At 39.1% G+C, this 72,089-nt stretch overlaps 2 protein-coding genes across 3 annotated transcripts; both read right to left on the bottom strand.

Annotated features, from left to right (window-relative positions):
* Positions 1 to 14,664: 14,664 nt before the first annotated feature.
* rbm46 (RNA binding motif protein 46) lies at positions 14,665 to 35,667 on the bottom strand. Of its 2 annotated transcripts, none has more exons than XM_034013259.3 (5): positions 35,562 to 35,667; positions 33,312 to 33,487; positions 26,317 to 26,784; positions 23,683 to 24,450; positions 14,665 to 15,275 (listed from the first exon to the last, which is right to left on the bottom strand). In XM_034013259.3, exons 2-5 carry the CDS (start codon positions 33,460 to 33,462, stop codon positions 15,082 to 15,084), a joined length of 1,581 nt encoding a protein of 526 aa, XP_033869150.3. In that variant the 5' UTR covers positions 33,463 to 33,487; positions 35,562 to 35,667; the 3' UTR covers positions 14,665 to 15,081. The 2 variants fall into 2 exon arrangements, with proteins under 2 accessions (XP_033869150.3, XP_058858209.1); XM_059002226.1 differs by lacking the exon at positions 35,562 to 35,667 and adding an exon at positions 34,898 to 35,049.
* A 25,811-nt stretch (positions 35,668 to 61,478) lies between these two features.
* LOC117409620 (lecithin retinol acyltransferase-like) lies at positions 61,479 to 67,193 on the bottom strand. Its single transcript, XM_034912054.2, has 2 exons — positions 66,618 to 67,193; positions 61,479 to 61,732 (listed from the first exon to the last, which is right to left on the bottom strand). The coding sequence occupies exons 1-2, from the start codon at positions 67,161 to 67,163 to the stop codon at positions 61,580 to 61,582; spliced, it is 699 nt and encodes a 232-aa protein (XP_034767945.1). The 5' UTR covers positions 67,164 to 67,193; the 3' UTR covers positions 61,479 to 61,579.
* Between the last annotated feature and the right edge of the window lie 4,896 nt (positions 67,194 to 72,089).

Genomic DNA, 72,089 nt, shown 5'->3' with positions numbered 1-72,089 from the left:
TAACCCCATCCCCGCCAGCTACACTTTACGAGACCGGCTTTTTGCCGGTCGCAAACAATAAACAATAATGTCAGACAGCTTTCGTCAGTCCGCACACACTTATACAATAATAATAATAATAATAACAACAACGACAGCAACAACACAAATTAATACATACATAAATAAATAATATCCACAATGGGAGGGCACCCCGTCACAGACGGTTACTTTTAAAAGGTGCAAACAAACATTGGCCGAAGGCCGTCTTACATATGGTGGCAGGTTGCTGTTTGCAAAGGTGGAGTGGCCTACCCAAAAAACAGAGTTGCCGGGGTATGAACCAGAGTTTTCGGTGCTGGAACCGAACCTGCCAGTGAGTTGGTGCTGGAACCGCCTCCAAAACCAGAAGAGGACTCTCTTCAGGGTCCAGAGCCAGAAGGGGAGGAAGCGCTGTTCCCTTGCTGTGGGGTAAAGGAGGAGTTGGGGGAATTTCAGGGCAAGAAGGTGAGGAAACCACCACCACCACAGCCCCAACCACCACCCCAGTGCCACATTCTGTCCCTTGTGTCTGGACCTATTGTCGCTGGGTTTGACTCCCAGGTGATTGCGCCAGCAGGCACAATTCCTCAGCCTAACTTTCGCTGCACTGTCATCGGGACTGGCACTTCTGCCTGCAGTTGCAGCCTCCCGGTCCCCCACCTGCGCTCCAGCCGCCCCATCGGTTGGGTCCCCTGTTGCCGGTTCTCAATCCCTTGGTTGATGTGCCACAATGTGGGACAACCCACCCCTTAATCCACCCCCACGGAAGGAAAAGTAAAGAAGGTGGATGTGTTTTAAAGGGGGGGGGGGGGGCTTGAGGTTTCAAAGAAAGGTGGGGGAAGTGGACTTGGAATGGCCAGTTGTGCTACGCACAAAGGGGAAGATGTGTGGCAGAGATGACGGAGGATGTCTGGCAGAGTAGAAAATATCTAGTCCAAGAGGGAGCTGCAGGACTACATTCCCCAGAAGGCCACAGGGTTACCAGGAGTCAGAGGGGAGTCACCTGGCTCCTTTCTAATTTGAAGCACCTGAGGCTGTTGAGGCCGTGGATAAAGGCAAGAGAAACCCTGCAGTCAGGGCTTGTGAGAAAAAGCCATATGCAGCCAGACTGAAGGAGGACAAGCCAGGTGAAGACATGTTACAATACCTAAAAGTCATTTTAGGAACCAAAGGGCCAGACTGTCAAAGATGCAAAAAAATTAAAATAGTCAAGGATGGATCTTAAAAACAGACTTTGAAAGTGCTGAATGTTTAAGATGTATGTTGAAGAAAAATGTGGCTACATATACATACCATAGAAGTTTTGTGTTCTTTTTAAGGTACTTGAGGTTTTAGAAAATATTTTTGTTTTTGCAGTTTAGAAGTCTGTGCATCTAAGCCATTCTACAGAGCTCTCCAAAGTGTTACAGAAAAGGTTAAAGGAAAGTGTCAAGAAGTGCCCGTATCTCTTATGTAAGATAAAACAAGATTTTAGTCTCGTATAGAAGGTCAGTGCAATCAGTTAATATTAATGTGCCACTTCTGAAGGGTTCAATTTAGAGGAAATTGAAGTATTTGAATCCCCTGTACCTTGAACTTCAGAGAGACATTTATGATCACTACATCTGGCTTTCTCTTTTACTCTGTATTAAATAATAGGGGTATATACTGTACTGTAGCTTCAAATTACTTTTATTCCTTTCCTTGTGCTGTTTGCAATCATTCAGTGTTTTTTTCAGCTGGTAAACCAGTTAAAAAAAATGTAGGGTCCCCAGTGGCTCACCTTTTATAAGCAAAGTATTCTAGAGAGCATGATTGCAGATCTTGGCTGGGAATCCATAGGGAGTGTTGCATTGTCCCTTGTTCTGCAATTTGGACTTTGACATTGTATTCCGTTTTTTCTAATTTCTGAGAGATGTTTGGAAAGTCTGAGGAGTATTAAACTTGAAGAACGTTATATTACTCTTCTGTGGCTTTTATTAAATCCACAGGAAATAGTCTGTGGATTGTTCTTCAACTTACCCTAGATAATAGAAACTGCATGTCTGACTTTGACATTGTCAATTTAAAAAATGTAATACTTGTATTTAAAGGCTCCTGGACTTGACACCAGCCTCAGGCTATAAATACTGTAAATAAAATAAGAGAATTGATAATGGCATCAACCTAAAAGGCTACTGGCATCTGAATCTACCTTGGTTGTGTAAGCCCTGTCCTTCAATCCAACACATTTGTTTTCCTACTGTCTACAGCATATGTTCTCAAGCAAATAAGTATGCAGTGGAAGTTGAAGACCACTACTTTCTAAATAAAAGGCTCTTTGGTAATTTGAATCTCCCTTGTGGTGCTGCTACATAAATTCATAAAAGCATTATGTGATAGCACAGGATAATGATTACTTATCCATCTTATTTACAGCCATAAAAGTTATTCACCCAAAAACAACCACTTTACTTTGTATCACTGGGGCGATGCTGTCTGTAACACAGATGGAACAAATATTGTAAGGGAGGGAAATTAAATCTATAAATTAACTGTAAAATCAGAAGGATGATGAACAGGAATGTGCATTTTTTACTTATTGTAACACTACCCACAGGTTATGTTGGTTATTGAGAAGATCCATAAGGAAACAGACGACCTGTTAAATAATTGCATAATGGAGTCCAATGTTCAGTTTGTGAATGGAGATAGAAGCAATATACATTGTAATTTGAGGCAAAATTAATAAACTTAATAAATGGATTATAAATAAAGACATCATATAACACAGAGGTGCTTAGGTAATGGGAAACAAGAAATTCATCAGGATAACCCAAATATAAAAAATTCCCCTAAGGTTTTGGAATGAAATTTAATGTTCCTCTTTATGGTGTTATAGTAGAACACTAACATCCTAGAGAATGTCTGGAGACGTGAGGCCACTGTTAGTCATGTATTTTAACTATAACCTGATAATTCCAGTGCATTTAGGATTTACTAACTGATTTTAAAGAATAATATGGCAGAAACATATACAGTCGTTCAAGTAGCTTTACTGTATTATAATGTTAGTTCTCTTTTGGTGTTTTAATAACCATTCTAGTGTTGTTTTTATGAACTGTTTTGTAATCTGAAAATAACAGTTTACCAGGAGAGACCGTGTGATGAAAAATAGATATACTACAGCAAACAGCCCACTGCAGAAATGATTATACAGTATGCATATGATAAAGAATTAATTAGTGAAAAATATCTGTACTCTTGTTACTTGCATTTTGCGGAACAGAATTTTGATACAGCTGGAAAAATATCACCACACAATGACATATAACACAATATATAGATTTTGTGTGCTTTAAATATATGTCTTATCTATTTGAAATATGCCAGACATGAGAATAATGCTTGGAACTAGAGAAAAACATTTCAATGTGTTATTGAGCGTTTTAGTAAAAAAAACCTTTTTTTTAACTACTTTGACCTGAATTGTTCTATTGTCCAGTTATTTTAGCCCACAGCATGAAATATACATTTGATGGTACTTTTAAAATGATTTATTTAATTGGTGTTTCTAATGAAAAAACAAAAAAAGCTTATATATTTGTGCCACGATACTTTTTGTTGTCAGAAGTAAAAATGTATCTGTTTCATAACAGTCAATTAAATTACTCAGTGTTCATACTATACCCTTTAAATATACATGAAGACTAACCAAGACTAATTTAAATAGGACTCTTTTTTGTTTTCAAAGCACAGACAGCAGTGCATTTAATCAAGATAGATGCCCTGTGAATACTTCTAAAGAATTCAGAGGCTGAGCAGAATGGTTTGGAAGATCTATCACTTTCCATTTGTATTCAGAATATTAATGCGCAATATTAGGTATAAATTTTGTTCTTGAACTTTAACATTGAAGGTCATTCCGTATTTTGAAGTTTAAATCAAATAAAAGCCATTAGATAATCTAATAATTTTGAAGAAAGCATTTAGGTTCTCCAGAAGAAGAATAACCAAGTAATCCCACTGCTAGACATGTTGGAACAAATAGTCTTTCAAGGTCTCCTCAACGTTGTTACATGAAAACCAGGTCCAGCAATTGTGGTGTCTGCAATCATTTTAAAAAATCATTTGAAAAATTAAAAAAAAAAAGTTCTGAACATTGAAAAAAAGACCTGAAATATGTGAGTTATTCTAAGGCATGTACTGTATTCCCTTATATATTGTAGTAAAACGGAGTGATATTAAAGCACAGGTAAATGAAAGTCATACATGGTAAACAAACTTAACCATGTAGCGCACAGTAAATACATGTATAGACATGGGAACAGTGTATTTAACAATACATTTCGGTAACGCTTTATATTGTGTGGCATACATTAATATTAAATAGATATGCAATTGCATATCAAATTAATGTTAAATTAATATTGAATAAATATGCAATAGCTGGTTTCTTGCTAAATGTTAACCAAATGTCGATTGAAGATGTAATTGCATATCACGTCCATTTATATTACGTTTTGTTACCCTTGAAAATATGTAATAATTTCCCATTGTTTACATGTCCTTATTGAAAATACAGTTAATCTGACTTAAATGAAAAGGAAAGTAACAAGGAATAATTGAACGTAACTTTAATATCAATTGCATATCTATTTTAATATTCATTTATGCCACGCAATACAAAGCTTTACCTACAGGGTTGAGATTGGAGGCTGGAGAGACACTGTTATTACTGTAGGTCTGAAGAGCTTGATATATATTGCTATTTAGTTGTTGTTATAGTTTTGTACAATGAAAAATGTTTCTCCTTTCAAAATGTAGGAGACAAAGACTGGAGTAAAGACTTACATGAAAATATAATTGTATATGTTTTGGTTACAGTACATGTTCATAAAGGGAGTAGGCCTTATTTTACAGTTTTACCTGTAGGTTTGTTTGTCTGTTTTGTGCAACGAGTGGCTTGTGGGCCCAATTCAATAAGTTAATAGAAAAAACAGCAAATGTAGATCAATAATAATTTGGATTTAAAAAGTATATTTGCAGGTCTTACTTAAGTAACTCATGTCTTATCATTATCACACACACTGACTACAGGACTTCATAGAAAAATAAAGTTGCTTCTGAATCATTTTTGTGTGTTTTATAATTAAACATAAGCTTTTGGAAAAAATGCTGTACCATGACATTAATCACAGATTCCCCTGTATGTTAATCTATACTAAAAATACTACTCTGAAACGAATGTAATGTTTGGATGGAAATTAGTCTTTGATTGCTGGGATTTTGTTTTTGACCGGACTGCACACAGCTACCTCCAGACCCTCATCTCTCCCTACATCCCCACCCGACCTCTCCGCTTCGCCAGCACTAGAAGACTGACTGTATGTCCTCTACACTCCCCTGCCTCCAGAGCACGCTCCTTCTCCACCCTCCACTTTAACTTGCTCCCTAGTTTACTGTATTTAATCCTGCACTTCACCCAATCTGTAGTATTTTGTATTTCACTTGCAATCGTATCTAACCCTGATGTAACTATCAACACTGTTATCTGCTCTTGAATTGCCCCGATATCAGATCGTACTGTGTTTTGTATTTGCTTTTATTGGGACTGAAGTCATTGTATTTTGTATCTTGCGCTTAATTGTACTGTAATTCTTGATATGTCTGGGTAAGGGCGTCTGCTAAGAAATAAATAATAATATAACCTTTCTCAATTAGGAAACAAAGCATGCTTGCCTTGCCCTCTTCACCCCTGTTTATCCTACAGGATTTTGAGTTTGCTGTTTGCCCTTTGACACAAGCCAGCTCTGGCACCTGATGCATTGATTTTCTCCTCTACTGTCTAATTTGTCAAGATTTCAATTTGTTTCTCTAGCAGGTACATTCAAGGACTCACCAGTATTTTATGTTAGTGTAATAAGTATTTAAAATGTTTCTCTAGTATGTAGCTACTGAGCTTTTCAAATAATAATTTTTTGCAGTTCGGCTAATCATACCTTTTTTTTTTTTTTTTTTTTACACAACACTCTTTTGAATACTATTATTTGTTTTATTATAGACCTACACTTATAAAGGTTAACCATTGCAAAAGCATAGCAAAGAGCAGTAAAGGGAGATAGGAAGGCATAAAGCACAGAGAGATATGGCAAAGCATAATAAAAAACCATGGCAAAGATTATTTTGGACCTCTACCTCCCAACCCAAATGAGTATGGCCCTTAACGCTGAAATTACTGATGCACTGGAGTGTTGTGTTTTGTTGTTTATGTTTCTGTGTCTGTAGAGGATGAGTGAAAGGGAGCTGCAGTCATGGAGCCAGCACACACCCCTGAGCACGACCTGCACAGCACAGCATGGACACGCACACGCGCCACCAGCCCAGGTCGGGAGAACAAAGTTTTGTGCACCAAGTGTGTATTGTAAATATTTGTGTTTGGGATATATATATATATATATATATATATATATATATACACACACAGTCACCTCCAAAATTATTGGCACCCTTGATAAAGTTGAGCAAAAAAATTAAGTTGAGCAATAAATAATACCAGTACTGAGCTAGATTGTAATTTTCCAACATGGAATATATTTGACTTTATTAATGATTCAATGGAATCAACCAAAATTACACATTTCTCAAATTATAAATTTATTTCCAAAAAAAATGAAGTGTCACAATTATTGGCACCCTTGTTTTCAGTACTTTGTGCACCCTCCCCTTGCAAGGATAATGGCACCGAGTATTTTTCTATAATGTTTAATGAGATTGAAGAACACATCGGGAGGGATCTTAGACCATTCCTCCATACAGAATCTTTCCAGATCCTTGACATCCTTTGGTCTGCGCTTATGGACTGCCCTCTTCAATTGAAACCACAGATTTTCAATGAGCTTCAAGTCCGGAGACTGAGATGGCCATTGCAAAATGTTGATTTTGTGGTCAATTAACCATTTCTTTGTGGATTTTGGTGTGTGCTTGGGGTCATTGTCTTGCTGGAAGATCCACTTGCGGCCAAGTTTCAGCCTCCTGGCAGAGGCAACCAGGTTTTTGGCTAAAATGTCCTGGGACTCGGTTCATGATGCTGTTGACCTTAACAAGGGCCCCAGGACCAGTGGAAGCAAAACAGCCCCATAACATCAAATATCCACCACCATATTTTACAGTAGGTATGAGGTTCTTTTCTGCACACGCATCCTTCTTTCGACGCCAAACCCACTGCTGGTGTGCGTGGCCAAAGAGCTCTATTTTCGTCTCATCTGACCATAGCACCCAGTTCCAATCGAAGCGTCGTTCAGCAAACTCCAGGCGCTTACGTTTGTTGGTTGCTCTCAATATAGGCTTTTTTCTGGCAACCCTTCCAAATAGCCTATTTGCATGGAGGTGGCGTCTAATTGTAGATTTGGAGACTTGGTGACCCCAAGATGCAACCAAGTTCTGTAATTCTCCAACTGTGGCCCTTGGATTTTCCTTTGCCTCCCGAACCACCTGCCTCACTCTGTGTGGGGGCAAGATACACTTGCGTCCTCTACCAGGCAAGTTTACCACTGTTCCAGTGGTTTTGAACTTCTTACTTATTGCCCTAATAGTGGTAAGTGGTATATTTAGTTTTTTAACTATTGTTTTGTACCCATTGTCTGATTTATGAAGGTCAACAACCATTTGTCTCTTTTCATTTGTGAGTTCTTTGCCTTTTCCCATGGTGATGGATAACAAATAGATTTCATATGCGTGTTACCTCATTTTTATACCCCAGTGAAAAAGGAAGCCATGGAAGGCCACAATACAGTTCCTTAACCCTTTGCGGTCCATTGTCGGACCTGGTCCGACATTGCAATTATTCCTATCCAGTCCATTGTCGGACCATGTCCGACATCATCAAAAAAACGCAAAAAACAGGTTTCTAGTCGTTTTTTCTCCGGAAAAAGCCGAGAAAACCATTCAATGGCTGAGTGGGAGCGACAGGAGCCGAGACAAGCCGATAAAAAAAAAAAAAAAAAAAAAAAAGGCATATCTCATGATTAGTCATACCTGCCCCTGGCATCCCTACCCGCAGTCATAAGGAAACAAGCTGGCTGATACTGCATCAGCGCACAGAGACGATCACAGAGCTTTTTTGAGATGTTATAGTAATAAAATAATGACTTGGATTGCATTATTGAGGAGTTTGGTGATAAAACGAGCGATCAGAAGATGATTGATCGGTATGTACGACTATTATTATTATTATTTTTTATTTCTTAGCATATGTGAAAGCGATAGCGAACGAAAGGGTGGGGTGGGGCTGGAGATGCCTAGTGAGTGCTTTGATATGCAGGGCCTTTTAAACCCGTTTGACTGTGAAAAAAAAACAATTTTTAAACAACGCATCTAAAATTAACTGCGCGTGTGAAAATAAATTGGAGCTGACGCGCACTTAATAAATGGACTGCAAAGGGTTAAGACTGAGATGAACTTAAAGTAGAATCTTAATGCAGGTTTAATTTTGTTTATAAGAATCTTTAGGGGTGCCAATAATTCCGACACCTTTTTGAAAAAATATTTTATTACTTGTTAATAAAAAACTTTCTCTGAGCAATTCTATTAGAATAAAAGAACATGGTTTTCCCATATATTTGAGAATAAAATATAGCTCATTACCTGTGTTGTTTATTTTATACAGCCTTTTTTGCTCATCTTTATCAAGGGTGCCAATAATTTTGGAGGTGACATTATATATTAGAGGTCAGCACGGGTACCCAAAAACCCGGGTACCCTTCGGATTTTAACTGACGCTACTTGGGCCTCTTTTTACTACCTGGATTGTGATTTATTAATTTGAGAATTTAAAGAAAATGTGGAAAATATGACAATACAGTTGTAAGCACTGGTCTCTGGCCGGCGTAATAAAGACTTTAAAACAAGCTTTTGCATTGAGCCTTTTCTTAACTGACAGCATATCAATGTTTTACAGAAAACAATAACACACAGCGAGCAGCAAGTACACCTCAATAATAACTGTGGCAACTATTCTTCTCAGGAACTAAATCGAAACATAACATCCTGTTGGTTTATGTCAGTGATAACTCTGTGATACATTAATAATAACTGTGTGGCTTCTAATACAGAATGCTTTATCTAGTTATCGCACAGATATAGTTTCTTACCAAAAAGATAAAATAAGTAGCCTTTATTTAAAAATAAACAAAACATTTTTAAAAAGTTAAAATAAATAATGTAGGAGCACATTAAGCAAGTTTGCTTCCTCTGCTGAATGACATATTTCCTTGGCAGAGTTTGCAAATTGCATTTTCTCATGCTTGGTAAAGAAATGTCACCCAATGCTTTGCTTGGATGCCATTGTTATTTATTCACAAGACAGAATTTAGTGATGATCAGGAACGGCACTTCATTGTTAACCCAAACAGTCTTTTTTATGACTGCTGTCAAAACCCAGCTGGTTCAATTTACTGTAACTACTGCGACAGTCCATAAGGTAATAGCGGTGCTGTACTAATGCATTCGTTTTAAAACTGAACATAACAGCCATGTTAACAACAACAACAACAGTGGATTATGGCCAACATATTCTCAAAGAATCCTGCAGCATGATGTGCATTTAACATTAATAACTATTTAAACTGAAATTATTATTTCAATGTTTCCAGTACTGAAATGTTACACAAGTCTACATATCTGAAAGGACTAAATGTATGTGTACTATATAGTATTTATCATGCACGTAAACATTAATATATGATTATATATATATATATATATATTTTTAATCATTACCTAAAATATATATATATATATATGTGCATGTGACCGAGCTGTTGTTGAGTGGCATGTGGGTGGTGACATCACGGACCAGGAAGTAACAGAAACCAAACAATGAATGGCGGATGTGAAACTGAGCACTATGGCGCTCAGCTATTTTATTAAATAAACAAAGCACCAAACACTAAACAAAAGGGCACGTTGGCCAAACAAACAATAACGGAAACAAGTATATATATTATATATATATATATATCTCAATTGTTTCTTTCTTTTGCTCGCTCTCTACAAAATCCATCTCGCCTCTGACACTCTCCTTTAGCGCGGACAGCTGGAGGCTTTTATATTCTGGCCGAGGGGTTAACTAGCTGTTAATTATCTTATTACACCTCGGCCACAGTCTGCATGAGTTTAGTAAGGATGCGTGACTCTCAGTTAATTAAATAATCAGTAGCTGATCAGTCACGCATCCTCACAAGGTTTTTAAAATACAAAACAATAACAAATAAGCGGTGCTTCACCGTAATATAAACATAAATCATAATATAAAATAAATAATAAACAAAAGGGGCAGGACACTCCGCCACAGTGCATTAAAAGTGCTTTCTGGGTAGAGAGAAATGTGTGTTGCTATTTAGGGAAGTGCTGATTTGAAGCACGCGCTCTCTCTGCGAAAGTGGTAGAACACTGGTTTCAAGCTCATATAAGTGCTACGGATAAACAAAACAAACACCTAGCTCTTTTCCTGAGCACTAAACTAAAACACAAAACAGGAACCCAACTATCTTGCAGGACAGCTAAACCGTTTACCTGGCAATTAAACAGAATATTCAAACAAAACAAAACCAAACAGGTTTACTCTACCTTTTCTTTTCCTACGCTTCTGCACACTAACAAGCAGGCTCTCCACACAGCAGCCTTGTGCAGACTGACTGCTTCCTTTTTAAACCCTGCACCTGGTTCTAATTTACAATCATGCCCAGGTGTGGGTGATAATTACTAATAAAACAATTAACAAAAATAATTAAACAATAAAACAATTAAATTAAACCAATGTGCATTTGCACATGTTTTTCATGCAGGGAGGATATTAACCACCTCCCTGCTGTGTTACAATATGTATATATGTTTGTGTGGCAATGTGCCCCGCCCCTGTGTGCTTATTATGTGTTGTATGTTGCGTGCGTGTGTTAAATGTTGGTGTATAGATTGGTACACGGGATATAAACGGGTCTGTGTTTCACGTGTGATTTAAAAAGGTAGATTTGTATTTAGGCACGAGGAGGGCACAAATCACTTCACGTGCTGGTTAAATGTAATATGTGAGCACGGGGTTGCACAGAATTAATTCACGTGCTGGGATTCAAGTGAATAATTAATTAGTAATTGAATCCCAGCACAACAGTATATATAGATGCACATTTCTGTCAGTCGGGGTTGGGTGTTCGAGAGTGGAGAACGGGAGAGAGAGGAGAAAGAAAAGCAAAATAAAACATAAAGTGTTTGTTCTCACCATGTTTGTTTGTCTCCGTGCACCGTTTGTTAAGTGTTAGTTCGTTTTGTTTGTCTGTTTATTTTGGCTACAAGTGCCGTGTCCTGTTTTGTGTTCTGTTCAAACCTTTTATTTTCTGTGCTGTTTTATTAAATGCTGAGCGAAACCATTCGCTCAGCTCCACCAAACTCCAAGTCTGTCTGTTTATTTCCTGCTTCTGGTCTGACGCCACCCACTCCGGCCGTCTTTGTGACAGTTTGATATTACAATTGTGTTATTATGTTTTTCTCTGTTTTGGAAGACTTCGATATTATCGATATAATCTTGTATAAAAGGTATTAAAATATGTGCACAATATCGATATACAATTTTCATATCGTTGATCACCACTAATATACACACAGAAATCAACAGGGTGGACAAAACAATCCTATTTGATGTAGCAAAAATAAAATAGGCAGTGCTTTCCGTGTAAAATATGTTTTTTTTTTTTTTTTAAATAGGCATATATCATTATTTTTTTCAGTTTAAGATATTGAAGGTTTTGCATTACAGAGCGATCAACTGAGTCTAAGCTTAGGGTGTGTGGTAGGGAGATTATTTATCAGGCAATTAGTTATACAGTGCAAATCAAATTCTCCTGAGAACTTAAGTCTGGCAAACACTTTGAAAAACCCTTCCCTGGCCTGCAGACTTGTACTTAATGAAATGGCCACACAAATTCAGAACCTGCTGAAGGATGGTTCAGTTCTGCATTCATGTAAACACACACTGAGTTCACAAGCCAGAAAAATAACAACTAGCCCCAGGCTACCTTCCCCACCTGGTGTTGGATGATTATTTTCACAGCATTGAGACCAGCTATACCTTCATCAGGGCATATATTTTCTCCTGTGGAGATGTGACCTGTATATGAGCTTGTTTTTTGGTAAAGACTATTAGGTCAGAAACAAGTGGAAGAAGATGAAGAATTTCTCTCCTTGGTGTCTAATTGCTTGGTAAAAGAAACAAACTACTGGAATAATTAACATCATTCAGTCATTTCACAATAAGCAAAGCCCAAATATAAAAGGGTAGTCATACAAAACAATACTGCTGCACACTTTCTAAAATTGTAGGTGACATTTTAGCACACTCAGTCCTAAAGTTGTCTTTCAAACCTTCTATGAGAATTATTTTGTGTGACTTTTTGCTTACAAATTTACACGACCCTTGGTTGTTGTTTCCCCAGTATTTATGGCACAAGCCCTCTTCCATATTCAAATTGTTCCACTTGAGGGCAGTATGGTGCAGTCAAGTCATGCCCAGTTTCTGATCTCATATTTGAAGTGCAGTGCTAATTAGGGTTGTATTTCTCAACATGAACCCTTGGAGACTCAATTAGTGAACTACCTGCACCAGGAGATCTCCCTCCTATACACACTGAAATGCTAGCACAGATAGATTAGTAGATTAGCACAATTTAGGACGACACAATTAGGGGTATTTTGCTGCCTATTAGTATCACCTTACACCTTATGCTAATGAGGAGTACCTAACCTAATGTCATTAAATAAAGTGTAAGTAAAATGCATTACTGGCAGAGTAAACCTGTCTGAGAGCAGGGTAGCAGAATGTTCAAACATTCCAGACACTAGGTGTGGGGGCAGGTGCCTGTTTGAGCATTATTGTGGGTTGTACAGAGGATATCTTAGACACAGCACTGTTGTAAAACAAACATTTGTTTCCTTATTTGTTTATTGGAAAAATGTAAAACATGCCTCTCGTTTTGTGATTCTTTTTTTTTGTTTGGTTTCATTAAATGTTTTACTAATTTAGGGAAAAGTGCATTATTATTATTATTATTATTATTATTATTATTATTATTATTATTATATATTTTTAATCTTAGCATTAGTAATGTAATTTGCTTTTGGCTCCCGACCAAATCCTTCGGCACAAACATTCTGCAGCCCTGTCTGAGTTTTATGAATCCACTCTACTGTCCTTATGTTGAAAAAAAAAATGACACATCAGCACTGATTTTAACATGTTTTAAAAACACATGATTTTAACATTGAAGCAAACCATGACATAAATGTGCTCAAAGAACATTAACAGCAACTGTGTAAAGGATCAAAACAAATTCCCATCTCAAACGTGTATAACATTACTATAAATGTAATTTTACCCAAAACGAAATATAGAAGATTTAAATATCTTTACTACAAGAGTATAGGCCATTCTATTAGTTTCGTTTTTTGAGTTCATGACAAACTCTGATACATATTGACATGTGCAGCGGTTGGGGAAGATAAAAGTTTGTTTGTGACACTGCTACAGTAGATCTGTTCAACATGGTTGAAAGTCTATAAGATCACATCGTAAGGTACATCACACTGGGCATAGATTGGGTGCGATGAAGTCAAGCTTGACCGGTTCAGCTAGTGTAATCTGGCCTAAATACAAATAAATATAATAAATGTAGCTAAATGCTCTTGGTAGACATATTAAAAGAATGGTCTATACTATTTCTGGAATGCTTAACAAAACATTACGAACTCAATCAAATAATTATAATAACCTACAGTATGGTGCGGCATCTTCCTAACAAAAGTATAAAACCATCACACTTTCATAATGATAACCACTGACAGCCACTGCAGAACAGATAGCCAATTACTATAAAAGTGAAGGTATTTAACTTCAATATTTTTTCTAGGTATTTAACTAGGTTAAATATTGTATATAAAGTGAAAAAATAAACCTGAATATTTTAACCCTTAACCTTATTTTTTATTTATTTTTATTTTTTGTGTGTCAGGGGTGGTTGTGATGAAAACATTGAAGATGTTTTTAAATGACCACCAAAAGACACTGCTTGCTCTGCTATTATATTCTTATCCCCTCTTTGCAAAATCCACATATATTGAGCATGTCTTTTTTCTTTTTTATTCTACCCGACAACAGGATTTTCACCACCATTAAGTAGCCAATACAATACATTCTGCTACTGTCAACATTACTGATCATCTTTTATGGCTAATGAAAACACTGAAAAACAATTATTTTTGTAACCTGGGGTTTATATCAGCAAATATAAATCTTGACACTAAATAATAATACAAGTTGTGATATAATACAAATAATAACAAGTTATAATAAGATATAATATTGTATTATAATAATACAATAATAATACAAGTTAAGAAAAGTAAAGTATAAAAAAAATGTTTAACTCAGGGCATTACATTAACACTAGTGATTGTATAGGCATTTATATGTTACAGTTTTCAGTTGCTCAGGTCATTGAAATGACAACAGAATAATTGCTTCATATATATATATATATATATATATATATATATATATATATATATATATATATATATATATATATATAATTACATTATTATCAACTGTTGTTAATATCAGTAATATAAATGTGCTTCATTCCTTTTGATAATGATAAGCACATTTCTCTTGATGTCATTTTTAATACTTTGAACATTTTTTCTAGCAATTAATTTACTGCCATGTAGGCTAACTTATTTTGAAATAACTTTATTTATTTTGATGGTTTTTAAGGCTTAGCAAATAAGGAGGCTATGATTGTTTAATATATGACCTGGACAGTGCTATGTGGTTTACTTACAGTGAAAGAGCAGTGTTTTATTAGGTTAGCTGTTTCAAAGCAAGAAAAAGGAAAATTGATCCAACCAGTCCACTGACCCACAATGTTAATGTAATGCATTTTTCTGTGTTATATGAAATGCAATAATTAAAACAAATAAATAACAAATAGTTTCGTTACGTTCCACAGGAAAGAATTTACCCCAGAAACGTACTTCATTTGACATTTCTTCTTAAAAGAACGGTGACTGATTAGAGATGAATAATCTCTGTGCAACATGACTTCCATTCACCAGAGGTAGAGCTGGTGAGAGAGGGTAGCTTGGGTAAGAGTAAGGTCTACATCCATAAGGAAGCAAACTGTTACTTGAAGTCGTCCCAGGAGGAGAAAGGCTATTGAGTGATGTAGGGCCACAAAAAGTGCAATCTGGAAATCAAAAAACAGAGAATGTAGAAATTAAGCAATGTACTATACAAATCAGAATTGGGGGTCAATATCGAATGGAATTGGAATTGAAAAACAGAATGGACCCCAACTCTGATACATATACAGTACTAAAACATTCAATTGAATGGCTAGTAGTAAAGCATAGTTAAAATATGATAAAGCACAAGCATGCTTAGGAATCAAGCATGGTACTAAAGCATGGTACAAACCATGGTTAACAATGGATAGTATAGGCACAATATATTGTAAACATGGGGAAAAAACTGCTAAATGAAAAAATGCATAGGTTCCAAATATTGATTATGGATCATACTGCTGTGCATGTAAAATTCTTCATGTTAATAACCATCAGAGCAAGTTGGAAAAGAACAACTTTCCACAGGATTAATGTGTAGTGTGTAAGACTAGATTTAGGGCTGGACCAAATCAAAGTTAGCACTTAGCAAACAAGGACGCAAAAGCATTTGCTATAATAAAACACAAGAAAAATTCCAAGCAAAATCTCGCGGAACCAAAACAAGCCCCTTTCGCCCTTCAAAAAGCAGCTATCGCTTGTTGACTACAAGTGGGTGTTAAGTTACCAGTATCGTTACCTCATTTGTTTATAATAATTAAATTCCTATAGAGGCTTCCCGTAATACTTTTATTTCCCTGTTACTATTGAAGAGGCAGCAAATATGTGATGTGATATCTAAAGGGTTAAGAACGATTGTGTGGTGTTGTGAATACTGTGCGTTATCGTGTTGTGCTCTGAGCATAGCACATTCTGCACATTCTGGTGAGAACTGCTCGAAATGTGTTTCTCAAAAGATCGTTAGGACGCTGTTATGTCTAGTTTGAGGCAAAGCTGCTTAGTTAAAAACAACCCCTTATAAGGGAATCTTCATCTTTGAGAAAGTTATAGAAAGTTCTATAATCATGCTGACGTGTTAATTTGCCTATTTGTTGCTATGTTAATCCTGTATAAGGAGGCTGTGTGGTCCAGTGGTTAAAGAAAAGGGCTTGTAACCAGGAGGTCCCCGGTTCAAATCCCACCTCAGCCACTGACTCATTGTGTGACCCTGAGCAAGTCACTTAACCTCCTTGTGCTCCGTCTTTCGGGTGAGACGTAGTTTTAAGTGACTCTGCAGCTGACACATAGTTCACACACCCTAGTCTCTGTAAGTCGCCTTGGATAAAGGCATCTGCTAAATAAACAAATAATAATAAATATTGTGCTACCTTGTCAATAATCAAGAGAGAGTGTGTTCCTGTAACGGCTGTTGCTCTTCCCTTGAACATTGTATTAAAGCTTCTTGAAACTGCTATCGAATGGAGTCATTAGTCATTTCATATAAACCGGATTTTACCGACTACACTATGCTTTGAATATTACTTCTGTTTCCGGGGTGAATGGGGAGAGTAGAGTTTTCCTTTAGTTTTTTCTTATATGGCACATCAGATGCTGTGATGTTAGTACGAGTTGGAATAAAGGTATTGGACAGTTCAAACAAGTTGTATTATCATTAGTTTTTTTACAGTGGGTTGAGAAGGGGGAGTGGTTTGCTATTGCCTGACCAAATCTACTCAATTTCAGATATAAATCACATCGCAAGACTTTCGCAGGAATGGATTTTATAGTCAACTTCGATGTTGTCGAAACTATCGCGTATTAAGCAAATAGTAAAAAAAATAACACTAAACATACTGATATTTGCACAAAAAAAAAAGTGAATGCCTCAAGACACTCCACTGACCACTTGCACACAACAATGAATAATTTAAAATTAATAATTTACAGTATCAAATACTATATGTATTATGCACGTACAAGACCGTTTTGTTCTTTACTACTTTTTTTTTTTTTACCAGTTCGATAAATGTTTAATAAACAATACGTATTATTTATTTAATACGTACAAACAATAAACTCTTTTCTACTCATTAATAGCTTTGCGTGGAACAATGTCTCTTTCAATGATGGTAAAGCGTTTCAGATAGATTTTTCTGTTTAAGTTCACAGGCATGTAGGCTAGTAGTACTGCTCACTCACTCGTAAGCTGTGATGTCACCTACTTTCGTTCCAATTTTTCATTTCTTAAAGGCACAGTGCTCCATTACAATGAAGCTCATCAAACTCGAGTAAAGCAAATGTAAACAAACTGAAATACTAATAAAGAATGTATGAATCTTTTAATCACAAAACGGCATTCAAGACGTGGCTCAACTCACTCTGTCTCTGCTGCAGATTGAAAGATGAATGTCATTAACACATTTACACGTAAACACACACAGGCATACTGGTAATTAATTAATGTAACAGTTACACACCTACACCAATTCAATTGTGATTATCAGCAGAATTATATAAAGGCTTGTAACAGGGGAGATCTGTTCTGACTGTCGGACGTATGCATGGTGCTGCAGGAAGAGGGCAGCAGCCTCGTAAGATCCGCCTGTCAGTCATGGCAATGACACGGAGAGGTGGGGAAGAGGGTGTGTTGGATTTCCCTCTCTCTGAGTGGCTGAGAGGCGGGCCTTGGGGGATTGCTGAACCTATAAATAATAGGTTGTTCCCTCAGATCTGCCCCTATAGGACGTACACGAGCCAGTGGAAGCTTTGCGGCCGGACGGAGAACAGTGCAACGAAATATAGCACAACAGTACAAGATATAGAGCAGTAGCGGGGAAATCTGGGCAGATCCCCGAAAGTATAGTTTTCAGCAACGCAGTTGAGGGAACTGCAGAGTGTAGGATGGAGTCTCGATCCGTACGGGTAGCGATGGTCGGAGAAACGCTGCATAGTGCACCACCTTTATTTTGTAGTTTTGTTAATAGCGTTTTATTTCTCTTTTTCTTTGTGCCTTCTGTTTTGATTATTGTTTCGTGCACATGCGTGTGTACCCAAGGTATTCTGTGAAGACTTCTACCATTGATGGTAAAAATAGGACAACAGTGCCACCTTGTGGACATAAATAAATAGTGCACCGGAGTGGTGCACTACAAATTTCTGCCTCCTGTGTCAGTGAATTCCTCACCCTTCCACAAGGCTACACACCAACCTTCTTCCCATACAATGACTGACATTGAGGCAATTGTGATACTTTTAGAAAGAAGACAACAACGCCATCAGCGCCGACGTCCCACTCCTACACCTTCAGACCCCATCAGGACCTAACACAACTTCTTGATCACCTCCTGGTTGATCGTTTTTGGTTCGATCGTAACACTAAAGAATACTTGTGTGATGTGCTTCGACCTCATCTAATGTCTCGGTATACACGCAATCACTCCCTATCTGTGGAGACAAAGGTCTATGCCGCTTTAGCATTCTATGCCACCGGCTCCTTTCAAACCACAATAGGGGATTGTGGCAATGTGCCCCGCCCCTGTGTGCAATTGTGTGTTATGTGTTGTATGTTGCGTGTGTAAATGTTGGTGTATAGATTGGTACACGGGATATAAACAGGTCTGTGTTTCACGTGTGTTTAAATTGTATATTTGTATTTAGGCACGGGATTGCACATCACGCACGTGCATTTAAAATATAATATGCGAGCACGGGGTTGCACAGAATTAATTCACGTGCTGGGATTCAAGTGAATAATTAATTAGTAATTGAATCCCAGCACAACAGTATATATAGATGCACGTTTCATTCAGTCAGGGTTGGGTGTTCGGAAGAGGAGAACAGGTGAGAGAGAAAGGAGTAATTAGAAGTAAAGATCGTAAATATAAGTGTGTGTTCTCACCGTGTTTGTTTGTCTGTCCGTGCACCGTTTGTTTAGTGTTAGTCCGTTTTGTATGTCTGTTTATTTTGGCGCAAGTGCCGTGTCCTGTTTTGTTTTCCGTTGTTTAAACCTTTTATTTTGTTATTAAACGCTGAGTGCAGCCATTGCACTCAGCTCATCATCACCACCGTCTCTGTCTGTGTATTCCTGTCTGGTCTGACGCCACCCACTCTGGCCGTCTTTGTGACACGTGGTGTCTTCGTGGGATAGCCGCGCCTCCAAGCGTCAGACCAGGAGGGGTCTGGATTAAAAAAAAAAAAAAAAAAAAAAAAAAAAAGGATTACAAATATTGTTTTGGGGGAAAAAAAAAAAAAAAAAAAAAGAGTCAATGGCAGAAGACGCCATCAAACTGCGGGGCTGGTTCCTGGAGAATGCTGGGCTGGAGGCCCAGTCTCTGCCCATAGTCGTCCGGGCCCTGTGGATGATGGACAGTGAGAGATGGGAGGCATATCAGGAGGAACACACCCCAAACACCTTGGAGGAAGGTGTGGAGTTTGTCCTCAGCTACCTGGAGGCAACCATAAATGGAACAGCAGCCCAGGTAGCAGGACCACCAGCAGAGGAGTACCTGCTGTCCCCATCTCCACCAGCAGAGGGTGAGTACCTGCTGTCCCCATCTCCACCAGCAGAGGGTGAATGCCTGCTGGTTTTGCCTCCACAGCCCAAATGGGAGGAGCCTGAGCATCCACAGCCCAAATGGGAGGAGCCCAAGCGGAAGGAGCCCGAATGTCCTACGCCTGAGTGGGAGGAGCCCGAATGTCCTACGCCTGAGTGGGAGGAGCCCGAACGTCCTACGCCTAAGTGGGAGGAGCCCGAACGTCCTACGCCTGAGTGGGAGGAGCCCGAACGTCCTACGCCTGAGTGGGAGGAGCCCGAACGTCCTACGCCTGAGTGGGGGGAGCCCGAACGTCCACAGCCCAACAGGGAGGAGTCGGGGCGTCCACAGCCCAACAGGGAGGAGTCGGGGCGTCCACAGCCCAACAGGGAGGAGTCGGGGCGTCCACAGCCCAACAGGGAGAAGTCGGGGCGTCCACAGCCCAACAGGGAGGAGTCGGGGCGTCCACAGCCCAACAGGGAGGAGTCGGGGCGTCCACAGCCCAAAAGGGAGGAGTCGGTGCGTCCACAGCCCAAAGGGAGGCAAGTCGGGGCTTCCACAGCCCTGGGACCCAAGCCACCAGCAGAGGGAAAATGCCTGCTGGTTCAGCCCCAAGAGCCAGAAGGGGAGGAGTTACAGGCTCAACCCCCTGAAAATTTTTGGGGGGGAGAAGGGCAGGATGCTGGTGTCCCCCAGCAGCCTCTCGCTATGCTGCTGAAGGCAGCACGGCGTGCACATGCCCAGCCGCCACAGCAGAGGGAGCCAGCACCGCCAGGAGCAGAGGAGCTGGAGCTGCCTCTACCTCCACCACCTCCAGGAGCAGAGGAGCAGGAGCTGCCTCTGCCTCCACCACCTCAAGGAGCAGAGGAGCAGGAGCTGCCTCTGCCTCCGCCACCACCACCGCAAGGAGCAGAGGAGCAGGAGCTGCCTCTGCCTCCGCCACCACCACCGCAAGGAGCAGAGGAGCAGGAGCTGCCTCTGCCTCCACCACCTCCAGGAGCAGAGGAGCAGGAGCTGCCTCTGCCTCCGCCACCACCACCGCAAGGAGCAGAGGAGCAGGAGCTGCCTCTGCCTCTGCCACCACCACCGCAAGGAGCAGAGGAGCTGGAGCTGCCTCTGCCTCCACCACCGCCAGGAGCAGAGGAGCTGGAGCTGCCTCTGCCTCCACCACCGCCAGGAGCAGAGGAGCTGGAGCTGCCTCTGCCTCCACCACCGCCCGGAGCAGAGGAGCAGGAGCTGCCTCTGCTGCCCGTACCTCCGCAGGGAGTACGGTGGCCGGAGCCCCAGAAAGGGGAGCTGCCGGCCACGAAGAAGGGGGAGGAGGTCTGGAGACCACTTTCCCCAGCAGCAGTTTCGCTGCAGGAGTTCTTGTGGCCGGAGCCCCACAGGAGGGAGCTGCCGGCTACGAAGAAGGGGGAGGTCGGGGGACCACCTGCCCCCGCAGCTTTTTCGCTGCAGGACGGGACCAACAGGCTGTCAGCCGTGCCACTACCGGCAGGGGTGCTGACAGCATGGCCAGCCATGGGCCCACTGAAGCCTCCCTTCCCAGCCAGAGACTTTGTCCTGGACTGCTGGGTTTTTAAGGGGGGAGGTGGCCGTTGAGGCCATGTGTGCTGCGCACAAGGGGGGGTATATGTGGCAATGTGCCCCGCCCCTGTGTGCAATTGTGTGTTATGTGTTGTATGTTGCGTGTGTAAATGTTGGTGTATAGATTGGTACACGGGATATAAACAGGTCTGTGTTTCACGTGTGTTTAAATTGTATATTTGTATTTAGGCACGGGATTGCACATCACGCACGTGCATTTAAAATATAATATGCGAGCACGGGGTTGCACAGAATTAATTCACGTGCTGGGATTCAAGTGAATAATTAATTAGTAATTGAATCCCAGCACAACAGTATATATAGATGCACGTTTCATTCAGTCAGGGTTGGGTGTTCGGAAGAGGAGAACGGGTGAGAGAGAAAGGAGTTATTAGAAGTAAAGATCGTAAATATAAGTGTGTGTTCTCACCGTGTTTGTTTGTCTGTCCGTGCACCGTTTGTTTAGTGTTAGTCCGTTTTGTATGTCTGTTTATTTTGGCGCAAGTGCCGTGTCCTGTTTTGTTTTCCGTTGTTTAAACCTTTTATTTTGTTATTAAACGCTGAGTGCAGCCATTGCACTCAGCTCATCATCACCACCGTCTCTGTCTGTGTATTCCTGTCTGGTCTGACGCCACCCACTCTGGCCGTCTTTGTGACAGGGATACAGTGGGAGCGTGCCAGAGCACCATCAGCAACGTCATAACATCTGTGACAGATGCGCTGGTGACTGCTTCTGACCGATTCATTGTTTCCACCTGTTGAAAGCCATCACCAAGTAAAACAACAATTCCATAGTGTAGTAGGGTTCTCCAGTATAAATGGGGCATTTGATTGCACTCATATAGCAATCAAGTCCCCTGGGGAACATGCATATGCGTATCTGAACCTGAAGCGTTTCCACTCCCTCAACGTGCAAATGACAACAACATCAGATTGCAAAATTACCAGCGTTGTGTCACGTTTCCAAGGATCATGCCATGACTCCTACATTCTGCGGCAAAGACCCCTCGAAGCATTTGGCAGAGAGGGAAGCCTCGGCACAGGTCATCTCATTGGTAAGTGCATGTGTGTTTAATACATCATGTTATATCAGTACTGTACTGTTATGTAATATGTGCGGTAACTGCGTTAAGCTGATTATATATATTTTCTCTGTTCCTCCTTCAGGTGACAAGTGGCTATCCTCTCCACCCCTGGCTTTTAACACCTGTGAAAAATCCATAGACCGCGGCGGGGGGACGCTACAATGAGGCCCTGTGCCGAAGTCGCAGTGTTGTAGAGAGGACATTCGGGCTCCTAAAAATGCATTTCCATTGCCTGGATAGATCAATACAAGCCCTCAAAGTGTGCTCGCATCATCATTGCATGTTGTGTACGTCACAACATTGCATTATCCTGTGATGTAATGGTGCCACAAGAGGCCAACATTCCCCAGCAACCAGAACAGCCAGTTGCTGAGGAATGGCATGATCCCAGTGATGAGGAGGATGTGGGAGCCTATTCCCAGGGCCAAAGAAAACACCAGCAAATCATCCAGCAACATTTTATGCCACGGTTTTGCGCGTGTATTAATTATTTCACAATCAGACTCTTACCTTCGTTTGTTTTCGGTAGCGTTCTTTTTGTTTCCGCCTCTTTTGGAAGGTCTGGAATGTAAGCTGTGATTGGTCGACAGCTGCTGTTTTGTGCCTTCCTACTTTTGCTTCCCAAACAAGCGATATCTCTCCCCGCCCCTTTCGCGGATTGGAAATGGTTAGTTTTGGTTTTGGGATAAAGAAAATGCATATGGAAACTAGCGATATTATGCATAAACACTCTTTCGCAAGAGCGATCAGGGTTTGATTTGGTCCAGCCCTTAATCTTTTAAATTGCATATTTTCAACAATCACATACTCACTGTTGTATAACTCTTCTTGTGGAACCCTAATAGTTTAAAAAAAGCTTGCATTACAATAATAATAATAGTCGTTCTTTCCACCCAGTATTGCATTAACACAAAAAATTCACTACCATTTGATTCATTCATTTGGATTTTTACTCCAGCCTATTTACAGTATGTGTGTCAAAATTAAGAACCGATTAATATTTCCTTTTACTTATTTTAAGTAAAATTATTTTAACAAAGCAAGTAATAGGTGTTGAATCTGTGGATATGTAGTAAAAAGCAACTCATTAGTACTGTCTGTTATTTTATACATGTATTGGAAAAATTTAATTTGCAGATGGGGGGGTATTAAAAGGTTCACTTTTGTTATGTTGTTTAAAGCAAGTTTTTTAAAGCAAAGAACAGCCAAACAACACGATGCAGCTGCTCTACCAGTTTCTTCTGAACCACCAATGCTTTCCACACAACCACATTTAAAAAAATATATATTGGGGAGAACATTAAACATAATCTAACATGCAAATCATACACCTTTTACAAGGTACTCACCTAAATTCCACAGTGCATTCTGTGCAGCCAACTCTTTGGCATCTTCCAGAAGGGTACAGAGTTTATCTGGCATAAAACTGCTGCGAGTGGCAGTGATAACAACCCTATAGATCAACAGGAGTTTCCCATCTTGACTCGTTGTGGAGAACAGATAATACTCTGGTGGTGCCCAATTGTTTTTGTTGCAGTAGTAATCCAGATGTGTTACTGCAGAGCAGAAATGACCCAATTTTAAGGAATACATGCTTATTGCAGCCAGGTTGATCCCTGGTAAAAATGGGTAAACGTATCTCTCTACTTCAGGGGAACTGGGGTTGTGATGACTGTTCAGTCGGGCTGGCAGACTCAGTGGTCGTGTGGGAGTGGTGGGGTTCCCATCGTCTTTGTTTTGGAACAGGAAGCCTTCAGAGTTTTGACTGCCCTGACCTTTCTGACTGTATCTCCTGCTGCTCTCCTTATTGACTGGCTTGGCCAATGTCACCTCAATGTTTGAACCATCAATGCTTTTCCCATTCATGAAGTGCATTGCGGTGATGGCGTCATCTCGACTGTAGAAGTGCACAAACGCGTAATCTGTCAGTTTCTTGACACGCTCCACCGCACCAGGCTTGAATTTGCTGAATTCATTCCGTATCGTCTCTTCTGCAGTAGAAATCATCAGGTTACGCACATAAAGCACTTTCACCCGCTGCATAGTTTCTTCATCCACGTCCTTTTCCGGTTCTGCCCAATCTACTTGAATAGTGTGTCCCCACAGCTGAAAGGTGCCTAAATACAAAAAAATTAACGATGTGTTCATTAAGCTTTGTAAATTCAGTCCTAAATTTAAAAGTGCTTGACAGTGGCTAAGTTTACACCAAAAACAAAGATAGCACGCTGTGATAGCAGCGCTATTATTCCTGATCCCACTGGACCGTCCTTTTTTATTTTGACATGGGGTTACAACAAACTTCTAAGTGCAGAGCCAGTATAAACAGATTAACCTGCTTTGGGATATTTCTGTCTCATTAAGATGATAATTTAATTTGGCCCTTGAATTTGACCCATGGAACAATGTTAATTGTACCAAAATTGTACTGGCCTACCCCCTCTAGGTGTTCCATGCTTGGAATACGCATTTCCACAATGTTCTATTCTGGGTGCTAAGTCATTGTAAACATAGCTAGTGGCAATGAACATTACCCTATGTTACGTATACATTCATTGTGAAACTATTTAGCTTGAAAGGACAATTTTTCTCATGATCTGCAAAAACTACCTTAATCATGTAAAAAAACAAATGCAGTATGATGGGACAGAATCTTAAAAAGCAACATAATATTTTAAACAAGAACAAAACCAAGGTCCTATTGTAAGTGACTCTGCAGCAGCATTTGCAATGTATATTTCACCCCCTAAGTCGCTGTGGCAGGGCCAAAGCCCTAAATGTAAATTGTATATTTGTATTCGGAATATAGGGTTGGCAGCGAGGGGGTTAACATCCTCCCTGCCATAAATACATGTGAGAATGTGGCTGGAGTCTTAATTGAATGACTAATGGTTAATTAGGCTCCAGTCACGTGGTATTTAAGGAGGAGAAACTCCTTTGTTTGGGGGTTGGTGCTGAGGGAGTTAGGTGAGTGTAACTTGTGTAGTGTAAACTGTTTGGTGTAAACGGTTTTGATAGTAACTGTTCAGTGAAGGCGAATGCCCTGCCTTACAAGCAGTGTTTAGATACAGTGTTGTTTTGTTTTAATCTTTATTTTGGCCCTTGTGCCACTTTTGTTTGTTTCTGTGTTTGTTTTTGTCTATTAAATGTGCACACCAGTGCTTTAAACTGCAGCTATTCGTGACACCATCCTGTGACATTTGCTTTGGGTAAGAGCGTCTGCTAAATTACCAAATAATAACAACAACTTAAAAATGGGAATCAATCTTAAAGGCTTCCTGTATAATGTACTTTGCCTATTTAACAACCATCAGTTATATCTCTAATATGCTTAGCATGCTGTAAAAAAATTCAATGATATGAAGTATGGAGTTCATTTGAATACTGTACTTACCTTACAGTAACTTTTTTAATGGTATGCCAGAAAACATTTTACATCCAACATTTTTTTTTTTTTTCCATAAAAGCAATGTTACTTCTCCAAAAAATATTTTCCCTTTTCAATTATTTCATTAAAGGAATAAGCAAAACTCTGGGTTTCTGTATCTGCAGCCATTACTGTAAAGTGTTAAAAATATTTTCTGCACTTCTGTTTCAAACATTTTAAAGTCATATCTATCAATACCATATAATTAGGTGCATTACAATACATTAATGTCACAATACAATACATATCATTGTATGATGCATAAGATCAAATGATGGACTTTACTGATGGACTATTTTGTTAAAATGACAAATATTACATGAGTTAGGGAATGTATGTATTCACACCAACTATAAAACACACTTGTTCTTCATTCAAGAACCAATTGGTGAACTAGAATGAGCTATGTTCTGCTTTTGGTCTTGTATCCCAATACAAATGATGCATACCTCTGTTACGATACAATATATAATGTAAAAAAAGTATCACGATTCATCGATACACAATTAATCATTACATCCCTACATATAACCAATACAAACACTTCAGAAAAAAGCACCTGGGATAAGCTTCCTCCTAGCCATGGCTGCTGCTTTATGAGACTCATATTCCACAAATGCAAACCCACGGTTCTTGGTTTTGTCTGTGGCACTCGGGTAGACAATGACATCCACAACACCTTCGGTAACTTTCTTCATCTCCTCAAGGATTTCTTCTTTCTTCTTCTCTTTCGGGATCGAACCAATGAACAGCCTGCAGTTATCCAGGCTGACGCACACACCTACGAACTTCCCTGGGCGGATCTCAAAGTTGTCCAGCATATGGATGGCTTGCTGGGCAGCCTCCTTAGTGGTATACATGACGAATGCATAACCACGATTCTCCCCACTGAACTCCATCATTAACCTGAACTCGTAAATCCTTCCTACTCTCTCAAACACTGGAACCAGTTCATCTTCGTACATGTCACGAGGGATCTTCCCAACAAATACCTCACAACCACGAGGTGGAGGTGAGCCCTCCCAGCCTGAAATAAATAAAAAAAACAGCAATAAAACCAGTAGTGGGGTGAGACATTCTGTTTTTGTCCATGTAAGATGATGGTTTTGTGTTGAAAGGTCAACCATTTTTTCATAAAACAAGTTTTTAGTTATTACATAAAAACACAAGTAAAATGTGTGACTTTATATTAAACATACACTTAATATAAAATGTGGGTGTTACTCGTAATGGAAAAAAGGTTCAATATGCAATATGTCATTTGGATTTCAAAACAGCTGCAGATTGTGACCCCCATGTACTGTGAAAAAGGTTTGACATAATGGGATACGCGCAAAGTGATTTGTGGGTGCAAAACCCCCATAATGCTGCCGTGAATTGCGTTTAGTCGCCGTAAAGTCTGATTTTACCAGCCACTAAAAATGCGGCGGATTTGCCATCATTAATTAATCCATTACAATTATATTGAAATGCATTCAAATGAAGAAAATAGCATGGAATTGGGTAGGATCTGGATACTAAGCGGGCACAAACATTATGTGATGCAAGGATTTTGCCTTGCACTTAGGTAATTGCTGCCCCTCCAAAAACTGTATACCTCTTAAACAAGGTGCAAACCTTGTACAAGCGAGTAACTAAGAGCTGTATAAAAGCATGCACCTGCAGAGACCTGTCACTGGCTTCAGGATGGTTGCTGTGACCTAATAGCTGAATTGAGGGATGAGCCAGACCCCAGCATGAATCTAGGGACCGCTGTCCCTGAACATGTGAAAGTGCTGTGTTATCTGCTCTGCTTAGCCTCTGGTTCCTTTCAGACAACAGCTAGAATGTCTGGAGGGATAGCCCAATCCACCTTTTCATGTGCTAGGAACAGTTCTAAAAAAAGGCAGGCTAATACATATCATTTTCTGAGGGTACTAGCATAACTGATGTTGGCTAAGGCTTTTCCAAACAACTCAGTTTCATGCCGAGTGACCTCAGCCGTAAGGACTCTCAGCTCCTCAGAAAACTTTTCTTTTCTTTTCCAATGCGCCAAGAGGACTTTGCTGCCTTTTTGTATTTTCATGTTCCACAAATGTCATACAGCGACTACTGCTCTCTGTACTCCTAACTCTGCAAGTGTGTCCGCTAAGTAGACCAATGCGCTCATTGAGACCCTCATTATCATAAGTGAGGATCATTATTTGTACTTGTTGAGTAATTTGCATTATTCTTAAGCTTACATAGGGCGCAGTGCAAAATAATTGCCTGGCTGCAATGCAATTTGAATTATGTATCGGCAATTATTTGCACTGTGCCTATACTTACATCTACCCCTATGTTTGCTAATAAAAGAAAGCTACATTTATAACTCAATCCCAGCCACAAGATGGTGGTGTTTCCACAGCTTCAGTAATATTTTACTGACAGGTATAGCAACTTTTAACGCTGGCCATATAAGCTTAATGGTATGTGGTGGTTTACCACACTTTTCACTGCCCTCTTCAACTTGATCCTGCAGTGTTTGACTGGATTTAAAACTGGAGGTAATCTGAAACTGATGGGCTTTCTATAAAACCAATCTAACCTGCATTATTTGCAATTAATTGAGAGTGGTGGTAACAAGAAGATAGTCAAAGTACTAAACAACTGAAACTGTTGAGATGTGGGCAAAATATACAGCTATGGCCAAAAGTTTTGCATCACCTAGAATTTTACGACTGAGATACCATTAAAAAAAAAAAAAAAGAACATCATTTAGATCTTTTATATTACATCATGTGCTATTAGCTGTTTGCCTTGCTGACAGCAAGTGTTGGATGTCAGAGCTTCTTAATGTTGAATTCTGAACAAACGGAGGTCATGCTTGTAGGCCCAGTGTCAACTAAAGAACATCAATTTACATAAGTTAGACATAACTTAGCAGTCTCTCATTGGAACTAAAACTAGAAATGAGAAATTTGGGAGTCATTTTTGATCCTGACCTATCTGAGAATCACATTAGGAAAATTACTAAAGTACTGTATCATTTATCATTTGAGAAATATAGCTAAGCTTATACCTATTATTTCCATACATGCTGCTGAGAGGCTAATGCATGCCTTTGTTTCATCAATAATTGACTCTTGCAATGCACTTTTCTCTGGTATCGCAAAACAGGTTTCTCGCTTACAGCTTTTTCAGAATACAGACACTAGAATTATGACTAAAACCAGGAAAAGTGAACACATTACCCCATGCTTTGGCCTATTTGCACTGGCTCCCTGTGGACTATAGAACTGATTTAAAATTATAAAGCCCTGAATGGATTAGCACCCAGTTATTTATAGGAGTTACTGACCCTGTATCTTCCGAATCACTCTGAGATCACAGGATGCGGGGATACTGGTTATTTCTAGGGTCAACAAAATCACCATGGGAGATAGGGCTTTTTGTTGTAAAGCGCCTAAATTGTGGAATGCTCTGCCTGCGTCTGTCAGGGAAGCTGGGACCATTACAATTTTTAAGTCTCGACTGAAAACTTACTTTTATAAAATGGCTTTCTTGTCTTAGTGAGTTTTGATGTAACTTTTACATTGCAGTATTATTATTATGGATGTGTGTATGTAAGTATATTTATTAGTGGTGCAATCGTCACCCTAATTTTGTATTTGATTATCGTATAGACATTTATCAATGATAGTCGATGCATTGACGTTTTATTTTTCAAAATAAAGAACAAACATTTGGTTTTTTTTAACAGAAGATCCAATAACTAAAAACATAACAGTTAAACAAAAAGGCACAACTTCTATTCAAATTAGAACACTTCCGATTACAAAAAAAAAAAAGAAATACAAACAACTTGAGTTTTTAACAACTGAAAAGAATATTCGTGCGTCTGCAACAGGTGTTCGGTAGATTTAATAGATTCAAAACAAAACAAAAAAACGCATGCCTTAATTTTTAAATTAAGAAAATGCGAATACAATAGAATTACTTCCAATTTGGCTGGTCCATTTTGAGGTTTCTCCTCTAATCAGTACTTTCTGTTTTATGTTAACCACTCCCTAATCCATGTGCATGCATTTCCTTGAATCCCTACTGTGTTCAGTTTGAGAATTAATCTTTTATGCGGGACTTTGTGGAAAGCTTTCTGGAAATCCAAATAAACCATGTCGTATGGTTTGCAATTATCCATTGTCGATGTTGCATCCTCAAAAAAAATTAGTTAGACACGATCTCCCTTTCCTAAAACCATGTTGACTGTCTCCCAGGATATTGTTACCATATGGGTAATTTTCCATTTTGGATCTTATTATAGTTTCCATAAGTTTACATATAATAGAAGTCAGGCTTATTGTCTGCGGTTACCTGGTTCGGTTTTGTCTCCCTTTTTGTGGATCGGTATTACGTTTGCAATTTTCCAGTCTGTCGGTACAACCCCTGTGTCAAGAGACTGTTGCATGATCTTGGTTAGCGTTTGTAAATAACTTCTTTCATTTCTTTGAGTACTATTGGGAGGATCTCATCCGGCCCAGGGGATTTGTTTATTTTAAGAGCTCCTAGTCCCTTTAACACTTCTGCCTCTGTTATGCTAAAGTTATTTAAAACCGGCAAAAGTTTTATACTTTCCAGCTGAAAAAGTCAACCTTTAGGAATTTCTAGTCGCATACGTGCGCCTAAATTAAAATGTACGTTCGCACAAGCATTTTGTTAGTCTCATATGCAAACACTGTTGGGATATTTTCATCTGTGCTACTGGACGACACAGAAGGCTCTGCTCATAAGCCGAAACAAAAACCGTTGCATGCTTATATGCTAGTGCTTGTTCTGATTTGTCCCGAGATCCACCAAAAATCGCGATCCACGTATTGGCCACCGCTGTAGTGTATAAAAAGCGCTATTAAAATGCAAATAAAAAATAAAAAATCTACCGGAAGCCATTATAGTACGAAAGTATTTCAGGTTAGATTTTGAAATGTCACATTTTTCAATTTTTGTCAGTTTTTCGTAAAGTATATGGAAAACTACAACGAGGTATGTAATTCAATATGTTAACGTAACATTATTCAGCAGGTTTCATTTGACTTTATGAAGCAGAATTCTATAGGGTGATGCAAAACATTTGGTCGTAGCTGTATGCCCCAGACTTGTGGAAAAAAGCTTCTAAAGGTTGTATTGTCTTGTGGTCTGGATCAGCACGCCTTGTTCACCTGGTAGAGTTAACAGTGCATGGGAGGATGCTGTAGATGCGGCGTATGAGAGGAAGAAACTGCGGTATGCTCAACTAGCCGCTGAAGCGGAACAGCGAGGATGGAGAGTCCGGGTTTACCCAGTGGAGGTGGGTTGTCGAGGATTTGTGGCACACTCTACAACCCAGTTTCTTAGAGACGTCGGATTCTTAGAGACATGGCCAAGAGTTGTGTTGCACAGTGAAGAACTTATATGAAGCAGCAGAGAGGAGCAGCAACGGGCTGTGGTTCAGACGGAAAGATTCTGGCTGGGGATCTCAAGCACAATAGAAAGAAAGAAACACTGATGTACGGGTAAGTAAGCTGGGCTGAGTTGAGTGGGGGACGGAGGGGGGTGATGCTGGGACCCTAGAATCACTCTCTTGAGATGTCGTGTGCTAGTCAACAAAACACCGAGGATGGAAGGTGCCCACTTGAAGACCCCAGAGATGTACGCTACTTAGCTCAATCCAGACTGTTGTCATGCTGATGCACTGGGGAGACCGCACTGTGGTTGATCCCAGGAGCCAGCATCGCAGCCGTTGTGTGTGCTGATGCGCTAGGGAGGCAAAATAAGCTGATCCCTGGAGCCAGCATTACACTTAATCCATCAACACCAGGCAGAAGGATATCTACATCATCATATGGAAGGAAACGCAAATGGATGGAGACACAGATGGATCACAATAGTTTACTGTAAAGCTACGTCTTAGTTGGTGCTTATCTTAGCAAGAGCCGAGTTCAAATCAGCATGAAGTTTTATCATTTACTCTCGTGTAATGGAAATCTGCAAAAGGTTTAGGACAAAGCAAACTAAGGCCATGTCCACACTATGCCTTTAAACCGTATTAGTTGCCTTTAAACTGGCTTAAAAGTGCTAAATATGGTTTCTGTCCACACTACGCAGCATTTAATACCGTACTCGAGACCACCTGTGGGGGTAGTCTCGAGTCCAGTTCTAAATTACATTGCATCAGGTAGTGCGGTTTGTCAGAAGTGTGGACGCTGTAATACCAAACTACATTTTTTGTGTATCCTCCAATATCCCAAAATCATTTGTGATATGTTTGGCGAAATACTCTGAGCGGGCGCCTCAAGGACTTGCTATCAGTGTACACTCCGCACTAGGTATTAATTGTTATGCTTTTAAAAAAAAAAACTGTTAGGACCTGTCACAAAGACGGCCGGAGTGGGTGGCGTCAGACCGGCGTCAGACCAGAGCCAGGAAATAAAACGACAGAGAGGTGTGGTTTGGTGTGGTTTCTGTTTATTAAACAGAACAGAAAATAAAAAGGTTGTACAAACAAAACAAAGGACACGGCACTTTACGCCAAAATAAAAAGACAAACAAAACGTACATACATACAAAACAAGTAGACGAACGTTAAACAAGTACCGTGCTGGCTCTTCCAGCACGCTGTAGCAATTGTTATTTCACCTTAACTGTATTTCTCCTTTCTCTCTCTCCCATTCTCCACTCTCGAACACCCAACCCCGAGTGAATGAAACGTGCATCTATTTATACTGTTGTGCTGGGATTCAATTACTAATTAATTATTCACTTGAATCCCAGCACGTGAATTAATTATGTGCAACCTCGTGCGCGCATATTACTTACTTTAAATGCACGTGCAGTGATGTGCAATCCCGTGCCTACATACAATTATACAATTTAAATACCACATGAAACACAGACCCGTTTATATCCCGTGTACCAATGACTATACACCAACATTAACACACGCAACATACAACACAGAAATGCACACAGGGGCGGAGCACATTGCCACAGACACCAGTTAAACTAGTGGGGAAAATAACAAAAGCACAACGTTAAATTAGGCGACTGCGTTCAGCTCTGTTTGAAATAAAATTTAAGGGACCAGAATTAAGCTCAGGCAAGATATGAAGGTAAAAGCAAAGACTGTTTTGTAATTAACAGCTTTTTCTAAGTTTAATTATGAAACAGAATCAGCCCAATTTGTTTAAAGGGATGTCACCTGATTAAAAATAAAACCCGAAAACTTCAAGCCCTACTTGTGTGTATGTTCGCATTTACTTTTTCCAAAATACTTGTTTTATTTCTTTTTTGCAGTATGGACCTCTATTTATATATGGCATAACACATTATTTTAAAATTAAAATACAGTGCATGGTGGGATACTATCGTATTAATTTCCACTGTTCTTTGCGCTGCCGAACTGTAACCAAATTATTTTAATAGTGTACGCATAAAGCCCAACTAAACATGAAACAGTACTTCAGTGTGGACGCTTTGAGCTGGATTAATTAGAACAGTTTCGAGATTGGTTATGTAGCGTAGACAGGGCCTATGATGTACATCAGTCCCTCCTATATCTACCTGGTGGGGGCCCCCCAAATTTCCTCTGTCCATTCTCCTGTACCATGCTGTAGCCTGTCTTCTCCATTAGTGCAAGCAGAGCAGCTTCATTGGGGCCTCCCATTCTGCCTTCACTGGGGCTGTACATCAAGTCTTCATTTTCATCAGCCATGATTTGGAAGATTAAATACTACAATCTGTGTAGTAGAAAATAAAATTGACTTTTAAGATTGTATATGTATTCTGCTACACTGACAAGTGGCATTAGCAACAGAATTAGCATTTTTTAAATGTGCTAGTGAATTGACCTATTCCCCAATAAAAAGGTGTTTTAGGAAGGTTCAACTTTTGTGAAACTTTTTTTTTTTTTTTAATTAAATAATTTACATTTACTGCCTATAAGTGACCTGTCTGTCTCAGAATTGTATTAAACAGTTTTATTAGCTGGACATAAAAACCCTGTCCCTATGCAACAATCTGGCAATACTATAAAAAATAATACATATTACATACTTCCACACCTATGTTATTTCTATGGTTACAAATTGGTTTTATCAAAATTGCAAGATATATTATATATTACAGTGTTCCCCACCTGGGATTGAACCCACGGTCAAAAGTCCAGAGCCCTAACCACTACTCCACACTGCTGCCCAGTAGATGGGTATATATTCCTTCCATTTAGAATGTGCTTTGCCTGGCCAGGTGCATGGTTCAAATTAAAAAGCAGGTGGAACATTTGAAAATTGCGTGGTGCTTGCCACAAGGTGCCAAACTTTATTTGCATGCTGCATTATAAGCACTATGCGCATGCGCATTTGTCTGTGTGATTACTTACTCTATTATGAATGTATTTTTAAAATTGGAACTTTTTGTATCATAAATGAGATGTACTTTTAAAACATCAAAACACATCTCAAAATAATGCAAAATTCAGCATTACATACACTTGCTTTATACTTTAGAAGTGTCGCCAGTGATGATGAAGATTCAATTACTCCAAAGTCTGCAGTGAAGTATAGAAATATGTCGTTTTTGAGGTGGCTAATGATGGGAATAGTAAAACAATAACAATACCTTGTTTTTCTCTATGGATATTGTGAAGCAAAGCACCACGAAGTTAAAGTAAGTTAAGTTATTGCTTTTCATATGTAAATATATGTTAACGTCTACATATGTTTCATACTGCAACTGTGTTGTACTTTTCTGTGTTTTTGGAAGACTTCGATATTATCGATATCAAAATATGTGCACGATATCGATTACAATGTTCATATCGTTTCCCACCTCTAATTTAAAAGAAAAAACAAATCCTGAAAGAGCTGTGCTAATTCGTGCTGTGTGGATAGTTCATAATATTGCTCTGTCGTAGTATTTATTTATTTGTTTACTGTCATCACATGAAGTAAAATAGAGAATAGGAGCTAATTGGTTTGTCTTTTCCAAAATGAGCCAGCCCTAAATAAGTGGTTGCCCCCCCCCCCCCCCCCACACAGCGGACTGAGTTAGATCAGTAATTTAAGAATTAAGTATACTACCTGATTATGCTCTCACTAATATCACAGAAATATTAATTATTCAGAAATGTACATTTTTATTTGTATTACCTCAGTCAATATTGTTCTTCTGAACCAACAGAAACACACACTATGTTAAATCAAGAATATATTCCTCAGTCTCCGACATCGACTAAACTGCAGCAAAACATACAAGTACATCCTCGCGCACAGAAACGTTGAGCAGTTTGTTTGGCGGGAAATGGTCCCTCTGAAGCCCAGAACTGTCACCGCCAGAAATCCCAAATTATTCAATATGGACTCCATAAATATTACTTTAAATTATGATAATCACATGTCATATATATACACTACCTTTTTTTGTTGTAAGAAGAATAATCACATAATAAACTAAAGAGCGGTGGATGCTTTATTACTAATAAACACACCTAGGAAACACTTGAGATATAATGTCGTTTGTTTTAAACAAAAAAATGACTTGATTATTTGCAGAACATACACAATGATTAACCCAAGTGATTGATACCAATGTTAATTACGCAATTAGCTACCTAACTGACACAAAGCAGCATATCGTTTACGTTTTCATATCGATTTCAATTATCATGAACCTAGATAAAATATATAAATTAACAATAAACATAATGCAATATAAGGAAATCCCTGTAAAACAAAATGCTTTCAAAGCCAGACGACAAGTGTTTTTTTTTTTTTTTTACGTGAGAGTCACTTTGTACTGTCATTATTAGTTTACCTTGTTTGTTTATTGATGCAAAAATGTATGTTCTGTAATTAAACACCACTCTGTGCTTCTCATAAGTCTGTCCCTGCTCTTCTACGCTGTAGCTTTTCCTTACTGACCGAACTGTGCGACTTCGACGACAACAGCAACGGGTCATTCTTTTTAACGTGTCAATATGTGGAAATAAGCCAATCAGAGGAAGGAAGATATACAGCACAGACAAGGCGGGGTATTAGTTATACTAGGAAGAGGGAGAGTTTCTTGTTGACGTTTCAAAGTTATATTATTATGCATGATTACTTTTCAATTTTTTTTTCAGGACCAGGTGATTTAACTTATTTATTCATATTTTGCATGATAACTGTTTAGCAATGGGGTCTGGTTATTTTACTTATTTTCTTTGTTTCGTATACCAAAGGCAAACCATCATAGGAAGACATGCTTGTGAAATAATTCTGCAATTTAACTCATGCATGTCAAGTCTCAAGATTTACCAGTGAAACTCACGGTTTTTCACAATTTTGAGAGTCTCACGGTGCAATGGATTCTCACGTTTGTGTATAATTGTTATTGTTTGCGAGGCTGCAAAACCCTTTTTATACATAATACAGCAGTAAATCCAATAACTGTCCAGGCGTATTATTTCATTTTGGGGGAGTGCGGGGGGCAGGGTAGGGGGGGTCACCATGAAGAGGTCTACATTACCATTTTATATTCCTGTAGCTGCTACGCAAACTCTCTCTCCCCTTACTCCAAAGATAGAATTGCCTTGTAGTCTCAAACTGACGGTTTGTCTGCGCGAGCCTTCTGTGTTTCTGTCACTGTCTCGTTCACGCAGAAATTACCACAGAAATAAAAGAGAAACGGACATCAATGAAAATGTAATTATTAAAGTCGAAAAATAAAATGTTATTTATGATATAAACATTCACTGTTATTTTTTTTTTTAGTGTGTGTGGTGTACCCAGACTATTTCTTAGTTTTGTTTATTTTATTTCGTCTCCACAAAAGGAGCAAAAGCAGACAGTATTTTCTTTTCATGACTAGCTACTGTTGTGTTTTTTTTTTGTTTTTTTTTTGTTTTTTTTTTCTTTTAAATGTACTCGTGCTGTATTTGTGTTGTTTGCTTCGCTCCCGGTGTGCATAAGTCTCGGTCAATGGCATAGCTGTCAGCCATGTGCAAAAATCCGTCACCAGCACCTCTCCCCTCCCCCCTCCCCACCAGAACAAAATCTAGTGGTCTAGGTTAAGGTTTTTCATCAATCCCAAGGTTTTTCAGCAGGGGTCTCACTGGTATGAACACTTAGGTGTTGACATGTATGGATGCAATGCTGGTATAAATACTTCTAACCCTTTTGGGTAAGACCAGGTAAAGCAAACACATGTACTCGTATTTTAAAAAATGAGGACAACTTTCTCCAAAGCAGTACACTAAATCAGCACTGAAAAGAACATAAATCCCTTAACACTTGCATGGCAAACCACAATTAACCATGTCAGAGTTGCAATAAAACAAGATTAGACAGCAGTAAATTTCAAATCATGTCATCAGGTATAAAACTAAGTTAAAGAAAGTTCTCAGTTTGCTTGCCTTACAGCATGTCTGTAACTGTTTTACTTGACCATATGTCATTTTACCTCAGCTGTGTCTTTGGGGTGTGACAGGAAAAGAAGGAACCCCTGGCATAATCCACCTTCCCGACTGCTGACAGCATTGTGTAGGACTGTTCATATTCAGGCCAGATGAGCAGCGTCTGGGGATACAGGAAGTTCCAGGTCTAGCTCGACGCGGAACTGCAAGGCTGTTGAGTCCCGCAATTGCAATCAGCAGTATTGTTCTCGCAGATTGGCAGAGATGGGGACACAGGCTTATTGCAGAGGTGGGACTCATCCAACATTTGGTCTCCCAATCCTGACTTAGCAATACCCAGGAGACGTTCTGTGAGTGTTTGTTTTGTATCTACTACGCTGTGTTGTTCCAGAACTTTAAACCTAAACAGAATACTTCTGTGACCTGGCAGCGTTTGAAGGGGACAGTGCAGCAATGTGGTGAGAACCAGGATTTATTTGTTTATTCTCCTACCTCAGAAGGGAGCCGAGGAGCAGTGTGAGGTTACCCATTGCAGCAGCGAGAGGCAACTCGTTGCAGTCGTGGCAAACGCTGTGTTATTATTTTGTTTATTCATTGTGGACACTGTTTTGTTTAAACTTTTTATTTTGAAACCCCCATTTATCATTGCTGATACTCGGGGTGGTTGTTTGTTTTGTTTTGTGAAATACCTGCGTATTATTTACTGGACTATTATTTGAGGAACTTTGATTTGATGACCTTTACTGTTCAATTATAATAAAACCCTGCCCAGCTGCACCATCAGCACTGGGTCTCAAGGTTTAAACCTTACTTCCTGTTTTCGGTTTCCTGTCGCCACTTCCGGTCCTACACCACACAGTGGGATTGGAGGATGGACTTGCAGGTGTTACAGGCTCTCCTGGAGGCCCAGGATCGACGCATTGACAGTGAGGAACAGCGCAGAGAAGAGAGAGATGCTCAGAGGGACACAGAGAGGATAGTGCAACTGGCCGCGGTCATGGACAAGATGGCCTTGATGTGCGTGGCGGTCCAGAGCATGGTGGTGATCCAGACTCCAGGGCTGGCAGGGCCAGCAGCAGCAGCGGGGCCAGTTCAACCGACCCCGAAGATAAGGCTCCAGAAGATGACAAGAGGCCATCCTGACCACCTTCGGGGGTGGCTACGGTGTTGGGATGGCCTGCCGGGTGGTGGGCCTCCCAACTGGCACCCTGCCTGAGTGGGGAAGCCCAGGCCCAGGCGCTAAGCACTAAGGCGGCCCTGAACTGCACCCAGGTGAAAGAGGCACACTGTCACAGGTTCCGGAGAAGACAGCCGCCCCAGCCCCCCCACCATCCCGTTAAGCGTCTCGCCTCCAAAGTGGAGACCGAGGTTAGCTCCCAGCTGGGTGAGAATGAACCTCTTGAACCCCCCTAGTGGAGGGTCAAGGGACAAGCAGCCGTCTCCTACAGAATTGCGTATCCCGACGTGCTCTTGGTGCCATGAGGTGGGGCACATCACCCGGTACTGCCCTGCCGCTACAGAGTGCAATGTGGCCACATGTTTTCTGACAGCGGATGCCGGAGTATCAGGCAAATGGTCGGGAGGGGCCTTGTATTATCAATGTGCAGGTCTGCAAAGTGAGAACCCACACGTTAGTGGACTCTGGGTGTGGGCAAACCATAATTTGGACTGCTCTATTGGAGGGTATGTCTTGGAGGTCACAGGGCTCGGTGGCCATCTCCTGTATCCATGGAGAAACCAAGGCGTACCCGACCACAAAAGTCAGTATGACTGTAGAAAGTCGGACGTGCTGCGTAGTCGTGGCCGTCGCTAAAAAGGTGCCGTACGCAGTGATATTCGGTTGGGACTCGCCCTTCTATACGGAAGTTAAGGTCAGTACAGCTCGGCAACCCACTGTAGAAGGGGTAGTCGCGACAGGCGATCCTATTGGCCAGATCTTCCCGTTGCAAGCCAACGTATTTACCTCCAGATTCCGGCCCCGGAAAACAAAAAGAGAGCATCGGGCCGAGAAACTGGTGGGAAACTGATTGGTAGGAGAGTCTGCTTTGCCTGTCAAACGTACACAGAAGGGGGTGGGTGTCCAGTGTGACCGGCGGGATCGGGTTAATGAGATCCCCAGAGCTGTGGCTGCAGAGACCCCGCTCAGCATACCACAATTCTGGGACCGGGATGTGGACCTGGAGTGGGAACAAAGTAATGATCCTACTGTGGTTCACATCTGGGGCCAGGTTCAGTCTGTTCAGGGGAAGGTAGTTGACGGCAGCGAACCAATCACATTTCCTCACTTCATTGTTTCAGGGCAATTACTATATAGGGTATCCCACGCCCCGGGCACAGGACAGCCTGTAACCCATTTATTCGTTTCCGGAGTCTTTTCGGCAGGAGGTCATGCAGTTGGCGCACGATATTCCTTTTTCTGGCCACCTCGGCCGGGAAAAGACTCTGGAACAAATATTGGCCCAATTTTATTGGGTGGGACTTCACGGTGATGTGAGGAGGTATGTAGCAGAATGTCCCGACTGCCAGAAAGTAGCACCAGGGCGGGTTTGCCCGGCCCCGCTGGTCCCACTGCCCATGGTTTGTACCCCCTTTAACTGTATAACAGTGGACGTAGTGGGTCCAGTGATTCCCTCCGACTCCGGATACACGCACATTTTAGTAGTGGTGGACTATGCTACACGATATCCGGAGGTGGTGCCGCTGCGATCCACTAATGCCGTCGCCATTGCTAAGGAATTAGTGCAGATTATCACGAGAGTAGGTCTTTCCAAAGAGATTCTGATGGACCAGGGAACTAACTTCATGCCCAATACCCTAAAAAAAGTGTACGAAATTTTAAAAATCCGTTCCATCAGAACCTCTGTGTACCATCCGCAGACGGGTGGTTTGGTGGAGCCTAAAGGAGATGTTGAGACGCTTTGTCGACCAAGAGTAAAAGCATTGGGCAAAACTCCTCCCCTTCCTGATATTCGCCGTGAGAGAGGTGCCGTAGAGTTCAACAGGGTTCTCCCCATTCAAGCTACTGTATGGCAGACAACCCCGAAGCATTCTCGATCTCGTGCAAGAAGTGTGGGAGGACCAAACTAGTAGTTCCAAAAATGTACTCAAATAAGTACTACTTCTTAGAGATCACTTGGAATTAGTCAGTCGTTTGGCTCAAGAAAACTTGCGCAATGCTCAGCATCAGCAACAGTTGTTTGCCAAGTGGCAGGGGCCTTACAAGGTGGTTCGGGCTATAGGGAGGGTCAATTGTGAAATCAGGCAGCCCGACCACCGGAAACCACTTCAAATTTATCATGTAAATTTGTTAAAGCCTTGGAGAGATAGAAAAGCCCTGTTTATCGCTAGTGATAGCCCCGAGGAGGATTTTGGTCCTGAGGTAGGGCCACTTGGTCAAACAACTGAGATGTCGATGGGGGAACAGTTAACTGAGGATTTCAGTGATGTTTTTTTCTAAGTTGCCTGGTAGAACTAACATTATTGAACATGCTATTAACACTCCGCCAGGTGTTCAGGTGCGGCAGAGGCCATACTGGGTCCCAGAAAGTCGACAGGGTGTAATGCGCCGGGAGGTGAGTGATATGCTTGAGCTTGGAGTCATTCAGCCTTCCCAGATTGGAGGGGGGGGTCAATTAGGGGTCTTAGGGCTGGCCGAGTGTGCCTACTGCTCCACTCTGGGGGGGAGGGGATATGTGACAGGAAAAGAAGGAACCCCTGGCGTAATCCATCTTCCCAACCGCTGGCAGCGTTGTGTAGGACTGTTCATATTTGGGCCAGACGAGCAGCGTCTGGGGATACAGGAAGTTCCGGGTCTAGCTCGATGCGTAATTGCAAGGCTATTGAGTCCCGCAATTGCAATCAGCAGTGTTGTTCTCACAGATTAGCAGAGACGGGGGCAGGGGTTTATTGCAAAGGTGGGACTCAGCAGTATTTAGGCTGCGCAGTTCCAACCTTCGGTCTCCCAATCCTGATTTAACAACACCCAGGAGACGTGCTGTGAGTGTTTGTTTTGTATCTACTACTCTGTGTTGTTCCAGAACTTTAAACCTAAACGGAATACTTCTGTGACCTGGCAGCATTTGAAGGGGACAGTGCAGCAACGTGGTGAGAACCAGGATTGATTTGTCCTACCTCAGAAGAGAGCCGAGGAGCAGTGGGAGGTCACCCATTGCAGCAGCGAGAGGCAACTCATTGCAGTCGTGGCAAACGATGTGTTATTATTTTTTTATTCATTGTGGACACTTTTCTTTAACCTTTTTATTTTGAAACCCCGTTTATCATTGCTGATACTCAGGGTGGTTGTTAGTTTTGTTTTGTGAAATACTTGCTTATTATTTACAGGACTATTATTTGAGGAACTTTGATTTTATGACATTTAGTGTTCGATTATAATAAAACCCTGCCCAGCTGCACCATCAGCACTGGGTCTCAAGGTTTAAACTTGACTTCCTGTTTCCGGTTTCCTGTTTGTGTCATCACTTCCGGTCCTACACCTCGCTACACCCACTACCCTTCCACAGGGGTCAATAGAGAAAGCTGCTGGATTATTAATGACAGAAATATAGGCATAGAAAGGGCTAGGAAAATCCCTCCAAGATAAATTGAAGGCTTGCAAAAGAATGATTCTTTGTCAAGGAAAGGACAACATCAGTGAACAATTTGAAAAATGTAATATAACTGTAGCACTAAACTGTAAGAGAATCTGCATGTACTGCTTTTGCCAGCCTGGTGGCAAAAGCGCCTTACAGGATACACTGTGTTTAGGCCCTTTTTTTTAGTAATTAAGTTATTTTCATTGAATGATTGCCAATATTTATATTGTGGCATTCTGGGCTATTGAAGTGAGTATAAAGGAATGTAAAGGAATGAACATTCTCTTTCTATAAATATACATTTTACATATAGTGTAGGTGACTGTATAAACACATTTTGTTTTTTGCTGGTCTGTCTAAACCAGAAACTGTATATTGTTATGCTAATATTAAAACAATTAAGTTATCAAACAATAAAAGGCTTATCCTATTTTATATTCACATCAGAGTAATTGCTTGTTACTCTCCGTGTTCACCAATAATCATTCTGATCCTGATATTGGAAGTTCTTGGAAACAAATTTGCAAGAACATCATCAAACATTAATTCTTCTAACAATTTGCTAAATACAAATCGGGTCTTTAATGAACAGCTGTGAGATTCTTTGACTGCAATTTATTATGAAGCCAAACTGACAAAGTAAGCTAAACTAATTTTTAAAGGCTGCCAACAAGAATTCACGTTAAGATATACAGTATATTGTATCTCAGTACAATTAATGCAACAACAAGAATATGTGGAGGTATATTGGATATGAAAGTAAAAAAAAAAAGAAAAAAACTAAAAAACAACAACATTGAAATCATTTACTGTATCTGAATGGTCTGGAAGCTTGCAGCAGTGTCATATCTGCAGTACATCACAAAGAGTTCACAGTTATTCCACAGAAGACTGTAATTTATTGATCCTATAAGTTTCTCAGCTCTTCTGGCCACTTCCTCATTGTTTAATGGTGGTTGACTACAGATTTGGTTCATATGGTTGGTTAAAATGGCTGCACCATATGCAAAGTCCTCAACTGTGTCAACCCTTACACTGGCTATTTTTAAGATTACTCCCATGATAAGCCTGTCGTTGGTCACCATTTGCTGAATGTTGTTGCTGTTTTTAGTCAGCACAGGGAGAATGTCTGGTATCAGGTGAGCCACCTTATTGTCCCCTAGGTAAATACCGAATTGGGTAAAAAAAAAAAAAGTGTGAGGTCCCTCCAACAAATCTCCTCTTTTGAAAGAAGCCAACTCATAGCAGTAGCCGTTTTTGTCATTGTGTATGTAGACATGGTGATTTTTTGTTTCCAAATTTCCTTTTTTAGAATACTGGAACATTTGTACACTACCTGCTTTTATTTTTGGGATACAGGGAGGAGTCAGGGTTATCTCATAGGTTTATGTTTAACAATTTTGGCTAAGTGAATTTTGTCATTAAAAAATATAAAATAAGAGACTATTTTCAAAGAAGTCTCATGCACAGTAAGCAAAATTATTCATTTTAGAACGTGGATAATCATTTCACCAGTTAAAGCTGAAGTAGTTCACTCAGTCCTATATAGTGTTTCTAGAGAATTTTAATCTTTATTTTTCTTATGTAAAACCTTCCACAGTTAACCCTCAAATGGACAAAATAATCAGGGTCAACTTACGAATAAATTGTCCAAGTTTAAAGTTTTGCATTAGTCTTGAAGTTACAAAAAAAAAAAAAAACTACCATGAAAGAAAAAATCAATATATAGTCAGTGAGGTCTTTAAAGTACGGGATTTAACTATATTTCCATTTGGGTCTTTCCAGCTTTACTAGACCATATTTCTGGTGATTGATTTGAAGTGTGTAGCCATAAAAGTTATCCAGATATGAGGTCATAACTTGGCCTATGAGCTGAAAATGAGCCTGGGTCAAGTTGCTAACTTCTAAGTTATGTGTCTTAGAAGGGGATCAATGTCTCAAATAAAGTTAAAAGTACTAGGATTCAAAAAAATATGACTGCAACTGATTTTTATTGTTTAATTAAAAAATAATAATAATTACATTTGCATAGCAGTTTACTCTCATGTGGAAAGGAGACACAAAATTGTGGAATACATTTTTCATTTTTTGACCCAACACTGTACAGTATGTACAATATGCATATGTAAAGCTCGGGTTTAAGCTGAAGCTCTAACCACACGCTCCCGTTCCACTCCTCATTGTGACTTTGCGCTGAAATACATATTGGACTTTACACTGTACTGGGAAACAAGAAAGACAACTTTAAGAATAGTAGACATTTCAGAAGACAATGTACCTTCAGGGTCAAAAGTACAATGTTTGGAAACCTTGGGTGTCTTCTTGTGTTAACTAAATACAATAAAAAATACAGTCAAAATATTCCCACAATAGTTGATGAGTTTAAGGTTGAGTATATTCAGATGCACCTTTGTTTAGATTACTAAGCATGAGTCACCTGTCTGATTAAAATTGTTTGATGGAGACTGACAGGGAGCAAGCCGGGAGGAAAGTTCTCTGGGGCTATTTTGCCTCATGGCGAACTAGCCTCCACTGATGGTCAGGTGCTCGATCCAGACTGACTTTCAAGGGTGGGACTTTGCCTCCAGGTCTCAGTAGCTTGGTAAAAGCTGTTTTTTAGGAATGGTGCATGAAAAGAGTCAGTTAACTTGACAGCTGGAATGGAGGTATCCTAACACTCTTCGGTGCGCCTGATTGTTAAGTGGCATGCAATGAGTAAAAATGATAAAGACTGTATCAGAATGTGCCCACCAGGGGGTACTATTTTCTAAACTAAAGTATATAGTAAGTGGACTGTCAAATCTAGCATTATTTGTCATTAAGAACCATATACCAAAAAATAAATAAGATTAATAAATACATTTACAATATAATTACATCACCTTTAGCATTTTTCTGGTGAATGAAACAAAAAATTATCTATATGACTTCTCTACCTTTTGAAAATCATGAATGGTTAAGTGGTATTCTGTGATATATATATTCACAGCTGCTGTTGGATTCATTTTCCATTTGTATTGTTTTTTTATTTTTGCATTTACACGATATTAAAAAAACAACAACATAATGATAGTCAATAAAGTCTGAATAAGCTTTGCCTACAAAGCTTTTACTATACTTTTTATCACTTTGCTATATTTTTACTATCAGAAACCTTTATGATGGGGAAACACCACCACTACTTTGTTTTCTGCTTGGAAAACTATGCAGAATTTCAACAGGATTAAAAAGTTATGTATTGTTATATATAAAATTCAACTACATCCTTCATACACATTGAAGTTGGTAACAGTGGGTAAAAAATATTATAATATCTTTATTTTCCACCATGCTTGTATGAGACATTAGTTTACAAATTAACATGCACACATGCTTCATGTTCCAAAATGTTTAATTCTCAAAACCCACAGATGAGATGATTTAGATACCACACTTTTACTCCAAATAAATGTGTTTAGATCCTAGACATTTTGCTAATTTTGAAACAAACAGCTAACCATAAAACAATATTTGAAAAAACAAACAACAACAACAATATTATTTACTTCATATTTTGTGATATTTGGAATGTTTGTATGTGGTTCTGTTTTCATTCTTTTTTTGGCACGGTCTTGTTGTTTTTCCATTTGCCTGTGCTTCCTGGTTCAGCTTCTAGTATACCAGTATCAGCTGAAGGCCGGTTGAATAGAAAGGTCACTGTGTCACACTAAATTAGATACAAGCTTTCAAAATGCTTTTGACTGCATGGTTCCCTGAGTATTATGTGTAATATTAAAATAATATGTAACAGCAGGCAGCAAAATCGTTTAGAATCCTGAATCCGAATTCCAGACTCTAGATGGACGTTTGCTTCACTCAGGATAGACCACAGGGGAAAAGGAATCCAATTCTTTAATTGCATTGATCCGTATAGAAAATGCTGCTAAACACATTAAATAAAGCTGTTACATGCCTTTATTTGCAATAAGTACTGTAATGACGGGGCGTTTGGGACAGAGCACCACAACAGTTTGGACTGTTATGTTGCACTCTGGGGAGGGATGGGAATACACTTGCAAACTGTAAATAATGCTTTTGTGAATGTGAGCATGCCAGAGAATAGTGTGTTGTGTGTGTAATTCTCTCTCTCGCTCTCTCTATTCCTTGATAAGCCCGCTCTGTGGAGCTGTGTATGCAGTGATTGGACGAGTGTGAGCGAATGAGCGTGCCCCCACGCAGAATCGTTAAGGGGGCCAAGCAGGAGTGAGTGATAGCTATATAAGAGCATGTGGGTAGTGTGTGAGTGTTTCCTGAGTTCCTGACCAGAGCTAGATCCATTTGTTTGTCCTCAATAAATGGCAGCTAGCATTGCCATTGACCAAAGATCCTGTTGCAGTGTCTTCATTACACTGCCACTTAGAAGCCTACACGCCGCTACAGTACTATCAGTGACCAGTTATCACAATATGCCAGATATCTTTGCTTTAAAAATAAACATGGGAGCTCCCGAGTGGCGCATCCGGTAAAAGGCGCTCTGCGTGGAGTGTAGGATGCGCTCTATAGCCTGGATGTCACCGGTTCATGTCCAGGCTATTCCACAGCCGACCGTGGACGGGAGCTTCCAGGGGGCGGCGCACAATTGGCCCAGCGTCGCCCGGGGCGGGGGGGGGTTTAGGTCGGCCAGGGTGTCCTCGGCTCACCGCACACCAGCAACCCCTGTAGTCTGGCCGGGCGCCTGTGGGCTTGGCTGTAAGCTGCCCAAGAACTGCGTTGTCCTCCGACACTGTAACTCTTGGGTGGCTGCATGGTGAGTCCGCAGTGTGAAAAAAAGTGGTCGGCTGACAGGCACACACTTCGGAGGACAGCATGTGTTCGTCTTCACCCTCCTGAGTCAGCGCAGGGGTGGTAGCGGTGAGCTGAGCCTAAAAAAAAATAATTGCCATTCCAAATTGGGAGAAAATAATAAAAATAATTGGCAATGACTAAATTAAAATAAATAAATAAAAATAAACATGTCTAATCCTTTATATATATATATATATATATATATATATATATATATATATATATATATATATATATGAATCAGTGATTGGAAATCCTGGCCTGTGATTGGTTAAAATCTCATCATAGGATCAAAAATAGATGGAACTATTGCCCTAACATCCTTACACCAGCGGTCAATAGTTTCGGTCTGTCGACCCTGTCAGTCCCACCCCTTTTCAAAGGAACAACTTTCTCCCCTGCACTCTTCACAAGAGAAAATGGCTGAACACTGATCCTTTGAGTTAACAAAATATGAATTACAAAAGAAAGATGATCCAAACACTAAAATGGTGATTAAAACGTCACTGTCACTGCTTTCTGACTAGACAATGTAAACAAATATGACGGCCGGGATAAACTGGATTATGCAGCAGTCAGCAAGCCGAGAGCTGGATGCCAAAAAAAACCTTTTCTATGCAGTATGAACTTCAAAAAATGTTTCTGTTATTTATTTCTGTTATTTATTTATTTACTTATGTTCTATCATCTATATTTAAACAAAATATTGTAAGTTGTATTTACTATTGTAAATTGTATTTACTATTTTCGTTACTGATTCATATATTAAATATGTACTGCAGACACTCAGCCATAGTGGAAAATTAAATCACTATTGTTACCTCCAGGGTCCAATGCCCTCATTATAGTCCCGTCGGTAACAAGTCTTCCCTCGATTCAATAATGTTCTACTATAGCCCTCCTCTCCAGTCCAAATATATATACAGGGCAGCAGTGTGGAGTAGTGGTTAGGGCTCTGGACTCTTGACAGGAGGGTTGTGGGTTCAATCCCAGGTGGGGGACACTGCTGCTCTACCCTTGAGCAAGGTATTTTACGTAGATTGCTCCAGTAAAAAACTCAACTCAACTGTATGTAAAAATAATGTGATATCTTGTAACAATTGCAAGTTGTCCTGGTCAACAAAAGCAACACGCGAGGTAGGGCTTTTTGTTGTAGAGCTCCTAAATTATGGGATACTCTGCCTTTGTTTGTCAAGGAAGCTGGGACCATTACAGTTTTCAAGTCAAGACTAAAAACACACTTTTATAAAATTGCTTTCTTATCTTAGTTGTTTTTAATGTAACTTTAAAATTGCTGCTTTTGTATTATGTGTATACTGTTATTCAAATGGTCTGATTATGGCAGTATGTGTGACATGCTATACAAATGTATTGTGGTTTGTTCTTTTTTTCTGCTCTGTACTGTACAGTGCATTGCAATACTTTTGTATAAGAAGTGCTATATAAATACAATAAATAAATACTATATATATATATATATATATATATATATATATATATATATATATATATATATATATATATATATATATATATGATTTTTTGTCACTGATCTACACAAAATAGTCCATAATGTCGAAGTGGGGAAAAAAATCTACATATTTTTCAAAATTATTTACAAATAAAAAACTGAAAAGTCTTGATTGCATAAGTATTCACCCCCTTTGCTGTGCACCCCTAAATAAGCTCTGGTGCAACCAATTGCCTTCAGAAGTCACATAATTAGTTGAATGGAGTCCACCTGTGTGCAATTAAAGTGTCACATGATCTCAGATTAAATACACCTGTTTCTGGAAGGCCCCAGAGTTTGTTAGAGAGCATATCTAAACATACAGCATCATGAAGACCAAGGAGCTATCAAAACAAGTCCGGGATAAAGTTCTGGAGAAGCACCAATCAGGGTTGGGTTATAAAAAAATATCCCAAACTTTGAACATCCCCCGGAGCACCGTTAAATCCATTATTAAAAAATGGAAAGAATATGGCACAACCGCGACTCTGCCTTGAGATGGCCGTCCACCAAAACTCAGTGACCAGGTAAGGAGGGCATTAGTCAGAGAAGCAACCAAGAGGCCAATGGTAACTCTGAAGGAGCTGGAGAGATCCACAGCTGAGATGGGAGAAACTGTCCATGGGATAACTATAACCCGGACGCTCCAGAAAGCTGGGCTTTATGGAAGAGTGGTGAAAAGAAAGCAATTGCTGAAAGAAACCTATATCAAATCCCATTTGGATTTTGCCAAAAGGCATGTGGGAGACACAGCAAACATGTGGAAAAAGGTTCTCTGGTCTGATGAGACCAAAATTGAACTTTCTGGCCTTAGCGCAAAACGCTATGTGTTGCGCAAAGCCAACACTGCTCATCACCCTGAGAACACCATCCCCACGGTGAAGCATGGTGGTGGCAGCATCATATTATGGGGATGCTTTTCATTGGCAGGGACTGTGAAACTGGTCAGGATTGAGGGCAAGATGGATGGAGCCAAATATAGGGAAATTCTAGAGGAAAACCTGTTTCAGTCTGCAAGAGACCTGGGACTGGGGCGGAGGTTCACCTTTCAGCAGGACACTGATCCTAAATGGCCCAGTCAAAGCCCAGACCTCAATCCGATTGAGAATCTGTGGCAAGACTTGAAAATTGCTGTTCACCAACAGTCCCCATCCAACTTGACAGAGCTTGAGCAATTTTGCCAAGAAGAATGGGCAGAAATTTCAGGATCCAGATGTGCAAAGCTTGTAGAGACTTACCCAAAAAGACTCACAGCTGTAATTGCTGCCAAAAGGGCTTCTACCAAGTATTGACTCAGGGGGGTGAATACTTATGCAACCAACAAATGTCTTTTTTTTTGTTTCATTAACTTTTGTGTCACAATAAAAACTATTTTGCACCTTCAAAGTGTTAAGTATGTTGTGTAAATCAAATGGTAAGAATCCCAATTAAATCAATTTTAATTCCAGGTTGTAACACTACAAAATGTGGAAAAGTCCAAGGGGGGTGAATACTTATGCAAGGCACTGTATATATATACAGTACTGTGCAAAAGTTTTAGGCAGGTGTGAAAAAATGCTGTAAAGTAAGAATGCTTTCAAAAATAGACATGTTAATAGATTATATTTATCAATTAACTAAATGCAAAGTGAGTGAACAGAAGAAAAATCTAAATCAAATCCATATTTGGTGTGACCACCCTTTGCCTTAAATGAATAAAATCAAACAAAATTAAATCTATTTCTTTAAGTTCATCTCAGTCTTAAGGAACTGTATTGTTGCCTTCCATGGCTTCCTGTTTACTGGGGTATAAAAATGAGGTAACACGCATATGAAATCCATTTGTCATCCATCACCATGGGGAAAGGCAAAGAACTCACAAATTAAAACAGACAAATGGTTGTTGACCTTCATAAATCAGACAATGGGTACAAAACAATAGTTAAAAAACTAAATATACCACTGTCACAAAGACGGCCGGAGTGGGTGGCGTCAGACCAGAAACAGGAACACAAACGACAGAGAGATGTGGAGTTTGGTGGAGCTGAGCGAATGCTTTCGCTCAGCATTTAATGAATAAACAGACAGAAAATAAACGGTTGTAACAAAACACAGGACACGGCACTGGTAGCCAAAATAAACAGGTAGACAAAACGGACAGACACTAACAAACAGGGACGAACAAACACGGTGAGAAACACTTCTTCTTCTTCTTCTTATTATTATTATTATTCTTGTTATTATTTTTATCTCCTCTCTCTCCCGTTCTTTCGCCCTGAACACCCAACCACGAGTGACTAAACGTGCATCTATTTATACTGTTTGTGCTGGGATTCAATTACTAATTAATTATTCACTTGAATCCCAGCACGTGAATTAATTCTGTGCAACCCCGTGCTCACATATTACATTTAACCAGCACGTGAAGTGATTTGTGCCCTCCTCGTGCCTAAATACAAATCTACACTTTTTAAATACACGTGAAACACAGACCCGTTTATATCCCGTGTACCAATCTATACACCAACATTAACATACGCACCATACAGCAACACATAACACACAAAATACACACAGGGGCGGGCACTTTGCCACAACCACTTACCACTATTAGGGCAATAAGTAAGAAGTTCAAAACCACTGGAACAGTGGTAAACTTGCCTGGTAGAGGATGCAAGTGTATCTTGCCCCCACACAGAGTGAGGCAGGTGGTTCGGGAGGCAAAGGAAAATCCAAGGGCCACAGTTGGAGAATTACAGAACTTGGTTGCATCTTGGGGTCACCAAGTCTCCAAATCTACAATTAGACGCCACCTCCATGCCAATAGGCTATTTGGAAGGGTTGCCAGAAAAAAGCCTATATTGAGAGCAACCAACAAACGTAAGCGCCTGGAGTTTGCTGAACGACGCTTCGATTGGAACTGGGTGCTATGGTCAGATGAGACGAAAATAGAGCTCTTTGGCCACGCACACCAGCAGTGGGTTTGGCTTCGAAAGAAGGATGCGTGTGCAGAAAAGAACCTCATACCTACTGTAAAATATGGTGGTGGATCTTTGATGTTATGGGGCTGTTTTGCTTCCACTGGTCCTGGGGCCCTTGTTAAGGTCAACAGCATCATGAACTCTACCCAGTACCAGGATATTTTAGTCAAAAACCTGGTTGCCTCTGCCAGGAGGCTGACACTTGGCCGCAAGTGGATCTTCCAGCAAGACAGTGACCCCAAGCACACATCAAAATCCACAAAGAAATGGTTAATTGACCACAAAATCAACATTTTTCAATGAATATCTCAGTCTCCGGACTTGAACCCCATTGAAACCTGTGGTTTCAATTGAAGAAGGCAGTCCATAAGTGCAGACCGAAGAATATCAAGGATCTGGAAAGATTCTGTATGGAGGAATGGTCTAGATCCCTCCCAATGTGTTCTCCAATGTCATTAAACATTATAGAAAAAGACTCAGTGTCGTTAGCCTTTCAAGGGGAGGGTGCACAAAGTACTGAAAACAAGGGTGCCAATAATTGTGACACTGCATTTTTTTTGGAAATAAATTTATAATTTGAGAAATGTGTAATTTTAGTTGATTCCATTTTGGTTGATTCCAATAAAGTCAAATATATTCCACATGTTGGAAAATTACAATATAGCTCAGTACTGGTATTATTTATTTTATACAGTCTTTTTGCTCATCAAGGGTGCCAATAATTTTGGAGGTGACTATATACTGAAATTTCATTCTGTTTGCTATTTTATATAAAAACACTGCAACTCAAAATCAATTATTGTAAGGTGAAATATTTGTTGGGAACTATTTTTAAGAAAAATAAAAAAACTGAAATATATATATATATATATATATATATATATATATATATATATATATAAATGAACATTCAAAATGCATGTATTTTAAAGTAAAGAGTCATGCTTATACCTTTTTGGCAGTTCAACTTGAAATAGAGATAAGTTAAAGCAAATAGAAAAATGACATTCCGGAGGGGTGGAAGTGTTCTGAAATGGGATTTGTTTTAACAGGTTCTACATGACCACTGGAATTTAAAGGTGGGTTATAGATACCATTACTTCTTTAAACACCCCACCCCAACCCCAGTATACACACCCACTGTATGTGTATTAATTGTATACCTTTTTTTTACATTATAAAATAAGGGACTAGAAACTGTCATTAGCACCAAAAAAAAATTTAAAAAAAAAAATCAGAAAAAGACAAACACACCCAATACAGTTATCAAAAAAGAAATAAACAACATAGACATTTAATGTAGTGGCCTGTAAGTAACCATTTTAAGTTGTTTCTTATTCCTTTTAAAATATAATATTTTTCTTTTACATTTCAGAAAACAATTGTACAGATAACAATTTGGCCCATGATCTTCTGCAACTTCATTATTTATGTTCAACTCTCAGATTCTTTCAAATACCTTCAACTTCACATTGTTATTTTTTGTGTTTATTTTATTATTGGAATTGCAAAGTCACTTTAAGGGATGCTGCTGTTTAATATGTTACTAACCAATAATAACAGTGTACATTAGTGTAGGGTTCTGGTAAAGCACAGGTAAGTAGGTAAATCACTGATAAGAATGGTAAAGTATTGTAAAGCACGGGAAAGGCATGGTAAACCGCAAACTTACTGGACAACTTGATTGCAACATAAGCTCTGATGAACAGCTATAATAAGAAAACTAAATAATCAACATAAGGGTGATGCAAATTTGAACCTGTGGTGAAATGTCATGACCCCCAATTGCCTCAAACATTAGTTTTATCTATAATTAGGTAAATGTTTAAATAAACATAAGTTAGCAGGAACTAATTGATAAGATGATGGAAGTAATTAAAATGCTAATCCATTATGTTAATGAACACATTTAAGTACAAATGCCTATAGATCAGCACAGAGATGTGGAAACAATAGCAAACATTTTAAGGTAATCACCGCCTAAGCTGAATCCTTTTTTCATGCAACCTGCTGGGTTTAAGCTGTGAGGGTTTGCAGTATAATGATGGATTTTAAGGCAAAACAAAACATGTTTATTGACTCCTTTTCATTCGCTTTTTACAAAAGCTATGCATAGTGATGACAGTATTCATGAAGGCTTATTAAGATACAATGGTATTCAATAGAGCCGCGGGTGCTTGTATTCAAAACCTTACCCCAATGGCTTCACAGTAAGATCCAAAAGCTCTCCAAAACATGCATTGCTTCCCATGATTGTTGATTAGACGATCGGCATGTCTACAGTGCAGTAACTAAGGTGTTGTAGGCTGACTGGCCAAGCTTAAACAGATCAGGCAGCTTTACTGTAGTTCAAGACTTATATCTCAAGGTTTTAAATGAAGTTTATGATTTTGACCCTCAACACCTATAAATGATTTTCCTGTGTTGAGCCATGCTGTGTGCTCACTCAACCGGATCAGAGAATGCCTTACTAACCATTCTCGTTCATACCTGCTTGCAGAGGGAGACGAGGGCTCGTTGAAAATTGTGTTCAGAACATGTTTTGTGGCAGCGGAAATGCAGACACCCCTGATCCTCTTAAGTAGACCACCAGACCATGACCTGACCTTGACACATCTCCTATAACCTACAGGAAGGGCTAATTCCACTCAAACAGAAACACTGCTTCTCAGTGTTTATAGAATCTCACAATCTTTACAATTGCACATTTTCTCTATATACATAAGGCATTGGGGACTGACTTAAATGAATTGCAGAGGTTGTTTCTAAATTAGAAATGCAGTACTAATCCCCAGACAAATCCACATATGCACAATAAATATTTGTTTTCCAAGCAGTAGTGGTTTTCAGTGACATAGCAGTACTGTCATTCGTTAGACTAAAATTTTTTAGTTTTTGAAAGTGGAGGGCCTGAACAACTGTTCCTCGTTTGGGCATTAAACTTCTCTTGTTATTGAAGAAATTAAAGAGATAATAGGACTGCAAAGCACTTCGACAAAATCTAATTAGGCTTTATATGGGATCAAAACCCTTTACATCTAGACAGTAGGTCCCAACAAATGGTATGAACGGTGATGAACTATCAGTGATTTTTACACATTAAAGTCTTAATATACTATAGTCTGTCAAGAGTGGATGTAGTAAAGACATCTTAACTAAAAGAACCAAATAAATACATTAAAAAAAATTGGTCCATGAACAATAAAATACTTAAAATAACATATGTGTGTGTATGTGATCCAATATACTGTGTATTACAGTGCCCTCCATAAGTATTGGGACAGTGAAGTCAAAATTGCTATTTTTGCTGTACACTCAAGCAATATGAAAATACACTTAAAAGATGAATATGAGGCAAAAGTACTGAATGCCACCTTTTATTTCTGGTGGTTTCAAGACATACATGTTTTACCAACTAAGAATAACAGTACTTTTAGAGTTCCGTCCCCCCATTTCATGTGAGCATAAGTATTGGGACAATTCAACTTAAAGAAAATATAAGAAGTATAAAAGCTAGTATTTAGTCACAAATCCCTTGCATGCAATAACAGCAGTGAGTCTGCGACCCATTGACGTCACCAAACTCTTGGTATCGTCCTTTGAAATGCTTTGCCAAGCCTTTACTGCAGCCATTTTCAGCTGTTGCTTGTTTTGGGGAGTTTCTGACTTCAGTCTCCTCTTCAGCAAGTGAAATGCATGTTCAATCAGATTTAAATCAGGAGATTGACTTGGTCAGTCTAAAACTTTCCACTTTTTCCCCCTGATGAACTCCTTGGTTGTGTTGGCAGTGTGTTTCGGGTCATTGTCCTGTTGCATTGTGAAGCGCCGCCCAATGAGTCTGGTGGCATTTTCTTGTACATTGGTAGCCAACATGCTTCTGTACACTTCTGAAGTCATTCTGCTGCTGCCATCATTTGTTACATCATCAATAAAGATGAGTGAGCCCATTCCAGAGGCAGCCATGCATGCCCATGCCATGACACTACCTCCACCATGCTTCACAGATGAGGTGGTATGCTTTGGATCATCTGCAGTTCCTTTTTTTCTCCACACTTTTGCCTTCCCATCACTTTGATAAAGGTTAATCTTTGTCTCTGTCCATAAAACTCTGTTCCAAAACTCTACTGGCTCATCTTTGTACTTTTTAGCAAATTCTAATCTGGCCTTTCTGTTTTTGGTGCTGATCAGAGGTTTGCATCTTGCAGTGTAGCCTTTGTAATTCTGCTGCCGAAGTCTTCTGCGAACAGTAGATTGTGACACTTTCACCCCAGCATTCTGGAGGTTGTTGGTGATTTCACTGACACTTATTTTAGGGTTGTTTTTCACAGCTCTGGTCATTTTTCTGTCATCAACTGCTGTTGTTTTCCTTGGCCGACCTGGTCGTTGCCGATTGCTGAAGACACCAGTGGTTTCTTTCTTTTTCAGGACATTCCAAACTGTTGATTTGGCTATGCCCAACTTTTATGCTATGGTTCTAATTGAGCTACTCTTTTCTTTTAGCATCCAAATCGCTTGCTTTTCTTTCATAGACAGCTCCCTAGTCTTCATGTTGGATTATGCCTACTGACACCAAACGCAGACTCCAAAGGCAAAAGCAAAGGATAGAACTGAAACATATTATTAAAAATAATTAATTAAATTCAGCTTCAAACAGAATTTGGTTTTATTTAAGCTTGGTTGCACACTTTTTTTTCATAAGGCAGTGTGGGTGTAATTGACATGTGGAAATGGGTTTATTGTGTGTGCCTTTTTGGAGTTGTTATGTTTGCTTAAATTATTGTTTACAGACAGGCGCTCAATTGAGACTTGCTGCCTGTTAGGTTTGGTTGAGAGGAAGGGCAGTGAGTGATTGGCTGTGCCAGTCCTCGACCAGCAGGTGGGCGGGTCTCGACTGAGTGTCCGTCAACATAAAAACATCCGGTGGAGATTGTTCTGGGCGACTGCACCGCCATGCTACCCAGAGGGGCGCTGCGTACACTCAGGAGGAGAGCTTCTGCTCTGCAGAAACTACAGCTACGCAACCCTTAAACTGCAACACAGCACTTGTGAAGGCAGTGCCCAGCCAAGGCCGTATGAAGATGCAGGAGGTGCCATAAGAATACCGGCTCATAAGTAGGTTAGTTTAGGGCATATTGATCCCAAGTAATGTATAGCGAGGGTTACGTAGTGTAGCATATTCCTGGAGCGGGACACCTTGTTTAGCGCTTGCCCTGTGTGGCACCTTTTATTTGTAGTTTTTGTACTGTGTTTTATTTTGCCTTTTGTACAGTCTTCTGTATGTGTCCTCTGTGCATTACCATCGCCGGTAGTGATGGTTACTTTCTGTTTTGTGTTAATAAATCCTGTGCGCCTGAGCGGCCTTTCAACTCCAATTCCCATGTCTCTCTGTCTTGCATATCAGCGGTTACCCACACACATGACACGTGTACCCTGTCAAACGCAGTCTCTTGATGTTGGGGAGGAGACTCAAAAGGAACATTTCATCCTCATCTGTGGGCTTAGGTTGAGGGGAGTGAGTGACTTTAAGGACAGATAAAAGACATTCCTGAAAGCTTTCGAGACCAGGTGATTGCCTTCTCCTCTTCTGCCTCGGCACTTGTGAGCTTGAAGAGGGGGGATGTGAGGTGGTCTCCAGCTCGCTGTGCTCCTCTTCATCTCATGGACAAGAGTACCAGGGTTGCTGTCGTCCTCCTCTCTGTCTTCATCTTGTTTCTCTGCAGGCATGTTCCCTTTAACACCCTTTAAAGACAACCAGGCTACGATCATATGTGCCATTGGGTTTGTTTCAATCAGACTAGCGGTTTGGGAGAAGATCTTTGTACTTTGTGATTATGACGTCTGTACTGTGCAATTTTGATGTCATGCAGCATGGCCGCCATAACACACAACCTTCTTACGAACTCCAGTTAATCTTGGAATAACCCTCAACAACTATACCAACTTTCAGCACTCTGTAATAAGGCTTTTTCGAAATACAAATCTTTACATTTAGGCAAAATGTGTTTTTTCAATTCACTATGGTGGCCAAACCATGTGACGTAGTTCTTCAGGATTTTCCATCTTCCCATAAGCATCTACCAACCTACCGAATCTGGTGAGTTTTCAAGCAACTTTTGGGAGAAAGAAAACCCCATGTTAAAAATGTAATGTATATTTTTTATTAAATGTATTTTTTTGTATTCATTTTATTAAAAATTGTTAGAATATAATAAATGTACACTTTTTAGACCAAATAAAACATGTGCTTGATCTTTTTGTCTGTGGTAATGATTTTATTTATCAGGAAATGCTTTGAGTAGCAGGTGCATGTAAAATTATTTTCAATGTGGTTTATCAAAAAAAAAAAAAAATGACTCTCTCATATATACTGTTATTATTATTATTTATATCTGAGCAGTCACCCTTATTATTATTATTATTATTATTATTATTATTATTATTATTATTATTATTATTATTATTATTATTATTATTTATTTCTTAGCAGACGCCCTTATCCAGGGCGACTTACAATCGTAAGCAACGATCCAAAGCAGACATCAAAATCTACTTCAGAATGGTTCAAGAAGAATAAAATCAAGGTTCTGGAATGGACTAGTCAAAGTCCCGATCTAAATTCGACTTTGGTATGAGTTGAAGGCTGTGCACAAGAGAAGTCCTTGGAATTTGAATGAACTGAAACAATTTTACGTTGAAGAATGGTCAAAAATCCCTACAGAATCATGTCAAAAGCTCATTGACAAATATCCTAATCGTTTAAAAGAGGTTATTATTGCTAAAGGTTCCTCAACTAGCCACAAAATTCATGTTCCTTGTCAGGGTATGAATACTTTTTTTTTTTTTTTTTTAATTTAGTCGTTGCCAATTATTTTTTTTATTATTTTCTCCCCAATTTGGAATGGCCAATTATTTTTAGGCTCAGCTCACCTCTACCACACCTGCGCTGACTCGGGAGGGTGAAGACGAACATACGCTGTCCTCCGAAGCGTGTGCCGTCAGCTGACCACTTTTTTCACACTGTGGACTCACCATGTAGCCACCCAAGAGCTACAGCGTAGGAGGACAACGCAGCTCTCGGGCAGCTTACAGGCAAGCCCGCAGGCGCCTGGCCAGACTACAGGGGTCGCTGCTGCGCAGTGAGCCGAGGACACCCTGGCCGACCAAATCCTCCCTCCCCCTGGGCGGCGCTCGGCCAATTGAGCGCCGCCCCCTAGAAGCTTCCGTCCTCGGTCGGCAAAAGAATAGCCTGGACTCGAACTCGCGACATCCAAGGGTATGAATACTTTTTGAATTTGCATTTTTGAAGTTTTGAAAAAAAATTGCTGAAATAAATAATTGTAGAAATCTATTTCTTGTAACTTTTTTTTCCCTCATCCACAAAAGCAAATCTTTTGCTACAAAAGATTTTTCCTATAATTATTTGTTTTCGAGAAATTTCTTGAAATTATACATTTACATTGGGGTATGTAAATGTTTGACTACAACTGTATATACAATACATTAAACACATTTTCACTGGATCTTCTGAAGCTCTCTATATTGATTGATTCAAACATCACAAGTAAAATAAATCTTCAACCCGATGCAGTGTATTTGCACAGCTGCACCCAGTATGATGTCAAGTAATCTGCAAGGTGTGAATAAACTAACTGCTTTGGATTTAAGAATTTACATACCAGTATTAAAACTTAAGCCTCTCGCGAACACCAATAGCTGTAAATGTCTATTTGAGGTTCCATAATCCTTCTTGCAAGTGTGCATCAGCAGGGTCTGATAAAGTAGTGAACAGACCTTCAGGTAAAAAGCTGATTTAGTGTCCAGTCAAAGGTCCAGTATACATAAGCTACTAAGAATCGAATGCCTTTGTAATCTTAAACTATTCGCAAGCCGTGGTCTTGACATTTGCTGTCATCACTTTGTGTGCAGCCTTAAACAAAATGCTGTAAAGAACTAGGAGGCCAGCTACGGTTACTGTGTCAACATTCCTCTGAAGAAGCTTTACTGATTAAATAGACAGAACACTCTGCAAAGAAGCTAATAATTCTTTCAAAAATATGTTTCAATTACATTGTCTGCTTACAATGTAGAGTAAAAAATATACACTTCAAGCCCTTAAAAAGGAAGTAGCGGGTTTCAAAAAAATATAGCATTATACTGTAAATAACAGACCTGTAATTTCTTTTCATTATTACCATCCTCACAACTTCTTACACTTTAAAGTCTGTTTCAGTTATTTTCAAAACGGCCGCTCTAGTGCACTGTGCATTTGAGATCTGTCTTCTGAATCACTGCAGTGATTTAAAAAAAAAAAAAAAAAAAAACATAACAAGTGCTCCGGCTTTTCTGTTCTGTACCACATCATGGATCATTATTGCTGTGTTACCTGTTTAACAACGTGGGCAATGATCCTAAACTATCAGTGCACTAGAGTGGCCATTTTAAAAAGAGCTTTGAAACAGACTGAGGCCCAGCCCAAATCAAAACTTTGACAACCCGCTAATTCCACTTAATAAAACTGTATTTAATAATTTTTTCTTTTTTTGTAAGTATATTATTGCTTCTACTCATAAAAAGAAAACTCTATTAAATAGTTTTGTTAAATGCGATTAGCGGGTTGTCAAAGTTTTGATTTGGTCCCAGCCAAAGTTATAAGTGTAAAAAGTTGTCAGGATGTTAATACCTGCTACTTACTCTTTTTTTTATTTAGTCGTTGCCAATTTTTATTATTTTCTCCCAATTTGCAATGGCCAATTATTTTTTAGACTCAGCTCACCTCTACCACCCCTACACTGACTCGGTAGGGCGAAGACGAACACACGCTGTCCTCTGAAGTGTGTGCTGTCAGCTGACCGCTTTTTTTCACACTGCAGACTCACCATGCAGCCACCCAAGAGCCACAGCCTCGGAGGACAACGCAGCTCTTGGGCAGCTTACAGGCAAGTCCACAGGCGCCTGGCCAGACTACAGGGGTCGCTGGTGCACGGCGAGCCGAGGACACCCTGGCTGACCTAAACCCTCCCTGCCCCAGGCGATGCTCAGCCAATTGTGCGCCGCCCCCTGGGAGCTCCTGTCCATGGTGGGCTGTGGAATAGCCTGGACTCGAACCACCAACATCCAGGCTAAAGAGCGCATCCTGCACTCCACGCGGAGCGCCTTTACTGGATGCGCCACTAGGGAGCCCCCCTATACCTGCTACTTACTCTTTAAATGTACAAATATAATACTTGGCAATACACAGCACTAGTGTTTATGTATCTACTTCAGTTTTATCAGGCTTAAAATGCAACTTACTGTAATGTATGCAATCCAACTTGAGACTTGTGTGTACCTCACTTCGTAAGAATTATCTTCAAATTACTTTTTCATAGTTTTTTTTGTACCCCTACCATTGTAATGCCTGCAACCATTCTAGGGATCCTTATTGCAATTACTAAATATTTATAATTATATTAATAATTTCCCTTATTGCTCAGTTGCCTAACAGAGGCCTATGTAAGTCAGTGGAGTGTCTTTACAGAAGTAACAGCCAACAGCAACTTGTGCACAGCTGTGGATTTCCAGTCATAATATCTGTTCACTAAATGGTGGCAGCTTCAGAAGACACTTTGTTTTATCAACTGTAGCCTGGGTTACATACGTTGAAGACCGGTGCCTAGTACAGAAGAGTAGCTACTGAAGGTCAAAGCACACCTACACAGAAAATATCAAAAAAAGTTTGATAATGTGGTATATGTTCCTCTCTGGACATCCCTAGATTGTTACTGTTTAATGAATACAAAGATAAAAAAATAAACTAAAATTAATTTGTATGCAAGCAAATATTGTACATATTTGTCAACTAGTTTAAATGTTAAAGTATTATATCCCTTCATGGGTATATTGATTTTACAATATATGGGTATGATTTTACAATAAATAGTTAGAGGCCACTTCCATTTGTCTAAACTTTGGAAGAAACCACCAATACCAAACACTGTGCATACAGAAGATGTGTGTACCTCTCTCAAGCAATCTCTGCTCACTATTGTGTACATCTGAGATTCAATAAATAGAGAAATGCTTGTCACCTTTTGTTCAAGAGCAGTACCACACACAGCATGCAAATTAAACATACAGATAGCACATCATTTAAAAAGAAAGCTGCTTTAATATGAATGAAGGACTTTTATTTTGTAAACCGACTGTACAGACTGGGGTTAAACTTCTCGGGGGGGGAAAACAATCCATTTTACACTTTCTATATATATTATATACACACACACACACACACACACACACACACACACAAAGATATGGACAGTACATTGTATGCTCTATAAACCATTCACCTTGGGTAGAAACAAAATATAAAATTGACAGGTGCTTTATATTGGCTTACACAGTAAGTGAAAATATGGATTCAAAAATAGAAAACTGAAAATTGCTAGGAGTCATTTAAAATGTGCATCTTCCATCACAAAAAAAAAAAAAAATGCAAACACAAAACACACAACACATATCCCCTCCCTTTATATTAAGCAACAAGTACTATGTTGTTTTGTCTTTTGCAGAAGTTAACTGGCCATCCAAAGGGTGAATGGGATAAGAATGGTTGGCAGCGTGGTGGAAGGAGCCAGACCAAGATAAAGGATAGATATCATTCCCAGAATAGCCGTCAGCATAAAACTTCTCTGATCTCGGATGATCCTTTTCAGAACATCGCAGAACTGCAAAGAAAACATATAAAAAAAGCGTTTAAAATTCACATTCAAACCAAGGGGATTTAACAATTTAAAGCCAGGTTTCATTCTCTATCACGTGTGCGAATTCAAGGAAATATAAAACTAAAAACAGCAGCCAAAAGAAAACTAGTTTAGTCACCTGCCCTCCCCCCCAAAAAAAATAAAGTATGTCTGAACACCAGGTTATCCTGTTCCTAGTTGCAACAGATTACGTTTTTAATTGGTCCACGTCCCAACTAAGCTACTTTATGAGAAGGAATGTTGAATAGTCCAGAATTCTCAGCAGAAAGCAATAAAACAGAGACTGAAAGCGTTCACTGTCAACACCTCATACAAAATAAACAAATGAACATTGGAAATACCATTAGCTCCAGCATAGCATGCAATTGTCTCTAAGTAAGCAATTGGTCGGTTGAAAGGGTGCAGGTTTGGTTAATCTTTGTATAAGCACCAGGTTGATCATTCTTCTTGTAATAACTGTCCAGAGCTGACACTTAGTTTTATTCCATATGGTATGGACAAACAAATACCATGGCATGACCACTGAATAAAGAATGTAAAAGGTAAAAATAAAATACCCTATAAAAAAAAAGGTCTGCAGAAATTCTCCTTTCTTATTTTATTTTCTAGAACACATACATGTGAAACCTTAGCAGGGAGAAAGCATTTGGTGAGTCAGCTCACCATGAAGCCTTAACCCCCCCCCCCCCCCCCCCAAAAAAAAAGAAAAAAAAAAAAAAACACCACACACACACACCACCACACTTGGTATTGTGTACAGGCTCTAATACAGCACTTGTTCCAGCCAACAACAACAACCGATTTTAAAAAGAAAACCTAGTCAAAAAAGTGGATTTAAAAGTTTGAGAAGTTTGTGATCCAACAAATGCAATCCAAGATTTTTGCTTAATCCCGCTCTGCCATGGTTACCAATTGCTCTACAAAGTTTACTCAGCTCATGCTGAAACAAAGGAACACTGTGGGGCATGAAGCAACAAGGCCAATTAAAAGTAATCCCATTACTTCAGTGTGAAAAGTAGCTAGCTGTTCTGTTAAATCACAATCTCGTTCTGGTAATTCTGGCATTTCAGTAACTGGTTAGAGGTTCTCTTCACAGTTAAAATAATTTCAATGTACACAATACAAATATTGACAGGTGTCACACGAAAAATGGTCCACCTTCAGTGTTCGAAAATTATATTGCCCGACATGCCCGGGGCATGTAAAAATATAGCTTGCATGCCCAAATCAGGCATCTAAAAATTTTCAATTTCCTAAAAAGAAAACAAGCTATTAATTGTATCTATTATGATGGATTTAAAACTTCTGTATATGTGCTAGAGGTCTTCACTGGGATTGGGTAAATAATTGTCGGTTTGTGGTCAGGTTGATTAATTTCTGACCCATGGAGACCTGCAATATTCGCCCTCTAATTTCAGAATTTCCAGTCTCAGTATGGCACTTTAAAAAAAAAAAAAAAAAAGGTGCCTGTTCACCTGCGCAAACAGCATAGAGTTTGGGAGTAAAAGAGGCCGTCGGTGGCAGTTTTTTTTTTTTTTTTAAACTTTCCTCCTATTAGAAAAAAAATGGGGAAAAAGAACAATAACGAAAAGATTAAAATTTAAAAGAGCAAATTTGGAACAGAATAACTTTTTTTTTTTTTTTTTAAACATTTTTACATTATCATCGAACATTCTTAAAACAATATTTCGATGTCTTTTTAACATTGTTTGATTGCATACAGTTTGCTCCCACTTGATTTTTTATCCAAGAAGTTTATAATTATATATATATATATATATATATATATATATATATATATATATATATATAACCCCCCCCCCCCCCCCAACACACACACACACACGCGCACGCTACACCCATTCAAAAATATAGGATTCAACTGACTGAAGAACAAATTCAGAAAATGAAAGTGTTGTTTAACATTGCATATTTCATCGCAAAGGACGGAATGTCATTTACAAAATTTGAAAAACTGTGTGCATTGCAAGTGCATTGAGGACGAAACTATTTAAAATGACAAAAGCGCCAAGGTTTGTTCACCACATAGCAGAAGCCTTAAAGAAAGATTTAGTAACACAATTGGAAGAAGCGAGGTTTATATGTAGAATGGCAGATGGGAGCAACGATTGTAATATGGTAGAGGAAGACACCGTTTATGTTTGCAGCATACATGATGGTAAACCAGTGACAAAACTAGCAGGGTTAATTGATGTAGAATGCACCAATGCAAAAGATGTGCATGAGACCACTATCAATGCTCTAGAAGAAATTTAATTAAATGAAGAACGGTTAGAGAAAATAGTGGGATTGAATATGGATGGCGCTGCTGTAAACACAGGAAAAAAACCTCTGGTGTTGCATCACGAATAGCAGAAGACATTCCTTATCCAATACGTAAGGATACGATTTTGGCAAAGTGATTTTTAGTACATTTCACAGGAGAGTTGCGAAAAAAAAAAAATTAAACAGAAATGTCAAGGAAACCAAATAATGTAGGTTTAGCTACATCAACACACAAGAGCTTTTAAAGAATGCACAAAAAACAATAAAGACTATTGCTTTTGACCGTTGGCAAGTTTAAATGTTACTTTAGACTACAAAACTTAGTTAAAAACGGTCCTTTCACACCAACTATTTAAAAAAAAAAAAAAAAAAAAACAAACCCCACACACAATCAGATGGTGTCTGAAATAAACGGTGTTCCTATTTCTCTGTGTGCGTCCAGCATAAATGTACACACACAAAATCAGCATGTCAAATAATTGTTTTTATTACCGTGTTCAAAATGAAAACTGTATATATTTCTTCAAAAATAAAGAATGAGACGTTTAAATTGGTTGTTTCCAAGTAGCCCCAAAACCCCAACGAAACAGAGCTGAAAAACACAGGCAGCACCATGTCATTCATATTTTTTGAAGATGCAAGACCAAATAACAAGCACTGTATGTATGTGAAGATCACAACCGAGAGTTTACAGTAATACGATCTGTTTATTTACATGCTGCTCAGCTACAAAATAGAAATCTCATTCGCCGACTTACATAGCTACATGTAAATGATGTGTGCATACACAACCAATTTACAGATACTTGCATAATTGTATTTTCAGTGCATGACTGCAACAGAGCAAATTAATCCTAATCAACAATCTCCCTCCCGACCTGTGAGGGCGCTGTATAACAGGAACAGTGTGCCCCGGACTGGATGGTTTGACATTTCATTCCAGGGTCAGTTGGAAGTCGGCCATCCAGAAAAGGGGGCGGAGCAACCAGTCATCGCCTTAATCCAGGGGTGCCCAATCCTGGTCCTGGAGGGCCGGTGTCCCTCCTGGTTTTTATTCCAACTGTACACTAAATTGCTTAATTGGACCAATTAAGCTTCTAATAAGTGTTTGATTGGTCCAATTAAGTAATTTAGGGGGCAACTGGAACAAAAGCAAGGAGGACATCGGTCCTCCAGGACCAGGATTGGGCACCCCTGCCCTTGGAAAATGGTGCCCCAGGACTCATTTTCAAAGATTATGCTATGAAAATTGGTCCCTCCCGGACCAATTTTCATTATGAAATTCAGTCCCCCCACCCCCCTTATGAAATCGCTGTAATTACGTTAGAACACACTGAGAACTGTAACATTTTTAAAAATGAGCTAGCCTTAGGGCATTACTAAAATTGATATATATATATATATATATATATATATACACACACACACATACATATATACACACACACTTTGACAGCGGTTTCTATGCTTTTTCTATACATTATTTCTCAAATGCTATACATTGTCACTTTCCTTCTTGTTTGTTTAGCAAAACACACATTTATTTTGTTTTGAAGGGATATAAACAGTTTTTGTGGGATATGATTTATCACCCAACATTCACATAACAATATTATGATTATTGTCATTATTCTTTGTATAAATTTCATCACAAGGCTTGCTTTGTTGCGTGTTGCTTACTCAGTTCAAAGGAATAAAAAAAATATTGCAAAGTTATATTCTTAATATTAACATATGAAAATGAGTCTGGGGGGACCATTTTCCATAGGCCAATCTATTAAAATTAATCCCGGGGGGGGTGGGGGGGGGCAAATTCAGCGTGACAACGCGATACATTTGATAGAATTGTGGATCCAATACTATTACATAGACAGCTTGGTCATTTCAAAAGGTAATATGATTTCCCAACTGGACAGATGCACCAGTCCTGAAAGGCTTTGTGGCTGGGTCAACCTTATTAACCCTTGCAAATTAATGCTTTCAATAATATAATGTTTATCCTGAACACACTACACAGAATTGTTTTAACAGTCTGGTAATAGACATACCAACCACTGTGAAAAAAAAAAAAAAAGAGGATACTGGCCGTGTTCTATAAATACTTTCTGGCCTATTAAATGCTGTCAGCAATTAGCTAAACATTTAAAAATAGTATAAATACAACAGTGATAATTACGACGTATCTACTAAGAACCAAAACAACTAGGTATGGGTCGAAAATCCATTACATTGAAATAATTGGCATACAATTACAAAATCATAACTGTTTTACCTCCCTGATATGCAAATATCAATATAATGTCCCTAAACTGGCACTCACGAAGGCAGACAGATTGAAGTTGTTGTAATGGTTAGCCTACTGCAGACAAGTGGTCATGTCCGTACGTGAACTGCAGTCACAGTGATATAATGTACTGGTATACAAAGCCTTGTTTTTCAGCATGTTACGATCAGCTTTTAACCAGGATTATATATCTTGAAATACATTAAATCAAATCAGTACCAGAAACAATTTTAACGATACCGAAAACTGTACCTGCAAAATAATCGAACAATGATTTACCTTGTCTGTTTGCAAACTCACAGGCTGCCCATATCTGCAGTATGTGACAAAATGTTCACAGTTATTCCAAAGCAGACTATATGGTGTTGCTCCAACAAGTTTCTCAGCTCTTCTTGCTACCTCTTCGTTTGGAAGTTGCTGTTTCTGGAGGATGTTGTCCATGTGGTTCACTATAATGTTGGACCCATAGGCAAAATCTTCCACAGTGTCAATTCGTATACTAGCAATCTTGGAAAGTACGCCCAGAAGAAGTCTCTTGTTCGTCACAACGTTGTGAATCTGACGCTCGTCGTTGGTAAGTGCGGGCAGGATGTCTGGCATCAAATGAGCAACTTTATTGTCTCCGAGATAAATGCCAAAGTGAATGAAGAGAGTACGCGGCACTTCTAACAAATCGCCTCTTGTAAAAGAAGACCAGTCAAAGTAGTTTGCATTTTTATCTCCGTCTGTCGAGATAGTACAAAACAAATTTAAGTTGGTGAAAAGGAACACCTTCTCAAAGAGAAACGTTAACGAGTCAAACATTTTTCGGTGCTTTTGCAGCATATTCTACTATGGTACTTAATTCCTTGCTTTTATCCGAAGCGGGTTAGGAGGAGACCGTGTGACATCACAGACTTGCTGAAATGGTGATTGGCTCTACTGATTTTGGTTCACGAGAAACGTGAGTTCTGTCCCACAGAAGCTGTTTAACAAGCGCGAGGGTCAATTAGTGTGTTTGCTTTATTGTTTACATGCACCTACAGTAGTAGTATGGAAAGTTATAGTCTTACTACGGTTGCAGCACGAGGTTTCCTTTATTATGGAGGTACCAAGGCATTTTGTAGGAATAGTTCGTGCAAGACTGTCAATATTTATTTGTAATCGATTCTCTTGTAGCATGCCTGGAGGAATGCTGCTGCTGCTGCTGCTGCTGCAAAAAAAAAAAAAAAAAAAAAAAAAAAAAGGAAAAGAAATAAACATACTGCTGTACCGTTTTTTGCAGAGTACTGCATTTACTTGAACAGTTACAAAGATGACCAACAGCAAAACACAGTGGTTAGGGAGTAGTGGTTAGGGCTCTGGACTCTTGACTGGAGGGTCGTGGGTTCAGTCCCAGGTGGGGGACACTGCTGCTGTACCCTTGTGCAAGGTACTTTACCTAGATTGCTCCAGTAAAAACCCAACTGTATAAATGGGTAATTGTATGTAAAAAATAATGTGATATCTTGTAAGAATTGTAAGTCGCCCTGGATAAGGGCGTCTGCTAAAAAATAATTAATAATTAAAGAAACTATACTTGCAAAGCGATGTGTAAGGTTCTCTTATGTTTAGTTCGAACTTCAATTGCAATGCCCATGTGTTTCCCTCATTTATTTTATTAGGTTTGCACTATAAAATAGTTCTAGCTGTCTTTCTTCGTTGCGGCTTGAGAACTACTGTCGTCTGTCACTTCATACCGTATTCATCAGCATGTTAATTACCGTACAACTATAAACAGACACTTACTTTTGCTGCAGCCTAGATCAAAACTTATTTCCTAAAAATAAAAAAGAAAAGAAAAAAAAACAAAGACCATGAACTGACATGCAAAGCAAAGAAATGTACCATTCAGAATATACATAGAAGAAGCACGATTTTTACGAGTTTAATTGTCTTTTTCCATGTAAGTATATTGCTTGTGTGCTATGTTGTTTTATTTGGTTCTTGATTCAGATATTGCAAACTAACGCGCGTGGTAAATGTAACGGTTTAAAAGAATGTCCAGCTACAAAACCATTCTAAAGTGTACCAAGTGGAGGTGAAAATAATAAAACGTTGTACTGTTGTGTGTGTGTTTGAGTATGTTTTTTTTGCAGGAAATTTCAATTATTGCTATGGAAAATCTGATGGCATACTCTTTTAAATAGTTTGGCTTGTAGTTGGCATATGGCAATAAACTTGCTTGATGAAATACGTAACCCCTTCTAGAGTTTTGCATTAGAAAGGGGCCGGGATTTAATATCGGGCAACTGAACAATTGGAAAAGTTCCTGGGTCTCGTTTCTATTACTAGTACGACGTCGGGTGACACTATACGACAGAGGTAGCATATCTATACAACGCTGTGCACACTACTTGCTCGTATTAGCAGTAGTATTTCACCGACACCAATTACTTGGCGTATAAATACGATAGGAGTACACCACAGTCATTTCCCTCACTGAACTTTGAGCAACATGGCTGCTCTAATTATGCTGTGTATTTAAGACATAGTCGGAGACAATTACAGCGACATAAGGCATCGAAAGTGTGCAGTATCATGCTGAAGAAGGCATTAATATTGTTATTATTATAATTAGGTAGCCATATTGTTATTTTGTAATGTTGACAATTTCTTGATACTGCAAACTTATTTATGTTTTAAACACGTGTAAAGCGCTTTGAGATACTGTGGTATGAAAGGCGCGATAAATAAATACAATTGGAAATGTAAATCAATCAAGAAATTACAATGATCCTCTCTTCTTCTGCTTAGGAGTATGTGGGTGAGGGGGCCTCAGCCTGTTTAATCCCATGTTATGGCCCGCTAGCTGCATTTATTTTACTTGTAGTTTTCAGTCCTTTTAAGGAAAACGTTAGTTCCAAACGTGTACATTACATGGGAATATATAGCATGACCTATACAGAATAAATTAGATAGAAAATGTTGTGCTAGGTCACTTAAACCTATAGTCATGACTAATTATTACGCAAATGACATTTCGAAGACTATTCAAAATACATTCCTTGTGTTGCGTAGTTCATATATTATCATACATATAGTCTACCTGTCATATTGAAACAATACCAATTACGATTCAACTCGATGATCGAGATTGCAGGTGATGACTGGTCGAAAGACCTATCTTATTTTAATTTACGATCTCGCAATATAGAAACGAGCCCAGGGTATTTTATTTCCAATATTAAAATATATTTGCATTTTATTAAACAATTCAATTTGTTGATTGAATTTAAGACTATACATTTAAACCTAAGTATAGTAAAGCAGTAGTTTTATATTGATTATTTAAAATATTTTAAAACCAAATTACTGTTACAAATGTCGCAACGTGTTAGTAGCCTATAGGTCTTCCACAGTAATTATGACATTTGTTAACTCGGGTAAAATTTGCACCATTAAAAAAAAAAAAAAAAGATTATCGTATTTTCATTTCACAAATTGCGCAAACTGCACGTATTTCTTACATACTGTGTGGCTATTGTATGCCTATGCTGGTTAGAAAACCCACTTGTGGATGTACGAATAATGATTTTACAGAATTCCTAGAATAGTATTATAATATAACTATATAATATAAATGAATTCGATTTTAGCATTATTGTTTTTTGGGGAACATGGAATGAAAAACGCATCATTTTAATATATATATATATATATATATATATATATATATATATATATATATATATATATATATATATATATATATATATATATATATAGTAGACAGACAAACTGTGGGCAGTTGGAACACGGAAATGTTGTAACACCTTCAATTTCTCCAATCGCAAGCAATATATATATATATATATATATATATATATATATATATATATATATATATATATATATATATATATATATATATATATATCACTTTTTTTGTGATATATACCTGTGTTACCCAGTTTATGGATCCAGGCTTTTAGCATTCTCATCCCTGATCTCTGTACTTATAATTGACACAATTGATTGTTCTTAGTTTTGCTGTTTCTTGCTGGAACATGAGGTGCAATAATGGCTTCCTGGGCTGGTTTCCACTATTACAATTGACCCCATACAACATTAGCTCAACTATATTGGGGCACATGAAGCTTGCACTGAAGGAAGCGAAATGTTCATATATCACAATTGTGACTTAAAGTGACATATTTCTGCTTAAAAAGGCATTTAATTTAAGGGATGGTAAACAGTTTAAAAAGTAGGGCATCAAAAAATTGTGTTATATGAAAATTGTTATTTTTCAATAAAGATATACTGTTTTTGCGTTAAATAAAAACAAAAATATTTGCTTTATGTGAAAATTGATTTAATTCAATAAAACATTCAGTTCTAGTTACATGTGTTGTTATTTATTTAATTAGTCTTCACAGAATGTTACACCTGACCCTGGCCATGGTGTCAATTCTGAAATTGGACACCTTACATTTCAGGCACTCTTGCTGTATATCAGCTCTTAAAACAGGATAATTAATGTGGTTGGTACAGGACAGTTGTTTGTATCAAAGGCTGGTCAAACTAGCTGAAATCGTCTGTGCGTATTGAGAGAAAGGTAAAACATGTTACAACTGTCCCCGGTCTCCCATATATTTATACTTTGTGAAATCTGAAACTAATCTCACCAGATAGTTGCTATCATTAATTGTGAAAAAGGGGTATATACGCACATCTGTCTGATTCTGGTAATGAAATAATTATGTTTTTCATTTTTTTCTTTCAAAATATGATATTCTGTTAAAAGGTGTAAACAACATTACATGGAATAAATATTGGTTCACTATTTATTCAGTCATGCATGACCTATTGGGCAAATTAATACACTGTTTTTTGAAGGTTTTTTTTTTTTTAATGAAGACATATATATTTAAAAACTGTCATGTACCAAGGAGAGACTGGTTCAGAGAACATGTTTGCTTTCCCATGGGCGTTCTTGATAACACCTATTTTGTGGCTTAATGACGAGCGAATGATACAACAAATCAGTGGCTAAAATGAGATTCAAACCTGTGAAATTAAGCAACGCGGTGTTTCAAGCAGGAACTCACTTTTAATCAGTCAGTCAAATCAAGCGTCAATAATCAAACATTGTCAATCGAAACAGCAGTACCTATCACTAACAACGCAATTACTTGTCCAATGATTATCAAGGAAAGGATTTAAATCTTACCTGATCCATTACCTCCCCTGCTGTGAGTTAGTTGGCCTCATCCTCCCCCAGCCTCCACCTGTTTTTTGGCTCGTCTAAGGGGGGGAGCAGCTATCCTGGCTCCTGCCCATGGCTTTCCTACGGTCAGCCTCTCCACTTATCAGCGGGAACATTTATGGGCAGGGGCTCCCCGAGGCGAGGGCAAAGGCCAAAGATGTATTAGGGCCTATACGTGAAATGTTTTATACTAGAACGCATAATATGCATAAATGTGTTATTGTGTCGAGTCTGTAATAAATATTTAATCTATTGCATGAGTTCGCTGACTGAACTTCTGTTTCTTGTCTTTTGTTCCTACTGCATAGCTTTACTTTCAATCCTTCAGGAATCAGCATTAAAAAGACAAAAGTGCATTGCCATAACCCTTCTGATTAAATGAGCTTGTTAGGTGAGGCTTAGTGAGACTTAACTATACAATATAATTATATGAAAGAAGAGATACTATTTGGTTTATTTATTGTTCTTTGTAATCTAGAAAAGCAGACAAAGACTGTATAAACCAGTCACTGGAGGCATCAGAT

This window comes from Acipenser ruthenus, chromosome 2 (genome assembly GCF_902713425.1).
Source record: "Acipenser ruthenus chromosome 2, fAciRut3.2 maternal haplotype, whole genome shotgun sequence".
NCBI classification, from domain to species: domain Eukaryota; kingdom Metazoa; phylum Chordata; class Actinopteri; order Acipenseriformes; family Acipenseridae; genus Acipenser; species Acipenser ruthenus.
Note: the sequence above shows the minus strand (reverse complement) of the source record. Positions and strands in the feature narration are given on the sequence as shown.

Coding starts and splice junctions, on each gene's coding strand:
- rbm46 (XM_034013259.3), bottom strand. CDS start 33,462: ATGGCTGATGAAAATGAAGACTTGATGTACAGCCCCAGTGAAGGCAGA. Junction 24,451..26,316: donor TAGGAGGAAGCTTATCCCAG/GTGCTTTTTTCT, acceptor TTTTGTATTTAG/GCACCTTTCAGCTGTGGGGA. Junction 15,276..23,682: donor GAATGCACTGTGGAATTTAG/GTGAGTACCTTG, acceptor TTTGATTTCCAG/ATTGCACTTTTTGTGGCCCT.
- LOC117409620 (XM_034912054.2), bottom strand. CDS start 67,163: ATGCTGCAAAAGCACCGAAAAATGTTTGACTCGTTAACGTTTCTCTTT. Junction 61,733..66,617: donor TGAGTTTGCAAACAGACAAG/GTAAATCATTGT, acceptor TTTTCTTTGCAG/TTCTGCGATGTTCTGAAAAG.